This window comes from Hibiscus syriacus, unplaced genomic scaffold (assembly GCF_006381635.1).
Source record: "Hibiscus syriacus cultivar Baekdansim isolate YM2019G1 unplaced genomic scaffold, ASM638163v2 tig00005377_pilon, whole genome shotgun sequence".
In the NCBI taxonomy this organism is placed as follows: domain Eukaryota; kingdom Viridiplantae; phylum Streptophyta; class Magnoliopsida; order Malvales; family Malvaceae; genus Hibiscus; species Hibiscus syriacus.
The window spans coordinates 2304126-2376214 of record NW_024062054.1 but is presented as its reverse complement, the minus strand read 5'-3'; the positions used below and the strand labels follow the sequence as shown (position 1 = coordinate 2376214).

Here is a 72089-nt window from a genome sequence, read left to right as displayed (position 1 = left end):
TTTTCGTTTATAACATTCATTCATACCATTATGCATTGTTGTACAATATATATATATATATGTATATATATATATATATATATATATATAACATCCCTTCATATCACAATACATTAAAATTTCTTTATTCTCTTACTCAACAGTGTTTAACATTGGTCTAACTGGCATAATTGACTCCTTTCTGCCAATGCAAAGTTAGACCATTATTCTTTTACTCAACGATACTTAATCGTTCATCTAACTGGAATAATTGACACCTTTCTTCTAATTGCACAACTATGCTATTCGTTTACTCAATGGTACTTAACCGTTCATCTAACTAACATAATTGATATCCTTCTGCCAATTGCATAGCTAGGCCATTATTCGTTTACTCAACGGTACTTAACCGTTCATCTAACTAGCATAATTGACACCTTTCTGCCAATTGCACAACTAGGTCATTATTCTTTTACTCAACAGTACCTAACCGTTCATCTAACTGGCACAGCTACGCCATTATTCTTTTACTCAACGATACTTAACCATTCATCTAACTGGCATAATTGACACCTTTATGCCAATTGAACAGCTAGGCCATTATTCTTTTACTCAACGGTACTTAACCGTTCATATATCTGACATAATTGACACATTTGTACCGATTGCACAGCTAGGCAATTATTCTTTTACTCAACAGTACTTAACCGTTCATTTAACTGGCATAAATGACAACATTCTGTCATATGCACAGTTAGGCCTCAAAGGCACTTAGCCTTTCATCTAACTGGCATAATTGACACCTTTCTGTCATATGCACAATTAGGCCTCAAAGACACTTAGTCTTTCATATAACTGGCATAATTGACATTGTTCTGTCACATGCACAGTTAGTCCTCAAAGGCACTTAGCCTTTCATCTAACTGAAATAAATGACACATTTCTGTCATATGCATAGTTAGGCCTTTTGATCTTTTATTTTAGAGCAGTCTCTACTATAATAATCATTCATCACATCAATTAACCCTTTCCATCATTATATATTTTATGGTTTATTCCCATATTGTATGTGCACTAATACCTCAATTTTACTATAATTTATATGGATTACTCATCTAATACAATTATGATAATTCACCTTCTATTATGAACTTCTGACAATTTCATCTCTCACAGAATCTTTCTATTCAATTCGTATTCCATAATTTACATCCCTAATGCTAATATCATCATTTATCAACCATTTCTAAAATCTGTGTGGTTTGCATACCCATTGCTGATATAAAGACCCATTTTCTTATTATATAGTTCTTATGTTTATACCCATATATTTCCCATACGGAAATTCATACACTTAGTATGAATTTCTTATTCTTTAGCACACAAGGTGCCCAATACAGAAATTAAAACACTTAATATGAATTTCTTATCATGTTAGCACACGAAGTGCCCTATACGAAAATTCATACACTTAGTATGAATTTCTTATCATGTTAGCACACGAAGTGCCCTATACGGAAATTAATACACTTAGTATGAATTTCTTAACATTTTGCACACAAAGTGCTATTTGGTAATCACCATACTTACAGTAATAATTTCTATAACTATAACTATTGTAGCATGTACGTACATAATTAAATGCACTCACTTGACTTTGTGTCCCAAATATAAGGTTGATTACTTAGGTATTTTGCCTTTTCCCTTAGTTTTGCTTCTTTCGGGAGCTTGGTTCCGATCTACTCAAGCATCCATAAAACATGTAGCATATCCAATGTTACAATATTTTCTAATCATTATACTTAAACAATACTTAAAGAACATAATATTAACTTTTTATGCCTATATCAACCTATTTATAACATTTCTGGCTCCATAGTATCGATACTACTACCATGGTATCGATACCCTTTTCATGGTATCGTTACCCTCACCATGGTATCGATACTACTATAGTATGGTATCGATACTGAAATTAGGCTTGATGTTGCTTAGTATCAATACCCTTACTATGGTATCGATACTACCTCATAGGTATCGATTCTGAGTGAATCAGTATCGATACTACTCAGCTAAATTATCCCATTTTAGCCTATAATATCGGTACTATTCTAGCAGTACCAATATCCTTGCCCAGAATTTCCAGTTTTTAACCCGATTTTCACCCAAATGAGATCAATTTTCGTTATATTTACCCCATACAATACTATTAAACTCTCCCTTAACTATACATACTAACATTCGTTCATTTAGCCTCTTATAACATCCAAAATCTTTCAAGAACATTCCATTCTAAGAATCAAACCACTTTTTCTAATGTTTTCTTAAACCCATTTAATACTTCTAATCTTTCATTTACCTCTTGTCAAGTCAAATCTACCATTAAATCTCAATAAACACCAATATACTAACACATCATTTAAAAACTCATTTTCTAAAATCACCAATATTTTTTCCATTTCATGACTTTAATCTCAATTAATCCTTCCTTAAGCTTCTATATCACTTAAGGTGGTAAAAACAACCCTCAATCAAAAGGAAAACCAATTAATTAAAACTTACCTTTGGAGCTATAGAGAGGAGCTTAACCACGTGAAAGAATAAGAAAATAGAGATATAGTTTTCCCCCTTCATTTTCCCTTTTTCTATTATTAAATACCTTAATAAAAATAAGTATTAAATTCATCTCCCTTTTAAAGGACTAAAATGCCCTCTCTATTAATCTATAGCTACAATTTAGTTCAAAACACTATTTCAACTCATTTTCTCTTATTTTACCAATTATTCAAATAAATCTTCAAATTTTAATTCTTTTCAATTTAGTCACTGACCTAATATTTGGAGTATAACATTGTCTCATGAAGTTTTCTCTAAAATGTTAACATAATCTAGGGTCTCTATCTAAAATGTTAGAGGTTGAGACACAATGCAATCTCGCTATCTCCTCGATATACAACTTAACTAATCTTTTTAGGATTAGTTCCCTACACAAAGGCAAAACATGTACGATCTTCGTTAAACGATACACAATAACCCAACTGGCATCATGTCTCCCATAAGTTATCGACAACTCTGTTAAAAATCTATAATGGTCCTATCTCACTTTCATTGTGGAATATAAATAGGATATAATCACTGCAATGGAACTTGATGCTCAATTTTAACCTATTGACAAGCCAAGCATCTACCAATAAATAGGGATGACAATTTAACTCGAATCCAATAATTTCTTACCTGAATGACCCAATAGGATCATATTTTTTTTAAATTATGGCTCGAATCGAGCCGAGTCAATTTTTTAAGGGGTGAGGTTAGGTCGGGTGGAGGATGAAAATACTTCGACTCGACCGGCCCGAGGATAATATTATAATTTCTTTAAAAATTTATAATTATTTTAATTAAGTAATTATTTTATATTGGGTAGGATCAAGTCAGGTCAAATTTATACTCTAAAAATTCAGGTCGGGTTGAAGTAGGGTGAAGGATATATATTTTTCAGGTCAGGTTGGGTCAGATGAAAGATATATAATTTTTGGGTCGTGTCAGGTTCGGGTAGAGTGTACATATTTTTAGGTCAGGTCGAGTTTTCCAAAAACCTGATCGTAACCCTAGTCATTGCTATACCTAGTCACAAACTCAAACATATATCTCTTTATCGTTGGCTACAAATACAAAAACAAAGATCTTAATATATCTTATTAGTGCCTAACTAAATGGATAACAAACTAATATGGTCTTTATGAAGGATCTGGCCCTTAATTCACTAGATAGAATACAATCAACTCTTAAGTATATCGTACCATCATCTCTAAACCCAAATTTTGATTGCACTCCGTACTACACATGATTAAATTTAACCATGAGCTCATCATCTGACCTTTGAGTTCTTCTAACCTCTTGCACTACAGAAAGCTTTACTCTCAACACGACTAACAAGTCTCCATCCTTAATCATCCTCAACCTAGAAACATCATTCTAAAGACGATCATCGACATCCTACTCAATGCATCAACCACTACATTGGCCTTACTCAGATGATAATCTATAACGTTATCATATTCTTTGAGAAATTCAATCCATCCACATTATCTAAAATTTGGCTCCACTTGTGAAAGCAAGTATTTAAAACTCTTACGACCAGTGTATCCCTATTAAGGTAGTGCCACCATATATTCAATGTGAATACCACGACTTCCTACTCTAAATCATGAGTAGAATAATTCCACTTATGTGACATAAATTGTCTTGAAGCACAAACCACTACCTTACTCTCTTGTATGAGAACACATCAAAGTCTATTAAAGGATGCGTCCCTGAAGATAACATAATGCTTCTTAAACTTTGACTGAGTCAAAACTAGAGCCTCTATCATCAAGGTCTCGAGTTGTTCAAACCAATGTTGATTCTTCTTTTTCAATTTGAATGAAAATCCCTCTTTGCAATAACTTAGTCATAGGGGTTGTGATCATCGAAACCCCTTGACAAACTGATGATAATATCTATCTAATTTAAGAAAACTAAAAATCTCAGGACACTCATTAAAAATTTCCGAACTAACATAAATACAATCCATTACAACCGTATACCCTAAAAAGGTCGTTTGAGACAACCAAAACTAACACTGGTTGAACTTAGCGAACAACATCACTCTAGGACCGTTTGAAGAATGATACAAAAATGTCGATTTTGCTCATCCTCAAACCCAGAATAAACTAAAATTTCATTAATGAAGATAATCATGAACTAGTCCAAGAATGGTTGAAAGATCTAATTCACCAATCTATAAAGGTTATCGGTGCGTTCGTGAGTCTAAACGAAATAACCAAGAACTCATAATAATCATAGATCGTCTTGAAGGTAGTTTTATGAATATCAGAATGGCTTACCCTTAGTTGATAATTACCTGACCTCAAATCAATCTTTTAGGACACTCAAGCACCCATCAACTAATCAAATAGCTCATCAATCTTTAGATGAGGATATTAGTTCTTCATTGTTATATTATTAATGGTAAATCTACACTTAAGTAACTCTTGTAGTTTAGTATTTAACTATCTTAACTTATTTGTTACCATATGGATAGAGGTTATAAAAATAAGAATAATACCAAGTATTTTCTCAATCCCAAACTCATTTTCATGATTTAGAGGCAAGCCTGACAAATCTTTGGGGGAAAATTAACAAACTTGAAAAATGTCCAAAAACCCCTTAGCTCAAAACTTGATACTCTAAAATCTACAATATAAACTAGAAACTCCTTACAACTATGTTAGATTATCCTCTACTCTAACGTCACTAAAATCACTCAATGAAGATGACTAACTCTCTCAACTCTCACAAATATCTTTGCTTTACTACCCCCACTGAGTTTAAGATACCTCGCACGAGATCTTAGTCTAGCATTAGTATCAAACATCCAATTGATGCCAAATATAACATCAAACTCCTAAAAGATTAACTCTATCACATCCTCCAAAATGATCTGGCCATGAATCTCTATCATACATATACAATAAATCTTATCTAAAAAATAACAAGACTTAAAGGCCTAGAAATTCAAACTCATATGTCTGATTCCTCTACGAGAAAATCACATCCTCAAATGATCTTATTATATATGAATGAATTATTAGAACCAAAGTCCACCAATGCAATAATAATAGTAGAGAACATTGCAAAAGTGCACATTATCACATTTACAATGTCACAATCTTTATGTGCTCTAATAACATATTGTTTATTTGGGACTCTGGTCTACGATTTATTATCAGATCAGACTGTTCTTCCACTCTAATATCCAGATGCAATGCTAGCCCCATCATGTAATAGGTCGTTAATAACACTGAGTAGAATAGGTCGATCATTGCGATTGAATCAATATAGCATTGATAAACTCAAGATAATATATCAAAAGGTGGTATAAGAGACCACATCCAAGGCATACCCTCAAAGTTCTAAATAACTCTTGATGGTTCCTCCTACCACACTGATTGTAGAATTATTCCCTCGATACTCTAGAAGTACCACCAACAACAGCTACCAAAGTAGATGATAAGGGCCTCCCACGTAATTTCAAGGTAGAATGTTGCCATGATCTATGAGTATGGGTTGGATTGGCTGTTGGCTATCCTTTTGATTATCAGTATGTTCTAGATACTAAATAGGAAAAACCTATAAAATCTTGAGTATTCTTACTCTAATCCCTCGATGTCTTCAATTACCTCAACCTCATATTCTTAATTATATCTATCTTCTTGGCATATACGACTAACTTCAAAAATACTTTCAGAAGATTAGCAGTCATATACATTTAGATATCAGGATTTAAACCCTATCTGAATCTCCTAAATCACGATGAATCTATTGCTACCTCTCTAGAGCATACCTACTCAACCATTGAAACTTCTTATCATACTTGAATATTTAATGACTCTAAAATCATTGTATAAATTACTCTCTCATCTTATCTATATATGCCTATTCAATATACTTTTTGCAGAACTTATCCAAGAAGTAATCTTATGTCCTCAACTTTGGTTGAAAACTCATCTCAATAGTCTTCCACCAATATATGGTATTACTATCCAAAAGGAAAGTAATACACTCTAAATTATCAGTCATATTGTCTCTCATCTTCCTTAAGGTCCATTTGATATGAACCCGATTGCATTATTATCGAATCATATGAATGTGCCCGATCGTGATTCTAGTAAGTAGTCACACTTGTAACTTAAAAATAAAACAAAAGGTATTGTTTCATTAAAGTCTCTTAAATGAGGTTTTACATGGTTCATCCAATGAATCTCTAGGTATAACTCTCACCAAATGGATAATAATTGAATTCAAGTTGTATAAATAAGTCACCTCCTTAAATCTAACATGCCTTGAAAGGTCAATATTATAGGATTAAAATCAACACCAAAACTGTTATCATCATAAGAAGTTAGGCTCTCATGTCTACCCTCACGATTATGATCTAGGCCACTAAACATGATGAAGAACTATATAGGAGAAGAATACAAGAAAATATTGATAGGATTTTAGTCTTAGAATAGTACATCTTAAACTTATGAGCTTCTATTCACTAAACACATCATTACAACAATTAGGTTACCTAGAACCAACTCAACCTAGGTTTTGATACTATTAAATATAACACCCTAACCAACACATTTAAATTAAAAGAATCCAAGTGTCACATGAAATCACCAAATTAACTAAACAAAATTTTGTTACGAATAAACTCATTACTCACAAGCTTCTAAAACATTATATTCTCATAGTAAAAAAATGAAACAAGTATTAGTTGAGTTATAAAAAATATAAAGCACTATTAGTTAAATCAAGGTATATTAAAATAATAGAGTTACATACCATTTACAAAACATATAAGGTCTTAAGGAAATATAACCTAAATAAGAACTAAGATATTCTAAAAGCAACAAGATGTTGGATTCCCTCACTAATAAAGCTCATTGAAAGCTATCAAATCTAATCACCTATGGATGAAAATATCTGAATGCTAAGCTTGAGAAGCTCAGTTTTGCACGAATATAATAAGATAATTCATACTATTCATAATATTAGTATGTGTTACAAGTATTACATGGATTAATATGACAAAAAAAATGAATCATGTTATTGTATATCTCACGATGGTAAGCTATCAAGCATCACTACTAGTATAATCATCATATACACAACATATAAGTATTTTAATCATAGGTTCTATACCACATAACATGATACCAATGATTGAGATCAATGATCAAATCCAATATCTTGACCACACAACATCAAGAATTAGAATGTATGGATGCTTGGACCATACAACATCAGATAAAATACTAGTACATTGTACATACCATACAACATTTGGTAATCCTTACATGGCTCCTATATGAAATGCTAGCTTGGAGTATACAACACTGAGTAGCATGAAGTTTAAATATCATGTCTCTTACCCTACACCATATATGATCTAGTATCAATTAAGGCCAACATGGCCACATCAACAATCATTGGGAAATACTCCTAAGTTTCTATCATGTTCACCTATATGAAGTCTTTTGATATTGTTCTTCATCATGACATTCATCCATTGAGGTATCATCCATATGAAATCTTTCCCATAAACTCCTTTATATAATATTTCTACATTGACTCCATATAAAATCCTTTACATAGTATTATTTGCATGGACTTCTTCACCATAAGGTCCTCCACTATAGAGTCCTCCACAAGATCTCCTCTACATGAACTTCTCTGTCATTGAGTTCTCTGCCACAGAGTCATTCGCTCCGACATTCCTCCAAGAGTTTAAAGTAGGTTTTGTTTGGCAACTTTTATCTTAAACCTTAAAGTTTGATTTATTAAAGCATGTCTTGCATAATAACACCCAACATGCACAAACTCAACACATAAAGTAGTATATCATTAAAATCATGAAGTATGAAAGAGTAAAAGTAAACTACCTTGCACAAAATATAAAAAAAAAAACTCATTTTCTATCAATTATGATGTTTTTCTCTTTCTCTTTTTCTTTAGAATGCTCTAGAATCTCTCACATAAATAAAAAATTAAGGTGTTAATATAGGTCACCCTACCTTTTACTTAGATCGTTGATGAAGACAAGGCTACCTTTTGATTGTTTCGATCTATAAAGGCAACAATGATCCCTACACAAGCAAGATGGCTCAAAGAGAATGATTAAATAAAAATTGAAACAAATAGTTGTCTACAAAAGTTATTGATGAAGACGATGATATGTTTGAAAGGATAAGTTGAAGTATGGTGATGGTAATAGAATGAATATGGTGATGAGTTTTGAATATGGTATTTCAAAGTTTCAAGGAAGAACCTAAGATATATTAAAGCTTAACCCCATACCTTATAAGATGACTTTAAAGGGTGGTGTTTAAGTACTTTGACCCACTATCTATAAATAAATAGGAACTAGAAGTATCATGATGGAAATAGAAGGTTGACACCACAAGCTAAGCTTGATAAGTTGATAAAGTTCACTTAAGAACTAAAAGAGATATTTAACTCACAAAGATGTTTTATAAAAGTTGAATTATGTCTTTACAAGAAAAAGACATAACTATTTATAAACCTTAAGGATGCCCAAGGTACAATGCATGTTAAGTGTGAACATAAAGGATTAATAAGTGAATGTTCATGAATGAATGTTCGTCCTTTATTAAAATACGATGCATGTCCTTAAGTATGTTCATGGAGAAATTAGATGAATGAATGTTCTTAATATAATGTATATTGTAGGCCTAATTCATCCTCCATTGTGTGAACATGTTGATTTATTTCCTTGCATGAATTTGAAAAATGAATTCATGATGGTTCGACCACTTTTTAATGTATATGTATGAAGTGATTCGGCTCCCATTGTACCTTGATTTCATACGCCTTGAATGAATGGAATTGGATGAATGTACAAGCTTGATGAATGTAATTGAATTAATTGTGTTCATATTCCTTTTAAGTGTGTACATATTTAATTTCATTTTCAATCTTCTTTTCAATTCTCTCATTTTCAACTCCAATTGCTTTTGTTTCCTCAAAACGTTCTTCTTTCATAGTACTTATTTCTAGTTGCTCTTTCATGGATGAATGAGTAGTGATTGGTGAATCCATCATGGGTGACCCTCTTGTCAATTTGTTCTGGACACCCCAATAGCAAATGACTTGTGTGCATCTGGACTACATCACAAAATACCCCGTCCTTGTACTTGCCAATGGAAAATCAGACAACCACTTGTTGAGTGATTGTGATCTCATCATCATTAAGCTATTGTATCTCACAAGGGTCGATATGTCATGTTGTCTTCAAACCTGATTTATTCACCATAAGAGTGTTTGCAATGTTGACACAACTTTTACTATCAATGTTGACAAGGTGCACTTATCATTTATATGGCATCAAGTTTGAAAAATATTATTCCTTTGCTGCTCGTACTCCATTGGAAATATGAAATGTTAGTGAAATAAAGAAGGGAAATAAAATGAAGGACCTTACCAACGAATCACTCATAAAACCTCATGATCACTCCAAAGAAAAACATTTGATGACACTCCACTCAAACGCTCATGTTTGCACTCGAGAATATGATTAGGCTTTTGCAATTCCTCTTCTGATCTCACTTACTCATTTTAGCTTTTTCCTATCATTTATCTCTTGTAAAGTTCTTAAAAGAACTAACTCGAGACTTGTCAAGTGCTTTGGATATTTTCTGAAATGTTTGTTATTGTAGAAGAAAGAAATATATAATGATAGAGGATAGGCTAGAAATAGAAAGAAAGAAAAAAGTTTACGCACTTAGCAAACATACTTACCATCTTCCCATTAGAAATAATAAAAGGTTTGAATGCTTTTTCAGGCTAAATTGGAATGATGATGCTAATGTTTGGCACTTCTTTGTTGATGTTGGGATTTTTCTTCTTTTTTTCAATTTTCTTTTTCATTTTTGATGTTTTTTTTAATTTTCTTTTTTTGGAAAGGGTGTTGCTTCAAGAATGCCTTTTTGCTGTAGCGTTCCACCTAAGCTCTGATTATTGTATAATATAGGTCGCCTTACCTTCACTTGTATTGTTGATGAAGACAAGGCTGCCCTTTGATAGTTTCGATCTAGGAAGGCAACAATGATCCCTTCACAAGTAAGATGGATCAAAGAGAATGGTTAAATGGAAGTAAATGAAATAGAAAGATAGAGTTGGCTACAGAAGTTGTAGATAAAGACGATGATATTTTGAAAGGACAAGGTGAAGTATGATGATGGCAATAGAATGAAGATGATGGCGATGAGTTTAGAAGATAGTATTTCAAATTATCAAGGAAGAACCTAAGCTATATTAAAGCTTAACCTTAGACCTTATATGATGACTTTGAAGGGTGGTGTTTAAGGACATTGACCCACTATCTATAAAGAGATAAGAACCAAAAGTATCAATGAGAAATAGAAGGCTATGCCACAAGCTAAGCTTGATAAGTTGATAAAGTTCTCTTAAGATTTAAAAGAGAGATTTAACTCACAAAGATGTTTTATAAAAGTTAAATTTTGTCTTTATAAACTAATCGCGCAATCAAGTAATATAGTTGTTAGTGAGTGTTGTCTCCACAGGGAATGGAGGGATTTCCATGTTAATGCACTAAAACTACATATCCTAACGTATAACTTTGTGATGGTATAAACAATTGAGAATGTTGTGGTAAAATTGAAAGTATGCAGGTGGAAATGCTATGGTAATATGGAAAGTATAGAGTGTAAAATGTTGTAAGCAAACAATAGAGTAACAAATCAAGAATGCTAAAGAAAATTAAATTGAGAATCTGGGAATGAATAAGATAACCCAACAACCTCACACAAACTATAATGGGGATAATTGGTAGGGTCACTAAGAAATCCTAAGTCTTTTCTTCTAGAATGGTTCAAGCCTTTCATGCCTATACTGCTCAACATAGTTTGCTAAAAGTGTCCCTAAGCTATCTCTAGTTAAGAACATGACAGAGAAAAATACTACAACAATACCTCTCAGTGTGAATTACAGCAAAATCCTATTGACAAATTACTACTCCTTTTAGTCTTTGAAATCATATCCTTAAATCTAAGGTAGATTAAGGCTTAGTTAGCATCTACGCCCCATTGCTCTCATGATCTCACCTAACTCTCTCGAATATTAGGAATCAAACTTAGAAAATGGTTACTCTTGTAATCTCTTATAATCCTAAGTAAATAAATTCAATGAGCAAAAATATATAAAATATAAAATATAAACTATTCATTTGCACAAAACACTTAATCATCTATAGTTAACCACACCAAATAAATTTAGCTCGTGGTGGGGTAGAAATTATCCTAAAGAATAACTTGTTCCATAACAACCCAAAAAAGAAATAAAATGAAAGCACAATATAGATAAGACTCTCTAACACGCGTACTTCTATGAGCTCCTTGTGTCACTGTGAACCACCAAAGTTAGCTAGCTTCTCTCAAAGGCCTAGCTTGCTACCCCTTGAAGGTTGGCTATGGAGGACACCATGAAGAGGAGGAAGAAAAGGATAAGAAATAAAAACTTTGTAGTCCCCTCTTCCTCTCCTCCTTATCTCATATTCCCAAAAATCTCCCCTTAAATATATGGCATCCTTATCTATTAATAGGGGAAGATTCTTAGGGTTTTGTGTCAAAATTCCCTTTGTACCATAGGTATCATTCCCTTGATGTGAACGGGTTGGCATGGCTGGAAATGGGGCTCACAAGGGAAGCTAGTAGAGGGAATCATATGTGAACATGGACAGCTAGGAACTCTCACAAAAGTATCTATCGTAGTGGTCCATCGGGGTGGTCCCGGGTTCGCGTCTCGACTTGGAATTGTGATAAAGTCGCCACCGATCATTTTGAATGAGGTAGATTGGACACACTATTTTACCCATTTACTGGATCTGCATCTTACCATAGAATTGTCAGATTCGAGAGCCGATTACAATCGGGGAAGAATAAGCACCCCTCGAATTACCCTTTCGATACCACACGATTACATTGTTATCTTAATTGTGAAAATTGAAATTTAGATAAAAATTTAAATGTTTGATCCAAATTACTTTCCTTTGAAGATTAGTTACGGGAAAATATAATAAATTAAGATTGTAAAATAAATAAATAAAATGAATGATATGGGTCTAATATGCAAGAGAGAGAAAAATATTACGGATACCAAAATAAAAAAAATGTGAAATATACATTACATGATAAGTAAATGTGAAAGACAAATAAGAGCGAAATAAATATGTAACATCCCAAGCATTGGGTTAGTGACCAAATTGTAAAATTTTAAGATTTAGTGACCAAATTAGATAAATTGAAAAGTTTAATGACTTAATTGGAAAATTGTTTGTGCAAGACTGTTTAGAAAAGAAAGGAAAGATGTAAGGGCAAAAAGGTATTTTAGCAAGTAAATGAATTTAAAATTTATTTGGAGTGTTTTATATATACATGGGAATGAGTTATTAGAGAAAACATATCGAGCAACTTCTCTTGTTCTTCATCCTTATTTTCTTCTTCTTCCTCATGCGCTTTTTTGTTAAGGTAAGAAAGTATTTAGTTGGTTAATCTTTTGCATTTTAGATATGGTTTTGATTCTTGATGGGTTAGGAAAGTTTAAAGTGGTTTAAAACTCCACGAGGGATGAGTTAGGAGAGATTGAATTTAAGAGGTTTCTAAGTGAAATTAGGAATAAGAGGAAATAAATGGATTCTGAAGTTGAAATTGACTTGTCATCAGTTAGAATAAGAAGTATTAAGTGTTAGAAATGAGTTTAGAGTATGTTGAAAATTTAGTAAAGATTCTTAGTTTAAAGAATTAAGGTGAGATATTAAAGATAATGACGTGTTAGAGGGATAAAAGAGGGTTAAAGTGAATATAGTTGAGTTTAATGGTATGAAAGAAGTTCTAAAAGTGAAGTTTAAGTGATGTGTTATAACTTTTCGGGCTAAATGAGTGATTTCTAGGCAAGGAGTATCGGTACTGATTCATCCACTATAAATACTTCAAAGAGAAATAGGTGATATTTGGGGTAGGGTATCGATACACTATGAACAATATCGATACCATAAGCCAAAAGATGATAAGTTATTCAAGGAGTATCGATACCGAAGGGGTAGTATTGATACCAAGTGTGATGATACCATTATGCAAGTATCGATACCATTTTTGAAATAGAATTCCAGAATCGGAAAAGGTATTGATACTAAAGCACAATATCAATACCATAGTAAAGGAAGTATCGGTACCATACCTTGGGTACCGATACTACTCAAAGTGAAAATGTGAATTAGAGACTTCTTTTAGCTTGGTTATTGATGATTGATTCATAAAGTTTATAATTCTAATATTCATATCAAATGTACATTGGTGTAGATATCAAACCTAAACAAGTTATGGAATAGTCGAAGAGTTAGGAATGATCAAAAGAGGGATAAAAGTTATAGGAGTTGATCAGAATCACTGAGGCTAAGGTGAGTGCATATCATAGTATAATGTTGTTTTATGGAAACAAGACTTGCGATAAGTCTATTTTCTATGTTTGATTTCATGGTTCTATAGTTATGAACATGCATACGTTATGATCACTATGAGTACATGCATAATTGACATATGTTTATATGTTATGTGATCCATGTGAACATAAGAGAACAAAACATAAACTATATGATATGAGATAAGTGATTATATGCACATATGATATATGACATGAGAAATTATATGAGTTATATGAATACATGTACATTTGATGAATTAATTGACCATATGAACATATGAAACACATAAATATTTAAACCAATGTTATGTGAGATGAAAGCTATAGGTATAATTGGCATGCCAAGAGTCGAGGGTTCTATGTGGTCCTTCAGGATATATGTGGTCATTCGAGACATATATGAGGTTTTTTGGGACAATTTTATATGCCACTCAGTGGAAATTTATACGAGATGTGGTGACAACATATGTGTACAACCTCAATGTACTCGCATGCCTTAGGTTCTTAGTAATGTATATGGGCTAATAAAAGATATAAAAGAATTATTGATATTATGAAATGATATGTTATTATGTATTCAATGTATGATCATAAATGTTGTTGTTGAATAGATATAAGATGATTGTTATCATATGATGATATTATAGGATTGCATGTTCCATGAGTTCACTTTTACATTATTGTATATTATGCCTCACTAAGTCTATGACTTATCGTGTGAGTGTTTCATACATAGGTACCAAGAAGCAGGAATATCAGAGTTAGGATCCAACAAGGCAGCATACCTTTTACAGAAGATCAGATCAGAAGTTATTCAAACAATATGTCATTTTGTTGTATTAATTATGTTGGCATGTAATCAAGTTTAAATCACATATGCTCTGATTAATTTTGTAATATTTTGATTATACGTATGTAAATTAGTTCACTTTATTTTAATGAAAGTTTAAAAATTTTCATGATTTTTACAAGAATAAAGGTTTTGAAAAGTCAACGTGACACTTCTAATTCGTATCCGGGTCGGGTATGGGTTGGGGTGTTAAATTTAATGGTATCATAGCTGAGGTTTAGCTGATTCTAGGCATAAACTGAAGTTAAGAGTGTCTTCAAATGTATACATACCAACAAAATAGTGAGAACTTTTGAACTGATAGAGTAACGAGTATGTTGTCTTGCTAATAGAGTTATATGGTTATGTCTTATTAGATGTCTAAACAGGAGAGCTCCTAAAGTGAAGTGGGAGATGATAGACTAGAAGGGAGTATTAATTCACATTCCTTGGCCATGCAAGGTAAAGAACAGGCACCTTCGGAAGTGCGTGTACAAGATCAAGACATGTTCTTCAGGACGTTGGACGTTATCCTGACGCATTTCCAACCTCTTCCTCCTTCAACTCATAGAATGAATGTTGCAAAAGAGTTGAAAGGACTAGGAGCTCCAGAATTTAAGGGTGAAGTCAATGAAGGTTCTGTTGTTGCGAACCTTTAGCTAAATGATATGAAGATAATGCTAGATGGACTCCACTGTTCTGAGGTGAAGAAGCTAGATGGAGTGGTCTCCTTGCTTCGTGGGCAAGCAAGAATATGGTGGACAAATATCACCATGAGAATGACAAGTGACCAAGTAACGTGGTCCTTGTTCTTGGAGGAATTCAAGCATAAGTACATATGAGATCAGTTTATTAAGCAAATGAAACAAGATTTTTAAACCTTAAGTATTTTGAATCACACTGTGTATGAATATGAGTGTGAGTTCAATAAGTTAAGTTGCTTTGCTGTTGAGCTGATTCTGACCGAAAATGATGCATGCAAATGGTTTGTTGAGGGCTTGCATCCTAGATTGAAAGAAATGATGATTGTTTTGAATCTGTCCTCGTTCCAAGAAGTGGTTAATCGTGCTAAAGCTCTAGAGATAGCTCAGAATGAGAGGTTTGGAGAACAAAAAGCTCAGATGTCCAAGAGAACGGGTACTTCCTCGAGTTCTGCACCATCAAAGAGGGGCAGAGATTCTAGTTTTCAATCTCAGGCGAGGTCTGAGTCAGTTGATGAGGAAGTTTCAAAGAATATGTTTGAAGTTCAGAGTGTTTTGGGACTTATGGGTTATTATTGAAGGTTCGTTAAGAACTTTTCAATGATATCTTTACCTTTGACCAAGTTGATGAGGAAGAATGTAACGTTTGCTTGGACTTCTTAGTGTCAAGAAAGTTTTGAAATGTTAAAGAAAATTTTAACAGAAGCTCCAGTATTGGTTTAACCCAAGTCTAGAAAGAACTATGTGGTTTACAGTGACGCGTCCCATAGCGCCTTGGGATATGTATTGATGCAATAAGGGAAAGTGGTAGCTTATGCCTCTAGATAATTGAAACCGCATGAGAAGAACTATCCAATAAATGATTTGGAGTTGGCTGCAGTAGTGTTTGCTCTTAAGATTTGGTGTCACTACTTATATGGGGAACGTTGTTATCTCTATACGGATCATAAGAGTTTGAAGTATCTAATGACTCAGAAAGAATTGAACTTGAGGCAGAGAAGGTGGGTGGAATTTTTAAAGGATTATAATGTGATAGTTGATTTTCATCCTGGAAGAGCAAATGTGGTAGAGGATGCCTTAAGTCGAAAAATGTTTGCAGCCTTACGAGCATTAGATGTAAGGTTGACATTGGATGGAGATAGTGCAATATGTACAGAATTGAAGCTGAAGCCAACTTTGTTGGATCGAATTAAGTAATTTCAAAACAAAGATGAAAAGTGTTTAAGAGGTTAGAACAAGTAAAGAATGAAGAAATTAAAGATTATGATATTAAGTTTGATGGGAATATGTATTATAGAGGAAGATTAGTAATTTCAGATGATGAGGAATTGAAGAACGATCTGTTAATGGGAGCTCTCTGTAATCCATTATCGATACACCCGGGTGGAAACAAGATGTATATGGATCTCAAGAATCGGTATTGGTGGCTAGGAATGAAAAGAAGTATCACCGAATTTGTGTCCAAATGTTTGATATGTCAACAAGTCAAAGCTGAGAATCAGGTTCCTTCAGGATTATTACAACCACTTTCCATTCCTCAATGAAAGTGGGAGAATGTGACGATGGACTTTGTTACGGGTATACCTCTGACTCCGAACAAAAGAGATTCGATCTAGATAATAGTTGATCGATTAACCAAGTTAGCACATTTTATTTCGGTTTGAACTGATTTATCTATGGAAAAGTACGCTGAATTGTACATTAGATAAATTATTAGATTGAATGGAGTGCCATTTTCAATAGTTTCTGATCGAGATCCTCGATTCACATCGAGATTTTGAAAATATTTACATGGAGCGTTGGGAACTCGATTGAACATCAATACAACCTTTCACCCTCAGACGGATGGACAGTCTGAGCCGACTATTCAAATATTGGAAGATATTGTAATCAAATTCAAAGGGTCGTGGGAAAAGTATTTTCCACTTACTAAATTTTCTTACAACAATAATTATCAGTCAAGCATTAAAATGGCACCTTATGAGGCTTTATATGGGAGAAAATGTCATATGCCACTAAACTGGTATGCACTTAAAGATCAAAGTGTTCTTAGACCAGATTTGATTCAGGATGGAATAGAAAGTTCAAGAAATTTAACATAATCTCAAAGTAGCATTCGATCGGAAAAAGTCATATTCTGATCTTAAGAGGAAAGATGTTGAATTTGAAGTTGGAGATAAAGTTTTCTTGAAAGTATCTCCCTGAAGAAAGTATTAAGGTTTGGACGAAAAAGAAAGCTGAGTCTTAGATTCATTGGGCCATACGAGATTGTTAAGAGAGTAAGACCAGTGGCTTATCAGTTAGCTTTGCCACCAGAGATGGAGAATGGTCATAACGTTTTCCATGTTTCCATGCTTCGGAGATATAGATCTGATCCATTTCATATCGTTACGCCGGAAGAAATAGAAGTCCAACATGATTTGACCTATGAGGAGGAACTCGTGCAAATATTGGCATATGAAGTAAAGCAGTTAAGAAATAAAACGGTTCCATTGGTCAAGGTTTTATGGAGGAATCATAAAGTAGAAGAAGCAATGTGGGAACGTGAAGAAGATATACGTAATCAGTACCCCCATCTCTTCGTGCAGTGAAAATTTGAGGATGAATTTTCTTAAGGGGAGATTTGTAACATTCCAAACACCAGGTTAGTGACCAAATTGAAAATTTTAAGATTAAGTGACCAAATTAGATAAATTGAAAAGTTTAAGGACTTAATTGGGAAATTGTTTGTGCATGACTATTTAGCAAAGAAAGGAAAGATAGAAGGGAAAAAAGGTTTTTTAGCAAGTAAATGAATTTAAAATTCATTTTGAGTGTTTTATATACACATGGGAAGGAGTTATTAGAGAAAACATATCGAGAGACTTCTCTTGTTCTTCATCCTTCATTTCTTCTTCTTCCTCGTGCGCTCATTTGCTAAGGTAAGAAAGTCTTTAGTTGGTTAATCTTTGCATTTCAGATATGGTTTTAATTCTTGATGGGTTAGGAAAGCTTAAGAAAAGTTTAAAGTTGTTTAAAACTCCAAGAGGGATGAGTTATGAGAGATTGAATATAAGAGGTTTCTAAGTCAAATTGGGAATAAAAGAAAATAAATGAATTCTGAAGTTGAAATTGACTTGTCATCAGTTAGAATAAGAAGTATTAAGTGTTAGAAATGAGTTTAAAGCATGTTGAAAATTTAGTAAGATTCTTAGTTTAAAGAATTAAAGTGAGATATTGAAGATAATAAGGTGTCAGAGGGATAAAAGAAGGTTAAAGTGAATATAGATGAGTTTAATGGTATGAAAGAAGTTCTAAAAGTGAAGTTTAAGTGAAGTGTTGGAAATTTTTGGGCTAAAGAGTGATTTCTGGGCAAGGAGTATCGGTACTGATTCATCCTGTATCGATACTTCAAAGAGAAATGGATGATATTTGGGGTAGGGTATCGATACTGTATGAACAGTATTGATACCATAAGCCAAAAGATTATAAGTTATTCAAGGAATATCGATACGTAAGGGGTAATATCGATACCAAGGCTACCGATACCATTTTGCAAGTATCGATACCATTTTTGAAATAGAATTCCAGAATCGGGAAAGGGTATTGATGCCAAAGCACATTATCGATACCACAGTAAAGGAAGTATCGGTACCATACCGTGGGTACCGATACTACCCAAAGTGAAAATATGAATTAGACACTTTTTTGCTTAGGTTATTGATGATTGATTCATAAAGTTTATAATTCTAATATTCGTATCAAATGTACATTGGTGTAGATATCAAACCAAAACAAGTTTCGAAACAGTCGAAGAGTTAGGAACGGTCAAAAGAGGATAAAAGTTATAGGAGTTTATCAGATTCAGTGAGGCTAAGGTGAGTGCATATCATAGTATAGATGTTGTTTTATGGAAACAATACTTGTGATAAGTCTATTTCCTATGTTTGATTTCATGGTTCCATAGTTATGAACATGCATATGTTATGATCACTATGAGTACATGCATAATTGACATATGTATGTTATGAAATATGTTATGTAATCCATGTGAACATAAGAGAGCAAAACATAAACTATATGATATGAGATAAGTGATATATGCACATATGATATATATCATGAGAAATGATATGAGTTATATGAATACATGTATATATGATGAATTAATTAACCATATGAACATATGAAAAACATAAATATTTAAGCCATGTTATGTGAGAAGAGCTATGGGTATAATTGGCATGCCAATGGTCAAGGGTTCTATATGGTCCTTCGGGACATATATGTGGTCATTCGAGACATATATGAGGTCCTTCGAGAAATTTTCTATGCCACTCAATGGAAATTTATACGAGCTGTGGTGACAACATATGTGCACAATCTCAATGTACTCGCATACCTTAGGTTCTTAGTAATGTACATGTGCTAATAAAAGATATAAAAGAATTATTGATATTATGAAATGATATGTTATTATTTGCTCAATGTATGATCATAAATGTTATTGTTGAATAGATATAAGATGATTGTTATTATATGATGATATTATAGGATTGCATGTTCATGAGTTCACTATTGCATGATTGTATATTATGCCTCACTAAGTCTATGACTTATCGTGTGAGTGTTTCACACGTAGGTACCAAGAAATAGGAAGACCAGAGTTAGGGTCCAACAAGGCAGCCTACCCTTTACAGAAGATCATATCAGAAGTTATTCAAACAGTATGTCATTTTGTTGTATTAATTATGTTGGCATTAATCAAGTTTAAATCACATACGCTCTGATCGATTTTGTAATATTTTGATTATACATATGTAAATTAGTTCACTTTATTTTAATGAAAGTATAAAATTTTTCATGATTGTTGTAAGAACGAAGGTTTTGAAAAGTTAATGTGACACTTCTAATTTGTATCGGATCAGATACGGGTTGGGGTGTTACAAAATACAACATAATCAATTAATAATTAAACAAACGAACGAATGGATTGTAAATGTAAAAGAAAAGGAATTTAATAAAACAAAGAGAGAGAGAAATTAAAACGTTGCACTAAAAAGGGAAAGAAAATTAATTTAAGGGAAATCTTTAATAAGAATCTAAAATGATAAAACAAAACAAATCTAGAATGGCAACAAACGTGGGATTGGAATAAAAACAATTAATTACAGAAACAAATTAAATGAATTAAGAATCTTAATTTTGATAAAAATTCAAAATAGATTATAGAGAAACAGTGACAAATTGATTGAAATTTAAATAAGAATTTAATTGCCACGCAACCAAAATTAAGAAAATGAACTAAAGTTAAAGAAAAACTTAAAACAAAAGAAAGAAGAACTAAATCAAAATGAAAACAATTTTTAAAAAAAACTAATTTGAAAGATACAAAATAAAAATAAACGAAAAAAAGATTAAAATGAATTTTCAAAATAAATAACAAGGATATCAATTATAATTATCTCCTACCCATGTCAAAACAAAACAATTTCATAGGAACGGGGTTCGGGTCATTGGATCATTTAATTAAATTTAATACAAAAAATTCTAAAATTGGATCACAATAAATAAAAAAATGAAAAAAAAAATCAAGATCTACCATTGAGAAACATCATGGAAGACTAAATCAATTAAGATATTTAAAGGCCTTTGTTCATCGGTTTTCTCTCTCTCGTTCAACGAAGTGTTTTAGTAAAATCAAGGTCATGATTGACCGAAACAAAATAAAACTAAAAAATAAAATAGAGATAAAAACAAAAGAAAATGATCGTCGGTTTTCATTGAGAAACCTCAAGGAAGGCTAAATCTAAGAAGATTAACTCAAAAGCTTTTCATCCTTGTTCCTAGGTTTTATCTCCTCCAATAAAGTGTTTTTTTTTAAAAAAAAGAAGAAGAAAAAGAAAAAAACAAAGGCAATAAGAAATTGAGCAAAGAAACAACAAAAAGAAAAAAAAGAATTACCTTGATCAAAAGTTTTTTTATTGCTTGAATCTTTTTGTTACCATCCCATTTCCACATTACAAAATAAGAGTGCCTATTTATAGGCTCTCAAAAACCCTAAAAGCAAAAAACACCTATCATTTTTAATTAATGCTAGATACACTAATTAAAACAAAAATAATTCATACCATAAAAAAGATCTTAAATTACCCTAAATAAATAATGGAAAGTATAAAATTGAATCTATTCACAAATAATCAATAAAATAATTGAAAATTCAGAATAAATTAAAATTTTTGAATTGGGCCCATATCAAATTTCTGCATGCAATATATTCCGCTAAAATGAGCATATCTTGAGTTTCTAATGTCCGATTGAGGTGTTTCAAAATACGTTGGAAAGTTAACAGAAAGTCGGTTATATATCAAGAGACATCATTATTGAAAACATTTGGATCCTTCTTAAAAGTTTTTTGCAAGTCAGCTGATGTCTTGGGCTTCAAAATCACCTTTAATAAAATGTTTGGACTTTGGTAAAACTAGGCCGGACAAAAATCAGGTATTAAAATATCTTAGTCCTTTTTTTATTTTTCTGCCCAGGAATACCATCCAGAATGTTGTAGCGTTTCACCTAGTCTCCTCATCCAAAATGCTACGACAAATAATTGTTTCTCCTTTAGCCTTATTCACCAGCACATCATCATAAGAGCACAACCTTTCCAATTAAGCAGCACCAATTTTCAAAATAAAATGTTACAGCAAAAAACATCTCCATATGCAACTACATGGATGTAAATGCAACTAAATGTGCCTTTGAACAACCAATAACCTAAGTAAAAAGGCACGAAATATAGCCTTTTTGTGGGGTTATAACACCCCCAAACTTAAGCTATTGATTGTCCTTAACCAATGGATAGTAAATAGTAAAAGAAATGCTATGGCAAAGTTCAGTCTAAGATAGTTGTAAGGTATAAAATTCTTCCCTCAGAAACATTTGGCTTCAACATGCTAGACAAGTTGAGAATTCAAAAACTTTTCCCTATAACAAGATCTTTTGCATGTGTGTGCACGATTGTATCCAATCTATGCTTAAAAATTCTATGCTTTAACATTTATCCAATCTATGCTTAAAAAGTTAGAAAAATTCTATGTAAGTCCTCTATTCTGCTTTAACATTTATTCAACCTTTGAGCACAAGTTTACTCTCATTTCCTTAAATTTCAATTTTTTTTACTACTACGAGGGGAGTCAGCCCATCACAACTACTTTTCTAAACTTATAAATGAAATGGAGAAAATACTCATTCCCTAGTCTATTGAGCATAGTTATCCTGTGAATACTTTAATTCACTCATATGTTTTACTTGCTATTTATTCAAAGAGGGTTTCCAAGGAATGCTATAGCAAAGAAGAGTGTCCCTTTACAATTATGTCAAAGAATCTATTTGCAATTCAACACATTTCATATACACAAGGGGGTTTAATTTAGCATTTCAAGCTATCATTTATCATTTAAGTTCATTTACATCAAGTTATACTAAGGCATGCAAGAGTTCTTTCATAAAAAGTTTCTAATTTCCTTAAATATAGAAAACATACAATCGTGTATCAATTAGAACGCAAACAATCAAGTCCTAGAGTTGGTTCTATCAATCTCAACAGTTATGTACATTTAATCAATCACAGTCATAAACAAATATCATAATTGGGCATCATCAATATATTCCACTAAACTATCTTAAAACCTAACAAATGTCATAGAAAAATTCTGTTAATGAGTATCAATGTAAATGCCTAACTATGAACACTACCTCCCCCAAACTTGAAGGATGCACAATGTCCTCAATGCATGAGAGCTAAATTAAACTAAACTATATGATATGCAAATGCTAATACAACTAGACGTTCTTTATTTTGGTGATGGTAGGGTTTTGCCTTTTGTATGTTTGGTGTGTTTTCTCTTTAGAGTCGGGCTGGCTTGGTTGGGTTCTCGGGCGATGCATGGTGTATCTTCCTTAGACTCCTCCTGATGGAGAGGTATAAGCTCGATCAGTAGTTCGCTTCAAGCATTACCTCGTCGGTGGTGTTGTAATTTGTTGTGGCATTAGAGTAGAAGAGACCTCGTCATTTATCTCATCTTTTGTACCAACTGCGAATGGGTCTTCTTTCTAAGTTGGTTCAAAATCCATGGGGTCTTTACCCTTTTCATATGTTTGGGAGTCTAATATGCTAAAAAACTAATATTAAAATAAATAAATCAAAGAAAGAAAACAAATAAATATTCGAAATAAAATAAAAATTGATATAGTAGAAAATATATAGGGTTGAAAGAAAGCAAACTCCAAAACATCTTGAATATATTTTATAGTTTTGTCGCATTCGATTGGAGCACCAGTATAGACCAAAATGCCCTACACATATAACAATTCCACCTTTAGTATATTTTGTCTAGGCATTTCGTGTCTTCTATATATGGTTTTCATCCCTTGGCATCCATCATAATATTTACAGAAATCTTGCATATCATTAAAGAGTGTAAGCCAATAGAACTCAGATTGTAAGACCTTTGCAGCAGTCCTTGCTCCTCCAAAGTATTCTTCACATGAAGTTGAATGGTAGTGTTCATCCTAATGAAAGTAGAGAATATCGTGCATGAACCTGCTCTTTCCCTGGCTATTCAAATCAAGAGACAAAATTCCCCTAACAAGAAAATCACAATATCATGAAATTATTGTGGAAAATAATATTTTCTCATTAGAAAATTTATCCTTAATTCCTTAGTTCCTTTATAATTTCGAACCTAGAAAGATGCTTAGCTACTTTGTTTTCAATGTCCTTCAAGTGAGTAATGGTCCAACCTAAAGCCTTTAAAACATGAATCAAACTACTCTCTTGCTCAGGCTTAACATTTTCTGAATTAATCATAAGCAAAGTCTCATTGGAACACCAATAAGCATACTTAAGGTTTGAAGGTAAGGGCTTTAACTCTGATGTGGGTGCATGCTCAAGTGAGGGTTTGGGAAAAATAAATTCAACAACATCTAAGGGTTCAAATTGCGTACCTAGTCTAGCTATGAGTAAGCTATATTGTTTTAGCTCCCTTGAATATTCCTTGAGATCGCCATCGTCTTCTTCATCAAGCTTCAAGTAACCATTTTTGTGCAAAAAATTATTGTAGAAAAATTCTACAACTTCCTCTTTAATCATAGATTCCACATCTTGAAACGATTGACACTCCCTAGTCATCAGCATATTTGAGAGTGTTGAATTCATTGATAGCTACCCTTTGGTCATCCACCCCTGTTAGTGGGGCTTTGTCTATTGATGTAATAATATTATACTTGTCTTCATTGGTGCCACACTTCAAACACTCATCCTTGTTCTCCATTGAATGTGAGTCTTCTTGCATCTTCGGATCTTCTTGTACAATCTCATAGTTGGGTTCTCCGAGTGTCTCCCCCAAACTTAGCTTCTTTGTAGATTTGGGTGACATTTCTAAAGTGAATGCATTGCATTGCTCCTTGCCTTGAGCTTTAGTGACTTCAATATCACTTGGTATAATGCTTTGTGGGGTGTGCATGTAATGCTGTAGCAATTTTCCCCACTTGAATTTCCAAGGCTCTCAAGGACGAGCTATGGCTTTTCAATAATTCCCCTTAGTTTTTAATGGATGATGCGGTGCGATCTTGCAATAGGGCTTTTGTAGTCACCATAAAGCATTAGAGTAGCTTCCAAAGAGTTGGTGTTCGATGAAGAAGCTAATCTCATGTTATTATTTTGCCACGGTAATTTTTCTAAAAACCTTAGGTTTCAGTCATGTCATACTGTCAATTATAGCTGCTGATATTTTTGGCTCCTTGAATCCCCATGAAAACTTAGAATGATGATGTCATCCTGAGTTGTAAGTGTTTGAGTAGGGGTTATTGTTGCTCCAATTGTAGTTCCCCACATAGTCTCTAGAATCATGGGTTTCTAGGCAATCACTCACATGATGATTGCCACGACAAAGTACATAAGTTGATCTAGCTACCTTGACTTCCTTTACTTCGCTAGGGCGTTGAAGATTTTTCAACATGTTGGTAATGGTTGAGAGTTAGGCTGAATGTCCTTAGCATCCAACTCGAAGGTTTCTTGAGCTCTCCTCCCCGTTTACAGCCTTATAGAGAAGAATTGATAGTCATTGTTTGCAATCCTATCTAGGATATCAATTGCTTCTTTACGTGACTTGTCCAACAAAGTTCCATTTGCTGAAGCATCCAATATCATCCTCGTTGGAGCATTCATACAATGGTAGAAAATAACAACTTCTGGCCAACTATGGGATCCATGGTTCGTGCACTTGCGTAGGAGTCCCTTGTATCTATCCCAACACTCATACATCGATTCGTCATCATCTTGATGAAAGGAAGCAATGTCACTCCTAAGTTGGGCATTCATGTTGGGTGATTATGCCGCAACAATTTTTTTTTGCATAAATCTGACCATGATTTTATTGAACCGGATGAAACTCCACTAAGCCATGTCCTAGCTCGATATCTCAAGGAATATGGGAATAACAACAATTTTAGCACATCTCGTTGTCAGAATGAATCACAAATATCTAATAAAGCACGAATATGTTGTCTCGAACCCTTATGAGGTGCACCACAAAACTTTCCAATCAAGTCCAACATGTCGAACATCAAGGGTTTGAGCTCAAAGTTGATTGCTTGAATATTTGGAGCTATAATTCCAGGGTTGAGATCGTCCAAATTGTGAGCTAGATGGTCTCTAATAGTATGTGTACAAGCTATAACTTCATCATTGTGAATTGTTGTAGCATTTTGATCTGTAGGGTTCTCAAATGGATTTTGAACTCCGTGCATGGCTCTTTTAGTACCTTGAACATGTATTCTTTGATGAAAGAGTTGTTCTTTTTCATGTACCAAAGAAAACAATGGTTTCTTAGATCCTCTATGGTCATGTAACAGCACAACACCTGAAAAAATGAACAAAAATAACATGTAAATTTATACAAAAAATAAGAAAGTGCAATAAGTAAACTTAAAATACCAAATGCCAATCCCCGACAACGATACCAAAATCTTGATTGCATGTGTGGGTTTACTATAATATGACACGCAATGATGCATAAGTATACACAAGAATCATCTCCACAGGGATTGGAGGGATTTCCAAGTTAAGTTAATGCACTAAAACTATATATAATAATGTATAACTATGTGATGGTATAAACAATTGAGAATGTTGTGGTAAAATGGAAATTATGTAGGTGGAAATGCTATGGTAATATGGCAAGCATAGAGTATAAAATGTTGTGGCAAACAATATAGTAGAATCTGGGAATGAATAGATAACCTTACACAAACAAGCTATAATGGGGATAATTGGTAAGTCATTAAGGAATCCTACGCCTCATCTTCTAGAATGGTTCAAGCCTTTCATGCCTATACTACTCGACAGAGTTTGCTAAAAGTGTCCCTAGGCTATCTGTAATAAGGAACTTGATAGGGAAAAATGCTACAATAATACCTCTCAGTGTGAACAGCATCAAAATCCTATCGACTAAGTAGTACTCTTTCTAGTCATTGAAATCATATTTTATCTCTAAGGTGGATTAGGGTTTAGTAAGCAGCTAGGCCTCATTACTCACGTTGATCTCATATAACTCTCTCGAATATTAGGCATCAAACTTAGAAAATATCTACTCTCGTAAGCTCTTATAATCCTAAGTAAATAAATACAATGAATAAAGCAAACCTATAACATAAAAATATAAACCATTCATTTCCACAAACACTTAATTATCCATAGTTAAGCCACACCAAATAAGGTTAGTTCATGGTGGGGTACAAATCATCCAAAAAAATAACTTGTTCCATAACAATACACAAAATAGAAATGGAATGAAAGCACGAGGTAAAAGAGACTCCTAACACTCACACTGTCGTGAGCTCCTTGGGCCATCATGAACCACTTTAGCAAGCTAGCTTCTCTCAAAGGCCTAGCTTACTACCCCTTGAAGCTTTACTATAGAGGACACCATGAGGAGGAGGAAGAAAAAGAAAAAAAATGGAAACTTTATAGTCGCCTCTTAATCTCTCCCTTATCTCATATTCCCAAAAATCTCCTATAAAATATAGGGCATCTTTTTCTATTTATAGGGGGAAGATTCCTAGGGTTTTGTGTTAAATTACCTTTGTACCCTAGTTATCATTCCCTTCATGTGAAGGGGTTGGCATGGCTGGTAGTGGGACCTATAAAGGTAGCTGGCAGAGAGAATCACATGTGAACATGGATAGTTGGCAGCTCTCATAAAAAATCTTCATCCTTTTTGTCTTTTTCTTCCTAGGAAACCGTCCAGAATGTTGTAGCATTTCACCAAGTCTCATCATCCAAAATGCTATGGAAAATAACTACTTTTCCTTTAGCCCTATTCACCTACACATCATCACAAGAGCACAACCTTTCCCAATAAGCACCACTAGTTTTCAAAATAAAATGATGCAGCAAAACAACATCACCATATGCAACTACATGGACCTAAATGCAATTGTACCTTTAGACAACTAATAATCTAACTAATAACCTAAGTAAAAAGGCACGAAATATAACCATTTTATGTGGTTATCACAAACAAAGACATATCTATTTTTAAATCTTGAGGATGCCAAAGGTACACTAAATGTTAGATGTGGACATAAAGGATTAATGAGTGAATGTTCATGAATGAATACTCATCCTTTTAATGAAATACAATGCACGTCCTTAAGTATGTTCATGGAGAAATTAGATAAATGAATGTTCTTAATAGAATGTATATTGTAGGCCGAATTCATCATCCCTTGTGTATACATGTTGATTTGTTTCCTTGCATGAATTTGAAAAATGAATTCATGATGGTTCGACCCCCTTTTGGATCTATGTGTATATATTGATTTCACACGCCTGGAATGAATGGAATTGGATGAATATACAAGCTTGATGAATGTACTTGAACTACTTTGTGTTCATCCTACTTTTAAGTGTATACAATAATTACTATAACGAAAGTGAATTAAAATTTAATGACTAGCATTATAATTTAGCATAATAAAAGTGTGCTAAAAAGTTAAGTGACTAACATTGCAATTTAACCTAGTAGTAATAATAATAATATATAGCAAAAGAAGGAATCCCAAGATTATGAGATAGAGAAAAGACAGAAAGTGAATATAAATACTAGAAAAAGAAACAATGATGTGCCACACAAACCACCAAACAGCTTTCTCTCATCGTTTAGAAAGAGAAAGCACCCCACATAAACCAAAATATAAAAATCTTCTGTCCTTCCTCTTCCAGAGTTTCATTACATTAAATTCGTTTCTCTCGTCTTTGGTTTTCTTTTCTTATTCCCAAAACCCAAAGTGATAATCTAATTGTTTTCATCTCTTTTGTCTAATACATCTTCTCTTGGGATTGTTTTGCTTTTAATTATCTTCAATGTGATCTGGTTTATAAAGTTAATAGTTGGGGGAGAAACAAGTGGAAAGTATAGTTTTTATTTTATTTTGTGTATGTATCCCAGGGTGGAATGCTTTCATGGGTTATTGTTCCTGGTGACTTCTTTCTCCCTTCACATTTTGGGGTTCGGTGGATAAATTTTGAGCTTTGTTTCTTTTGTTTTTTATGCCTTCATGCCTTGGCTTGTTTAAAGCTTCATGGGTTGCATTTTATATGTGGAATTTGTTTTCGTAAATGTTGATGTGCTTACAATTATTGGATTTTGACAAGAAGTTCTGTTTTACTGGGTTGAATCTGTGTTTCTGTATTCATAATCAGTGATTTTCTTTCTCTTTTTTATATGCTTATAAAAACTGAAGACAATGTGGTTTCAATGGCTTCTGCTACAACTTTCCCTTTAATTTTACTATCATTCATCTTAATCACGCTCCAGTTAAGAAAAGATAGTTATTTCTAGATGTAGGAATGAACCTTTTTCCCCGGGCATCCCTCAAGCTATGCAAGGGTTGAGTTCAATGGTTCTTATATGTATTCGCTTATTGATCTCTAGTAACCAGGGACTTAAATGCTGCGATACCCACAATGATTCAAGCAACTGACAACGTGACCTCAGCTTCAATTTAAATCCCTCGTAGCATCCTTTATCTTTTTCCCGGAAAAAGTTAACTTATGGATGAAGTTGAGTTGAACCTTTTATTTATCTATTAGAATATATCACTTCAATGTTGTTAAACATTATCATTCTGGGTGATTCCTTTACACCATATCATGAGATAACATGTCCTACAAACAGTATGTTTCAATCCGAAACTGTTGAGAAAATGCAATCTTTATTTGTGTTGCTGAAGTTAGTTATATATTCTTTGATTTATATGTTTCAATTACCATGCCTTCAGTTTCTGTGCTTCATAGAGCCGAATCATCTGTATTTTTCATCATAATACTATCTGGCTACTATAACTTGTCTTGTTTTAGTAGTAAGCCTAAATTTTTAGATTACATTCATACCAATTCAGCAAGTTTACACAGTTTGAAATATTTATAATGTTTTAAACTGTTCTATGGAAAAGCATGCAAGTAGGTAGTAGAATTACCATAAACGTCTTGCAGTGACTGTTGTCAACTTGGTATTTCTGTTTAAATTTTTTTGTTTCAAATGGAAATAATTGTCAGCAAGGAGTTGACCTATTTGCATGCCATGAAACTGATGAAGCTTTTTTCAACGCATATCTCTTAGTTATTAAAACCGGAATTTCTAGACAAGTGTACGGCGCCACGAAAGGTATCTTCCCAAAATTGGCTTACTTAATGGCAATCAGTCTCGCAATTTCACATCCTTGTTGATTATTATTAGTGGTACTGCACTATCTTATAACCATAATTTCTCTATGGAAACTGTGCAGAAATGGAGAGCAAAGGACTGTAAAATAACATTTCAAGACTCAGTTATTTGAGGATGCTAGATCTGATATCAATTAATGTATTTGTTCAATTTTTATGAGGAAAAAAATGTTAGCATGAGATTTTGATATGAATTCAGTGCCACCAGCCGCTGATTCGCTTAAAGATATTTTCAAGCAGACAATGCTTGATCAAGAAATCATATTCAGAAAACAGGTACAAGGATATCCTTTGTGTCTCTTTGCATGTACTTTGCCATATATTTATGTTAAAAAATGGCATCAGAGCTGCCACGGTTTCATTTCCTAGAAATAATTTCCCTTTCATGGGTCAAGCCTTTAGCCGTCTTGGTGGGGGAGGTTTTGGCTTGAAAATTTTGTTCTTGCTGATTTATTCATTTCAAACGAGATGAGTTAATGTGATTTAAAGTTATATTACAACTCATTGTTTTTATGATAAGGTGGAATGTGAGGCTGTGGATGCCAAATTTGCTGAATGGAAGAAGCATGCATCTATCCTCACTCTCAATGCTTATACTCTAGATGTCTGTTTTTCAGGTTCGTGAGCTCCATCGTTTTTATATTGTTCAGAAGTCTCTAATGAAGGATCATACACCCCTGGAGCTTGAAACGAACAATTCATGGAAATCAAATGCTCAATCATTTCCCCGAGAAACTGGACTCCCAACAAATTCGGTTCGCATGGTAATTGAAGCTACTGTCTGATTATGTTAGAAGCCATCCTTGAATATTTTTTCTGCTTTAAAAGGTCGTTTTTGTGTTGTCATAAGCTTTCGAACAATGTTGTAAACGAAAATCTTGTTAATTCGTTGGGCTTTACCCATAAATTACTTCATGTAGCAGGTTTCTTCCTGCTGCTTTTGGCTTTTGAAATAGAATTCCAACCATCCAGAAAAGGAAAAAGTTGAACTTCATGGATTTTGATTTTTACTTATCAGTTTCCCTCTTCCTTGAGTGGTTATGAAAAAAAATGCCATAAATCTAAAGCTTTTGAAGGTTAGATATATGATGTGTAATCATGAAGATTTGGTTAAAACTATTTTATCATAAGAGAAGTCTACTTGAAAGTTCTTTTCTTTAGCATGCAGCATCATGACTTTCATCTTCTGGGAAGTGTCTGTTCTTTTGTACGGGAAGTGTTAACTGATCTAACATGTTTTCCCTGTGAAATTTTGTTCAGTTGGACTCGAGAGTGTCTTCTAGTCTGGAGTTATCAGAAGGTTGGCAGGGCAATAGCTATAAATTTCAGCCAAGGCCTTTCAATCTTCAACTTATACCTGATCAGTTTATGACTCTCGCGGATGATAATCTTCCAAAGGAAGTAAAGGTTGGGGATCACTTAAAGGAATACATGGATGTAAATTCTCTCCATGGCGGTCATTTCTCGGATCCACTGGAGTTGAGGCTTTCTCTAAGCCTTGGAGTGGCGGAAGGAAAACAGGAAGATAAAGACCGAAGTAGGTATGACAAGAAAACTAATGCCTGCTCTAAAATTTTCATTGATTTGGAGGAATCTACGGAGCTGACCACGAATGAAGATGAAAAACATTCATCTTTTGATGCTGCTGAAGTTACTTATTCTGGAAGGAACCATGATTCACAAGTTTCAATAATTTCCGATCCAATCACTTCAGGATGCATGAAAATTGATTTATCTCATGAGATAGCTATGACTAGCTCCTTTGTTGGTGATAGCAACCGGCAAGAGCGGAGGTATTCTGTTCAAGGTACTGGTAATTTGCTTTACCATTAGAAGCTGCATTTTCATTGGGGTTCTATTCTTGTTTCTTGTTCAGTTGAAGCACATGTTTTGTATTTATCTTATCTTCATTTGTCCCATTTGCAGGATTAAAACACAGTGAAAATATGTCACATGGAAAACTTTTGACCGGGAAGCAGCAGCTTGCTTCATGTAGAGTGGGATGTGTGGACCTTAATAAAGTTCAGCTTGATGATTCGTCCTGTCACTCAGATGATGTCGTACTGGTTCGTCACTTGATTAACTCCAATCATCAAGACCGGGGAAGAAAATTTCAAGTCAAAAGTTCTGTTAACAGTGCAAGGAATGAATGTCAAACAAGCTTTATTAGTCCTGCATCTGAATCCGGGCTCCAAACTAAAATGTCCGAGGACAGTGGCAGCCACGATGGAAACTTAAAGATTGGAAGGGATGATATGATGCTGAAACTACAAAATGGTCATGTTCACGTTTTGGACCCTGCACGTGTAGTTGCTATACAGTCAGGTTGTGAGAAGACTGGAGAAGGGGACAACGTGTTACATTCTGATAAAATGCTAATTACCGTTGAAGATGAACATCCCAATAGGTCTTCTCCTTCAGGGAAGTCTAGCTGCATTTCCGACGATGATTCTAGTCCTATAAAGATTATGGAATCTGGAATGCAACCCTATAATTCAAATCTTGCTGATTCTGATCAGTTTTCAGGAATCAATGGGAGATCTAAAGTTGCAGAAAGTCTATCAGGTGTGCAGGATCAAAGATCTTCTGGTAGTAATGGAATAAAACACGAATGTTACAATAACAGAGTAGAATCAGCTGAAGTTGATAATTTGATCCAAATAGCAGCTGAATCACTATCTCTCTGAAGAACTCAGCTTGCCATCAGGAATCTTCAACCCAGACAGCATCCAACGAGCAAGAGAATGAGGACAAGGAGCAGTCACAGTGTTCCTTTCATTCATTCAACTTAATGACTTTGAAACAGGCAGAAAACAGCGCTGATGATTATTCTATTTTGTCGAAGCCGTTTGAATGGAGCGATGGGCTGACAAAAGACTTCGGCCCCAAGTTGAGAAGAGGAAGGAGACTGAAGGATTTTCACAAGGACATACTTCCGGGTCTCACATCTCTTTCTAGACATGAAATTAGTGAAGACATAAACATTCTCGAGGGAGTTTTAAGATCAAGGGAGTACAAGAAAATGAGGGCTGAGATGGCTAATGGAGAGAGGTGGTGCAAACCGGTGAGAAGCAGACGGTCAAGACTCAATTATGTTGGAAGAAAAACTTTTAGATGATGTTCAAGTGTACGTTCGAATCTTCTTCAGATTTTTAACATTTACGTATTGTTTAATCCGATATCTGTGTAACTGCGAATCATCTTTAAGCCCATTCATTGATTTAGAGATATCAGCTAGCTTCAGATGCATTTCTTTCTTTTAGTCCATATAGTAGTCGTAAAATCATGACAGAAGCTTCAGGTGTACTTTGTGTTTCAATGAACCCAAGATGGGGTTCCATGTTTATGAAGTTGCTCAAGAAGTTAGCCTTATGGCTCGATATAGAGCAAATGGATTCAGGGAATTGCTTACCCTCCTCGATGGATCAATGTGATCCGACTGTAAGAGGATCGGAAAAGGTCCGTTGCCAGAATCCCACAATGCCGATCAATCTGAATTGCAAACCATGCCATCCACATATTTTCAGGCAATCAGTCTCCCCACAATTTAGTCAATGAAAAAATGCGATGGTTTTGTCAAATATGAACGATAGAACAGAATTTTATCTTTCTCTATCATTAGAAGGGATGAATTTAGAAGATATTTTTAATATTGATGTTCCATATGATAACCAATATGTTTGGAGGTCTCCCAACTTGGCTTCATATAGAATAAGAGAATATGAATGAAGAGATTAGACCAATACATGAAAAATTTTGTTAAAAAGTAAATAGATATACGTGAACAAACACTACTAATTAAAAGCTACAATATTAAATAATAAATATATTCACTAAATAAAATACAACCAAGAGATTTAATTGTTCATCAAAGATACATCTGTTCAACAAGAAATATAACTTTTTGTTTAATATAAACATTAATTTATCATTCATCAGCCAACAATTATATCTTTTATTTTCCAACAGATAGGACATTCGCTTACATATATATATATATATATATTGCCCTCATTCTCCTCTTTTTATCTTTAGTTTGAAGAAAATATTTAGTTGAATTTGTTAATGATCCTATGATGATCAAATTCTACATGGGGATCATTAAACAATAGTATGATTTATTAAGCGTCGGCTGACCTATCAAAGATAATGGATCCTTAATTTTTGATGCATCGGTACAACAAACACAGGTGCTATATGTAGCTAGCCACTACTTATCCATTGTTCCATTGGATGGTAGGTCCCCTAAATGTCACTGTCTTTGATATTTATGTCAAGAAAGGTTTTTTTCTTTCCTTTTTCAAACCTTGAAATTTCGGGTTTGAATATTATGTATACAAAGATATGAGCGTTCATTTGGTTGAAAGTCTTTACACAAATACTATTTTCCTTGTATTCACCCAGATTCATAAAAGAACTTTGTTCGATTCACACAAACAGAAAAAAAAAACACTACTAACATGGGTTTCAAAGATCAAACCATGTAAAATCTCAAAAATGTTTCGTTTGTTCTACAATCTTCTCCTTTTCAATCTCCGTGAACAAAAACTTTCACCCCAAAAATTGTTATTTCGGATCAAGCTTACGCCAAAACCCAAGAACATCATCTAAGACCTAAAGTTCTTCCTCTAATCTTAAACCTAACCCAAGATTTACATGAATTTCCAAACTTATCTCCAAAACCTAAATGCTACCCAAACCGAAAAGAAACTCTTCATCTTCTTTGACTAACTTGGACCACCACCAGCTAAACTTCGACCACTGTGACCTTTCAACGATGGACCAACCCTTGGCTCTCCTTCGAAACCTGAATACAAATAAAGCCATATAAAAAACCAAAAGATGAGGTCTCATGATGTGATCCCAATCAACCCTAACTTTCTTCTTTATCTGATTAAATCATTGAAGTTCACCAAGGTTGATTCAAAGAGAGTTCTACCTTACTTCATCCTATACTTGCTCATTTATGCACTATATTTTATCATATGTTTGTATTTACCTCTTTGGATATGCTTGTCATATGATATCATTCATTGCATGATTTTGCATGAGTTTTATTAGTTGCATGACATTCATTGCATTTAATAAGTGTGTTGTTCATTAAGCATGCATTGCATTCAAAGAATCTAGTTCATTTAGGGAAGTAGTTCATTTATGCATATTTAGATCATTTAGTAAGTTGTTTCATTCATGCATCTAGTTCATTGAATAAAGTTGGTTCATTAATTAAAGTAGTTCATTCATCAAACTAGTTCATTTAATAAACTAAATCTTAATTGTTTCATGCATATTTTCAATTAAATTGAATAAAGTTCACCTTTAAGTCTAGGTGCATGAGAGAAGTTGAACGGTTTCAACAGATGCAAGAATATTGGTCAGAATGTCTTCTAATTCTGGATACTATAAAGATGTTTTTGGGCCCAGAAATCAATTGGACATTATTCATCTATCTCTTAGCTTTCCAACACCTTTTTAATCACCTCAATCCGATATCGGAAGCTTGAGATATGATCGATTTACTGAAGACAGTGCATGCTGGAATTTTCATTACGGGAATTTTATACAAGGATGATTTGGATGAGTTTGAGCTAAGGAAGAGTCCTTTCATCTTCTACAAAGAGACAAGCAATTGAAGGCTATCTTAATGCTTCTATTCAAAGCAATTCAAGGATTAATTCTTTTTATCTTTTCAAGGTTGTTCATATTCTTGGAGAGACAATGCATTCAATCCTTCATAATTCACCTATTCAAGTCTTACTTATCATTCTTTGAAGGCTATTCACATGCTACCAAGGAACAAGCAATGAAGGCTGATTTTATTTCATTTAATCATCAAATTAAGTGATAAAATCAGGAAGGAATTTGAAGAGACAAGCTGATTTGGACATGTAGGATGTCCACATTCATCCTATGACTTCATTTAACCTCTTCTTTTCCATTTGCAAGCAAAACAAGGTAGCCCAAGAGTCATCCCTCCTTCTTGGACGAAATTAAGGCCATATTCAGCTTCAAATTATCTAGATTCATTCCAAAATGATCTAAAATATTACTTTTGAACATAAGAAGACATAACATTCAAGTGCATTTTATTGCTAAATTGATGAGAATGTTATCATCTTTTGAGTCTTTTCATATGCTTCTTAGAAATACTATAAATAGGCACCTTTGGGATCATTTGTAGACACACAATTTGATTTATGAAAATACTTTGAAAGATTGCTTTCATTTTAGTTCTTGGATTAGAACTCTATCGGTTTCTTGTCGGTCTTGAAGCCTTTATCCATTTCATCTTGTTATAGCGTTGGTTCCTAGCTCTACTATAGCTAGTGGGTCACGTTCCACCCTCTATCTCTTTGATTCCATCTTTATTATATTGTTAGTTCCTAACTCATATATAGTTAGAGGGTCACAATCCATCCTTTGAATTACTATCATTCTCCACGCCAACCATAAACATCCTTCACCAGTTTCGTTACATCCATTCAACCATTATCACCACCACATTTCTTTCATTTACAATACACTTCAACTTCATTCTATCATTCTCTTTTTCGTACACATATTTATATATACATATTTCTCTTCTTATATCATTGTTTGTACATTTTCAGTCTTCAATCAAAGCACTACGAAGTTCTTACTAGAATCACGATCGGGCAATAATACATATGACTCGAATCTCATAATCGAGATCATATCATTTGGCATCAGAGCTAGTCGATTCTATAAGCGTATTGTTTCATTTTCTCTCTTTCGGGTTAGTAAAAAAAGAGAAAAAATTAAAGAGGACGATAGCAATTCTTTTCCTCTTTGAAAAATAATTAAGTAGGTTTCATATTTGTTTCATCATTTCTTTCATTATCTTTACAATTTTATTACTTATTATCATCTTCGTTCTTTCTTGTAGCCATTTCTTTCTTTACTCACATTATTCTCCATCCAAGCCACAATTGTTTCAGCCGAAGCCTAAGAGACACCTTGTAAACCTCGAGGGAGTTCCACAAGAACTTTAAAGGAAAGCAATAACGGTAAAAGGAAAGAGTGACATCATTGGTAAAAGTCATCCCGAGTGAAACATGAGTAGCGTGATATTTATTTTTTTTCTTTGGAGTGTATTGGTGAGGTTTTGTGTTGGTGAGGTATATTTTTCATTTTTTATTACTAATAATGTCTCGTACTTCTAGAGACAATTCTCATATTTTAGGAGGTGACGACCAAAATGATGGTGGTGCACCAAACTTGCAAATGCAAGCCATAACACGAGAGATAAGGAGTTTGTTTCAAAAGCATATAGACCCAATCTCAAAGAAATTATATCGAATGTTCGAACGACCTTCTTGTTCACAAATGCGTCCATTGAAGATCAAAACACAACTAAAAAGGAGAGACATATCAAACACATTACCAATTCTAATGATGATCGAACATCGTCCATGCTTTAATCATGTTTCAAAGGATGATCCAATGAAGTTTTCTATCACCAAGGAACCAGTGTCCAATAATATCATCAAGCATCCTCCATGGTTAGATTTTTCCATTTCTTTTGTTATTGAATTATTTACTTCTATCTTTCATTTACTTTTCAGAGGGATGATTCAAAAACAAGGAATTGATGTATTGAGTTGCGAGGATAAGTTTATTTGCAATCTTGAGATGAAATTGCCACTCTCCATTTTGCAAATAGATGATTTGAAGAAAAAGCTATCCACATACTCAAGAGCCATCATATGGAAGGGCACAAAGATTAAAGGAGATGGTGTAACCTACCTACTTGAAGGAGTTCAAAGGTCAAGACTTTCCATCCACCCTCATGATGATTCAAAGGAACACAAAGAATGAGTGCAAATAACATATACCTATTCGGATAAACAACATGGAAATGAAGTGCACAAGAAAGGAAAACTTAATTCCAAAGAATGGTGTTTGTGCAAAACAATAATGAAGAAGTTCCTAGCTAAAAGGAAGTCAAGATTGTTTCCTTTTGTAGTAAGCGTCGATTTGGGGACAAATTGCATTAAAGAGGAAGGGAATGATGTGATCCCAATTAGCCCTAACTTTCTTCTTGATCTGATTAAATCATTGAAGTTCACCAAGGCTGATTCAAAGGGAGTTCTACCTTACTTCATCCTATATCTGCTCATTTATGCACTATATTTTATCATATGTTTGTATTTACCTCTTAGGATATGCTTATCATATGATATCATTCATTGCATGAGTTTTATTAGTTTCATGACATTCATTTCATTTAATAAGTGTGTTGTTCATTAAGCATGCATTGCATTCAAAGCATCTAGTTCATTTAGGGAAGTAGTTCATTTATGCATATTTAGATCATTTAGTAAGCTGCTTCATTCATGCATCTAGTTCATTGAATAAAGTTGGTTCATTAATTAAAGTAGTTCATTCATCAAACTAGTTCATTTAATAAACTAACTCTTAATTGTTTCATGCATATTTTCAATTAAAGATTGAATAAAGTTCACCTTTGTGTCTAGGTGCATGAGAGAAGTTGAATGGTTTTAACAGATGCAAGAATATCAGTCAGAATGTCTTCTAATTCTGGATGCGATACAGATGTTTTTGTGCCCAGAAATCAATTGGAAATTATTCATATATCCCTTAGCTTTCTAACACCTTTTTAATCACCTCAATCCGATATCGGGAGCTTGAGATATGATCGATTTACTGAAGATAGTGCAGGCTGGAATTTTCATTACGGGAATTTTATACAAGGATGATTTGGATGAGTTTGAGCTAAGGAAGAGTCCATCTTCTACAAAGAGACAAGCAATTGAAGGCTATCTTAATGCTTCTATTCAAAGCAATTCAAGGATTAATTCTTTTCATCTTTTCAAGGCTGTTTATATTCTTGGAGAGACAATGCATTCAATCCTTCATAATTCACCTATTGAAATCTTACTTATCATTCTTTGAAGGCTATTCACATGCTACCAAGGAACAAGTAATGAAGGTTGATTTTATTTCATTTAATCATCAAATTAAGTGATAAAATCAGCAAGGAATTTGAAGAGACAAGCTGATTTGGACATGTAGAATGTCCACATTCATCCTATGACTTCATTTAACCTCTTCTTTTCCATTTGCAAGCAAAACAAGGTAGCCCAAGAGTCATCCCTCCTTCTTGGACGAAATTAAGGCCATATTCAACTTCAAATTATCTAGATTCATCCCAAAATGATCTAGAATATTACTTTGAACATAAGAAGACATAGCATTCAAGTGCATTTTATTGTTAAATTGATGAGAATGTTATCATCTTTTGAGTCTTTTCATATGCTTCTTAGAAATACTATAAATAGGCACATTTGGGATCATTTGTAGACACACAATTTAATTTATGAAAATACTTTGAAAGATTGATTTCATTTTAGTTCTTGGATTAGAACTCTATCGGTTTCTTGTCGGTCTTGAAGCCTTTATCCATTTCATCTTGTTATAGCGTTGGTTCCTAGCTCTACTATAGCTAGTGGGTCACGTTCCACCCTCTATCTCTTCGATTCCATCTTTATTATATTGTTAGTTCCTAACTCATATATAGTTAGAGGGTCACAATCCATCCTTTGAATTACTATCATTCTCCACGCCAACCACAAACATCCTTCACCATTTTCGTTACATCCATCCAACCACTATCACCACCACACTTCTTTCATTTATAATACACTTCAACTTCATTCTATCATTATCTTTTTCGTACACATATTTATATATACATATTTCACTTCTTATAACATTGTTTGTACATTTTCAGGCTTCAATCAAAGCACTACGAAGTTCTTACTAGAATCACGATCGGGCAATAATACATATGACTCGAATCTCATAATCGAGATCATATCATCTCACCTTCGACTGAAGCCTAGACCAAACTTAAAAATTCTAGCGAATTTGACAGTGATAAACAACGGTTCCAATGATGACGAACGATGATGAATAGAGAGAACGATATAAATCCCTTCTTTCACTCGTCTTTTTCCTCCTACTTTTATACGTAGTTAGTCCATATTTTCTTTTGGATTAACTTTAGGTAAATACAAAGTAATAAAATATTTCAATCTTTTCATATTAAATATTCTTACTTTTGATATCTTTAATGTTCAAATTTCAATCTTTATTAAATATATTTCAATCTTATCATATTAAATATTCTTACTTTTGATATCTTTACTGTTCGAATTTTGATCTTTAAAAAATAAAAATAATTCCTTTATTAAGGAACTATTTGATACTTAAGTTAGTTAAAAACCCATTATCGATTACAAAATGATTAGTTAGATCTAGAATCATACCCATTTTTCTTTACATTTTCATTTAAGGTGCGTTTGGTTCACGTAATATAATATTACCAATGGGAATAGGATTACCGGAATGTAACATTACCTAACACATTACTGGGAATGTTACATTACTGTGTTTGGTTTGTTTGGCAGTAATGTAAGATTACAATATTTGGTTGAAGGAATAAAATATTACTGGCATGTGTATTTTACCAAATTGACATTGTTCTATATTTTTGTACAAGTGAAATTCTAATTATTAAATAAAAATTATTTATATAAAAATTATTTATATAAAAATTCTTCTATAATATATTTAAATAAAAATTATTTATATAAAATTCATCGATAATATATTATTTTATTATTAAAATATATCATGTATTATTTTAATTTTAATTAATATTAAATTTTACATAATTTATCTAAAAATATATTAAAATTTTACTTCAACATTTAATTAAATGTTCAATATTAGGGATTTTTAACTTTCACTACTTCAACATTTAATTAAATTTTACATAATTTATCTCAAAATATAATATTTAAATTTATAAAAAGTAATTAACATATTCGAAAACTAGCACATTACTTGCAAGGCATATACTACATAACAAAAAGAAGTATAACATTAATCATCAAAAGTTTGTAAAATGTTCAGACTTACAAAAGATAATAGTCATGACATTCTAAACTTAATCATATATGTTGGCTATATTATATACACAAAAAATTATCCAAGTCAAAAGATTGACTTAGTTTCAAGTTAAAGGATACAAGAAATATAACCTCATGGCTGTAAACAGAAACCTAAAACATCATTTGTTTACTCTTTTTTTATAATAATTATTTGTTTACTCTTAAAACATCTTTATTGGGGGTGATGGCGGCATCATTTTCCATAAAACAGCTTAGCATCATTAAACTATAGTGACGCTTGGAACCTTTGCCACTACCTTTGATTCTGGCATTCAAACATTTTTGTCCAACTGAGCTCGAGAATTTCTCCTAGCACTTTCCAACACGGTTTTATCAACAGTAATGAAGTAAGCTGCGATTGATGTTGTTAACGAACAAAGATAGCCATATTATTACTCGAGGAAGGTGGTGTGCCATTTCAATTTCTCTCCTATTTCTATGTCCTTAATGGATATTCATATCAATATGATGCCATGCAGATATCATGGAATCATCAATTCAAGTTACAAGATCCCTTTTTGCTTTGGTTTGCTTAAAAGGGAAAGCCAATCATAAGTCGTGCATGTTATAACATGCTATGACTAATCTCTTGAACAACTGATACCATAATCAGTACATGGATATTATTTTTTAAGGAACAATTGGATGAATAAAATACATCACAATCAGAGATGGAAAGATATGTCTCGGACTAGAGGGAAGTTATGATAACAAACCTGATTAATGTATGACTCCATTTGATGCAATAATTCATAGCCCTATAAATGACCAAAGTTAGTCGTGAGCAATGCATTCAGTAAGTGATTTAAATTTGAAACAATGAGAAAGAAATAGAGAAGTCATGCCATACGATAACATGTTTGAAGTATCGAAGATGCGCATCCATAGTCCCACTCACAGCTTCCATAAACTCAAATCGCTTTTTGGCTTCAACATTTGAAAGAGCAGTTACTTGTAATTGTAAACCACAGTAGTGTAATTACCATCTTGAACCAATTTTGAACTATCAAAGCTACATCAATTTAGAAATCATCTGTTAGCAAGTCACTCACTAGATTAAAACGAGCCTGCTCAAATGTTGACCTTGCATTATGAAGTTCCTAGAATAACGCCAACCATGTCAGACTAAAATATCCATCAACATTATATCTACGCAAGTAAGAATGTCAGATACATGAGATTATAAACCATTAAAGCAAGCCATTTTACAAGATACCTCTTCCAAAACATTGGCAATATTACTCTTTGTACTTTTTCTCACTGAAAGAACTTTTTCACGAGCCTGCAAGATTACACAAAGCAATACAATGTAACAATTAATTCGATTTTAGGCCAACTCCAAATTATATTATCACATTCAATCAATGAAAATAAGGTAATCTAACAAACTACATAAGCAAAATAAATTTAAATTCTAAAGCACCTGGTCGTAAATGAGACTAGCCTTGTCAAAGTGTTTACGTGCTTCCTGCACTCAGATAAGATATTTTAAAACAAAAAGCTTGCAAATAAAAAATACATGATCTAGAATAATACACAGATTATAAGAAGTTGGATGAATCTATAGCAAAGTGATAAATAAATAACCTATGTTTCTCTTGATAAGACTGTTTTTACATAACAAAAGTTAATAAGGCAGCCCAACTTTTAGCTAGTTCCAAATCCTCACAACTTTATAGGGTAACTTAAATCTCAATTGAGAGAAATGAGATTACCTTGACCTCAAGTAAATCAATATTGACAAACTACAATAATTTGACATTTAGTTCGGTTTCAACCTAGAGAGAAAAGAAAGCATTCCACAAATATTATTGTATGTTAATATGATTGGACAGTGAACTATATAGTGTCAAAGTTCAATATAGCAGTAAAATTTATATTCTCACAATTTTGAAAAGAAAGGATAGTTTTATAGAACATAGATGGTGTTAAAAATCCATGAAGAAAACAACCAACAAAAGGTTAGTTACTACTGACATTTCTAAATGATTATCATTTCCTTTCACCAGATATTCACAACAACAGTTGGAGAATGCCAAAGAGTGAGTTTATCCAAAACCAGTTATCTTAGGTCCTTACTCCTCAGTAATAAATTTGAATTCATGTTAAAATGATAGTTCAGAGAATTACCTTGGACCGAAGAACTTCCTTGTATGTCCCAATTTCTCTCAATATTATGGTAAACTTGGTCATAACCGGCCCTAAAGAAGCGAAAAAAGGTTCAATTACAGATATGATTCCAAACCAAAATATAATCTAAATGTGATGTTAGAACCGAAGAACATAATGAAAAACCTTCTGCGGATCGAACATAATGAAAAAGCTTCTGCGGATCGAACAAAAATAAACCCATTAACAACTGCATTTGACGGAAAAACAAATTCGTTTCAAGAAAAAACATTCTTATGTGATTGATTCTAGACATTCGAATGAATATCAGGTTAAATTATATTTTAAAAAAATGAGAAGAGAAATTTTCTTGTGATTTCTCAGCTGCAAAAAAAAAGGAAATGAAAGAATAAAAATTCCAACCTTGAGAGAATTACTGGGCTCTAAGCTTCTTCTCGTCATCAGCAGGGGAAGGAATTCTTTTCTTCAGAAGGGCTCCAAGAAAATACCTAATACGCCAGAAGCATAAATCAACGCCAAATTGAAGAAGAAGAAGAAGATTTTGTTTCAACAGAACCAAGCGGGGAGAAGGATATTTTAGGAAGCATGGGACGGGAATAAGCAAATACCTAAGGGAGATGGGGGACTAACATTCCTGGTGAAACAGGAAAAAACAAACACTGTTGGTATTAATTTTTTTACTGGTACTTGGGAATGTGGAGAAACTAAACGTGGGTATCTTTAACCCGGAAAAAAACACGTGAACCAAACGGGGCCTTAGGGGTTGTCTCAAAAAAGGCAGACTAAGATACGGCTAAAAAATAGCGTGACCGAAAACTTAATAAGATAATTAATGAATTCGGTAAAGCGCTACTTATTATGTTGACAGACTCATAATGTTGTATGTAGAAAACATGAAAAACTATTAAAAAATTTGGTAACCATTAAACTTTAGTCATCGGTAGGTATCGATATATATATATATAAGTGTCCATACTTATTTCACTGTGGAAAACATTAATTTATGATTATCTTTTGAGCGAGTTTTAAGATATTAATTTAGTAATTATACACGTCTAATGATTTATTTTTATGTTACGATATATATTATTTTTAAAATATCTACCGATTTTTTTGAATGTTGCTAATAATGTAAACGGTAAAAAAAATAGACGCTACCTATTACATTAAACTACCTACTAGATATGTTGAAAGTATCGATTTCATTTAAATAAATATCGACACTTTTGGAATTTAAAAGAAAAGCAGTAATATCGCCTATAAAGTATCGATAATTTATAAATATGTATTGATATATAACAATATAACAGGTAAAAATATGACAAAACCAGTTTCATTATGACAAAACCGGTAAAGAGCTACCGGATATGTTGAAAGTATCGATATTTTTTGTCCATGCATCGATACTTTTTGTCCAGTATGCTTCCCAAACAAGATGCACGTATGAAGTATCGATACCAATGACACATGTATCGATACATGACAATATAACATGTTAAAAATTGATAAAACCAGTTTCAATATAACAAAAACGGTTAATAGTTACCGATTTTAAAAAAACGAAACATCTCAAAAATATCGATACCGTACATAAAAGTATCGATCTGGTTTAAAAATTGTATCGGTTCTAAAATAACATAACATGTCATCATCTTTCTTTCTTTTTGACAAAATTGGTTTTCATAATTGCGCATATAAAGTATCGATACAAGTATAAAAAGTATCGATTCTTAAAATTTCGAAACCGATTACTTTAAAGTAATAGGTATATATACAATATAACTGGTTAAAAATTGATAAAACTGGTTTTCAGTATGACAAATCCAGTAATTAACCTATTTTGTTATCGTCGAATTTCTAAAGTTCCATCAAGTTAAAAAGGCGCTGCCTATTACGTTATATAAGAGCTACCTAATATGTTATTGTATTTGATAATGTTTCCAATAATTAACTGGTTTCGTTATCGTCTATATATTTTTGGCTCATTTTACATTGATAATAACATAACCGGTTATTACCGTTTTTATCAACTCAAATAATATTTTCGATTAAATCATATAATATTTATGGTATAAATTTATCCAATCACTTATTTAACCAATTACGTCTTTTTTTAGCCGTCTCACATCAGAACCTCCTTCCATTTACTCACCAATTTTATGTGATTGATTGCATGAATTGTGACGTGGCGGCCGATGAGTGCACGAATGAGGGACACATGTCGATACCCACGTGACCGACGATGAAGCTTCTGGAAGACATCTTTTGATCAATGAATAAGATCCACTTGTGTTTGTTCTCACGGACTGCTGACTTGGCAGCAATTAATGTCACCTAAAATGTTGAATCACTCATTAATGCTTCCTCTATATACGTGCGGGTTACCCAGAAGATCACAAGGTCCAAGCGACGGCTGAAGACTTAGTTTTCTAGGAATATTTGTGTAAGCTTTTATGTTAGGCTTGGGATTATAACGAGCTTTAAGGTTTAATTTTTGTAAATAGGTTTTGTAATATAAGTGGACTCTCTGTATTTATTTTGGATTTAAAAATGAATAAAGAATTTTATTTAATATTGGACTTTATTATATGAATGGATGTGGACTATATATTTATATAAATAGTTTAGGCTTTTTTATTAAATTTGGGGCTTAGTTATATATATATATATATATATATATATATATATATGGTTTTATAATATGTAAATACTATAGTTTATATAATATGCTTAACTAATATAAAGTATCTAATAATTAAATAATAACATCATCACCCGTAAAAATAGGTGATGACAAGACAAAAAACACAAAATAAAAATCTACGAATATATACACTCTTTAGAAGTGATGAATTATTATACTCAAATAAATGCCATTGGAGCTTCCTATAGATGTTGATGTCCCGACTTAAATCCAAAATCTAATAATTTGGGCACATAAAGAAATTCTAAATGTTGACTTTTACAAAATCTAATGATACACATTTACTTTATAATATTTCATAAAGTCCATAAACAGAAGTATACAACCACAGTATAAACACAAGACAATTAGTGTATTTATCATATTTTATAAATTAAGTATTCATTGCTCGGCACACAAGAAGAAACGATAATAGAGAAAATGCCTTAAATAAATTAATGGCGCAAGATATGACGGGTGCGATCATATCAGCATTAATGAATTGGATCTCATCAGAAGTTTGTAGTTAAGCGTGTTTGGGCGAGAGTAGTACTAGGATGGGAGATCTCCTAGGAAGTCTTCGTGATGCATCTCTCATTTTTGGACTATTCTCTTTTTGTTTCATACTAAACGCACACATACATATTCTGCCTAGTATAAGTTAGGTACTTGGTGAGAAAGGTTCGGGTCGTATAATCCGAATTTTGAAAGTCTCTTAAGGACGGATCGGAAGAAAGTGATAACAGAGAGAATGACTTAAATAAATTAAGGGAGCAAGACATGACGAGTGGCATCATCACGACACAACAGAATTGGTCTATAGCGGCGTTTTTGGTCCTATAATGACGTTTAAAAATGCCGCTAAAAATGCTGCCAGCGCAAAAAAAGCGCCACTAATATAAACACTGCAACTATTAGCGGCGTTTTCTAATAATAAAAGCCACTAAAATTCAGATTATGTAGCGGCTTTTGTATATTAAAACGCCGCTAATGGTCAGGTTATATAGCAGCGTTTTAGTATACAAATGTCGTAATAGGTTCGCAATATAGCAACATTTTTGGGAACAAACGACGCAATATGCTTGATACATATAGGCATTTTCCCACAACCGGTTCGATATTTAGCGACAGTTTTAGTCACAATCGCCGCAACAGAGTTGATACTTAGCGTGTTTCGAGCACAAACGACGCAATAGGTTGGCAATTTAGTGGCGTTTTTCCTAAAAACACCGCCAAATATGCACTATGTGTAACACCCCCAACCCGTATTCGACCCGAATACGAGTCTGAGGTGTCACATTGACTTTTCAAAACATTTACTTGTATAAAATAGTGAGTAATTTAAAACTTTTATAACATATAACTTATTCAAAACGTTTACAAAACTATTCAGAGCTTATACAATATATTCTTTTGAATACATTCCAACTAGAGCTTTATATATTAAAATGCATATTATTCACATCTCTTCTGATCTAACCTTCAGTAAGGAGAACTGACCTGTCTTGTTCCACTTTGCTCTTTACTCTTCTTGAAACCTACGTGTAAATCACTTACACGCTAAGTCTATGACTTAATGAGGCAATAAACATATAATGTAAACTATAACTTGTAATCATGCATGAACAATTACTGCTATCACATCATACCAAAACAAATATCCATTCATATATCAAATCCACACATGCATATAATTATCTTCTTTCCTATCATTATCATATTATTACCATTCATATTTCTATTCTCTTGTTTATATGATCTATTATGCTCATATTATATATCTTATAACATATACAATAATCACTAACACACATATATCATATCATATCATATCATATCATATCATATCATATCATATCATATCATATCATATCATATCATATCATATCATATCATATCATATCATATCATATCATATCATATCATATCATATCATATCATATCATATCATATCATATCATATCATATCATATCATATCATATCATATCATATCATATCATATCACAAAACACATATATATATCACATACATTGTATTCAATGTTATCTCTTATTAGCCCATGTACAACTGTGAGAACTGTAGATATGTGAGTCTATTGAGGTTGTGCACTATACTGTCACCACTGCTCGTAATGGGTCCCGCTAAGGGCTATGAAATTTTTGTCCCGAAAGATCACTGTATGTCCCGAAGGATCGCATAGACCCTCGACTCTTGGCATGCCAACTATACCTCTAGCTCTCATGTCACATCACATGGCTATTAATATTTATGTTAGCATACATTCACATATACACATAGTCACATAGTTCTTTCACATAGCTCATTGTCATATAAATCACATATCACATATACATATAAACACATGGTTCACTTACGCGTAGAACATTTTCATATGATTCACATATCACAGAGCTTATCACATATAATTGTATTTTTTTTCATATAATCACATAGTCATATAATATTTCATATGACATATACTTTCTCTTTCATATATCTCATGTCACGTATCATATCTTGTGATCATGTAATCATGTTACTTATAATCACATAACTTCTACTCATAGGGTTCAACATCATTAAGATTAGTTCACTTTCCATATTATCATACATTTATATAATCTTATATGTCCTATCATTAACCTATAAACTTACTCATATACTCATATATACTCTTTAATATAATTTGTATAGTAATGCTCTATAATTGTATCATATATTGAGTTTACCTAAGTCTTCCTTTCTAAAGTTTATTTTACAAGTTCAAATAGTCTCATTCTATCCTATACATAGTGTCTACTTATCTTATCTCACTTCCCCTTTCACTCATATAAATCATCTATATACTAGTTTTATCTATTTATTTAGTTCAATTTCCATGACTTCTATAATACTCTTTCATAAAGTTTTGTAATTCTTCACTTTATAACTCATAACCCGTAGTTTCCTTTAAGTATATAAATCTTCCCTATATAACTTATGTATCATTACTTATGTTTATGCCCTCAAATTTATACTATCCTCATAGAGTCTCTTAACCTTTCTCGTGTAATCACTTATACCATATAATATGACTTATACTTGGTTATCTTATGTTCACACACACATATATATATATATATCAATGATTCATTAACTTATAGTTTATGTCACATGTTCATTTCGTTCTTTATGTCTTTATCATATAACTTATTTTTTGTTTTCCATTATTATATAATAATGTTTTACACAAATTATATAGCATATACAAAGCATATCAATATCTTTAGTCATGCATACATACAATTAATGTAACACATATAATCACATATAGCACATATAATCATAACAAAAACATAATCATGTTCATGACTTCATGCATGTTACTCTAGGAAATATACTCATCGCAAGTCTTATTTCCATTAAACACTACAGGTCACTAGTATGCACTAAACTTAGCCTCACTACGTTCCAATCCACTTTTATGATTTTCTCTCTTTCGATCGAATCTTAACTTGATAATCGTTTCGGAACTTGTTCGTGCTCGATATCTATATAATCATACATTGATACATATAAGTATCCAATTGATATTCTAATCTATCATTTCTTAGACCAAAAGAAAGGTATAATTCTATTTTCCCCTTGAAGTGCATCGATGCATTCTACAGTGTATCGATGCATTCTTTAACATGTGCATCGATGCACTACTCATGCATCTATACACAAATCACCTTCGATGTTTTCATTTTAAGGGGGTGCATCGATGCACTAATTGCATTCGATGTTCATTTATTTGATAGTGCGTCGATACACATTGAAGATGCATCGATGCACACAACCCAGAAATTCCATTTTGAGCCCGAAAATTCTTACTTTGTCCTCAAATTCTACTTATTAACCCCTCCTTATACCATAAAACTTATCTATACATATGTAAACCTTTTTATAACATTATAACACTTCACTATCCCTCATAATTCACCATAATTCTTGAATCAAAGAATTTCATCAAATTTTTCCATGTGTTCTTAATTCAATTATATCACCTCTAACTTCTTAATTAACTCTTTGACAAGTCAAATTTAACCCTCAACTTCAATTACTAACTCTTTTCCAAGATTTCAATTTGAAACCTCTTATTTTCAATATCTCATAACTTGATAATCTTTGAGTTTTAATCCATCTTAAGCTTTCCTTAATCTTTTCCATCACTCTAAGAATCAAAACCAACTTTAAAACAAAAGAATTAATCAACTTGGAACCAACTTACCTTTGCCATGGAGCTTACGAGAAGAGAAGAAGAAGGAGAAAGTTGAATCAAAGTCTCGAGACTTTTCTATTTTCTTTCCTCCATTTCCACGTGCCATCTCCTATATAAAGGAGAAATAAAAATCTTTCTTATGAAATTACCATTATACCCTTCAAAATTTTCACAATTATCATTTAATATAACACTGAAATTTTTCTATTTAAGTCTTTGAACTTTTAACTTGTTTCAAAATTGAGCACAAGGTTTCCAAAAATTCTATTTTAGTCACTAACCCCAATTTTGGGATATTACACTATATTAGTGACATTTTCCCCTAAAACGCCTCTAATCAAAATTGATTTTCAACGTATCTTCTTCCTATTTTGTATTACTCAAATTTAACATGTAACAATATCCAATAACCATCTTAAATTTAATTACGATTCGAATTAAGTAATAATACATAAAAACATAAATAAATCAAAGTTTACAAACATCCAAGTTAAATATAATGTAGTTCAACATTTTTCAATAACATAAACAAAGCATTAACCTAAGAAAACACCTAGAGTGATGAATTCTTCGTTTGATTCTGCTGTATCATCTGCTTCAATTTGATTTTAAAAGTTCATATTTTTCTGAAATGGTGCTTCTCTCTGCTTCTCTGCTCCATAGAAGAGCCATCTTTTTTTTTGTATATGTCATTTCGAAGATCTTTATTTGTCGAATTCTATTGTCGGACGTGATTTCCTACAATGTAGAATATAAATTAATACTTACAAAAAAGTAATAAATAATAGAAAAAATGTTAATTACTATATGCTACCAACTTAAAATGACTATATGAATAATCATAATTAAAAAAGAATACATGTTCATGAGCTACACGAGCAAAGCTCTTCGATCCAGCATTTTGAGTAAACTTTTTTTGTCAATATATAATCATACAATATTTTATTTTCTCAACCCAACAAGCAAAATGCTAGTATACTACTAATATAATCAGCTTAATAACATAAATTCATGTTTGAAAGTAATCAGAAAACATAAAATTACTAAACTGAAGATAAGCATAGATAGAGCATCAAATGGGAGCAAAAGGATTATTTTGACCAAAATTTTTGCAAATGAAGAACTGTTCTTATAAGAAGCAAAACTTCTATAAATTAAGCATTTGAGGAATACCCAAGTCACTAAGTGTCAAAGCAACTGTATAAAAGTTAGGGACTCACTCCTCATTCCCTGGTAAAATGGATGTCAAAATTGCAATGTTAATATTGAGATATGACAGAATAGACTGCATCAAAATTTGGTTTTAAACTTAAAAACTCAAGTAAGGTCTACTTATATCATATGTATCTACAAGAGCAAGAAAGTTGCGGCGATGAATTTTTAATGCTCCACTGATGTTCTAAAGAGGACACAAATAATACTAATTCTCTAATGAAACAACATTGCATGGAAAACCAGTGAAATCAACTGCATAAAAACCATATATGAATATGAAAGATCAAACGGTGTTGAACTCTAAAGCTGAAAACAATAGTAGCTAAAAGGGCAAACATAGTGCAGCAAACAGTGGTCCAAACACAGTAGATCAAAGTCACATTACTTGTTTGTGACGGTGCCAACAAACACGAGGATGTACATATTCATCTTCGCCCAATATCTGAACAACAATAACTATATTCCCTGTATTATGTGGCTTATCATCCTCATCTGGACCTTCAGATATCTTCCAAACAAACACCCTTCCCTCTAGACTCACACAGCAGAAAAACGTATTAACATGAAGCAAAAAACGAAAACAAAAAAAAGGTGAAATTACCAATTAAAGAAAAATAAATACCTAGCCAAAAGATGAACATCCTCAACAAAGAAAACCATGTCTGTGATCCTCTGAGATAAAAGAAAAATATCATGTGGACAAATAAACAATCATAACCATCCAAAAGCAGTACTTATGCATCCAAAGCTTGCCATTCCAGAACTCAAAATGCACATTTATTCTATGAACTATTCTATTACCATGAAGCTCTGAACTATTCTATTACAACACTCATTTCAATCCAATATAGAACTACAAACTATAAAAATGAAGAGTTAATAAAGTTAAAGAGATAAACATGCGTGTGCCCACGAAACAAAGACCTCAATGTAGCGTTTAAATTAAGAATCCTAATACTGCCTCCTTTCAAACCATAACAAATATAAGACTTATTAACAACAATCTGCATTCCCAACACCAGCTGAGGATCAGACCCAAACTTCATAATCGAAGTGACCTCAAGCTGAGGTTGAACCTCGCCGGACAGCCTCATATCAACATCGTAGGCCACATGAGCACTCGTTAACCGCCTTCCTCTAGGAAATTTACAACTCTGCATCCTCGAAGACCTCACATTGGGACTCTCGGATTCCAAAATCTGAGCGTAGGGTGGTGACTACAGATTAGGGGGTTGCTTCTGAGGTGGAAAACCAGGGCTTTGAGGGGATGAGTCGACCAGGGAGAGAATTTGGTTGCTGGCATTGTAAGGGCTGAGAGGAGGGGAAGGGAAAGAAAGGGATTTTGCATCTTGGTAATTCGAACGCGTTGGGGACGAAGGGGGCATGTAGAATTGGTGATACTGTGGGTGAAAGAAATGAGAAGATGTGGAATATGATGACGGGGAAGAATTTTGCGGTTGAGGGTTTGAATTCGATGGGTTCGAAACTGTGGGTTTGAAAAAGCTCTGCATATCAAATGGGATGGCTTGATTTGGGTTCCTGTCGAAGCCATCACACATGGAAGATAAAAAAACATAATATGTCAAAGGATCTTTGGAGAGGCTATATGATTTTTTTACAAGAAAATAAGATCTGGGTATTTGTTTCCTGTGGCATAAATGAAGGACCAAAGAATTTCTTTTGAAATAAACAGCAGCCGAAAACTTGGAGGAAAAAATGAAAAAATATAAAAATGAAAAAATATAAAAATGAAAAAGGGAGTTGGACTTAGAAAATGTAAACTTGATGTGTTTGTAAACACAAACACCACCACCAAAGTATGAGTCTTTAGCGGTGTTTTTAAATACAAACGCCATTAAAGTATTAGTCTATAGCGGCGTTTGTATAAAAACGTCATTAAAGTACGAGTCTATAGCAGCGTTTGTATAAAAATGTCGTTAAAGTACGAGTCTATAGCGGCGTTTGTTCAAAAAACGCCGCTATAAACCCAATTTATTGTAGTGCGGGATCATGATGGGCGTGGAGGTGAAGGTCACGACATCATCGAACGGCTCCAATTACCAACAACATATTTGTTGGATCTTTGGAAATGGCGGGGAGCAGAAAATGTAAGGGAAAATAAAAGTGAGATTGGGCTGAAGGGTTAAGGAGATAAACTTTTAAAATTTGCAGCGTTTTTTAAAAACGCCATAAACATACCAAACTATTACGGCGTTTGTTGAAAAAAAGCCATTATAGATGAACCCTATTACGATGTTTATATAAAAACGTCGCTAAAGTACCACTCTATTGCGGTGTTTGTTGAAAAACGCCATTATAGATTAACCCTATTACAACTTTTGTATGAAAATGTCGCTAAAGTACTACTCTGTTGCGGTGGTTGTTGAAAAAAGCCACTATAGATGACCCTATTGCGACTTTTGTATAAAAACGCCGCTAAAATACTTCTCTATTACGGCGTTTGTTGAAAAAACGTCACTAAAGTTACCATTTGATGGTGTTTGGAATGTAAACGTCGTTATATGTTTAAAGTTAGTGGTGTTTACTCTCAAAACGCTATTAAAAACGCCGTTGTAGAACTTTTTTGCGGTAGTGAATATACTTACATCATTGAAAATCACGTTTTAGTATCATTTTATATATATTTACCTATAATGTTATCATATTGCAATTTTAATCTCTAACATATCAAAATTACTGGCCCCTCGAGCATATAATAATGGCTTAAATGCATATTTCCCCCATAACTATACCTTTTTTTTATCGAGTTGCCCCTTAAAGTAATTTCTGTACCATTTTGTCCCCTCAACTAAAAATCGTTACCATGTTTACCGCAAATCGTTAACACCGTTAAAAACAGTATGGGTAAATTATATATTTAGTCATTAAACTATTCTCATGGTTCTGTTTTCATCACTTAATTATTTTTCTTTCAAAATAATCACTAAACTTATTTTTTTCCCATTTTACTCACCTAATTTAATTGCACGTCTGCTTCTTCTCTTTTTCTGGATTTTTTTCCTTTTGTTTAATCTAAACAAGGTTTAGATTAGTATATGGGGGTATTCAATATGTCGGTTCGGTTAACCAAGTGAACCTAACTTTCAAAATTTCATTAACCGTTTTTTTCGTTTTAATTGTTAACTGATCGAAATTTGTTCGAAAATAATTAACCGAACCGAACAAATTTCGGTTAATCGGTCGGTTAACCGAATTAACCAAAATTTTAAATATTTAATATTTAATATTTTTGGTCAGTTAATTCAATTGATTAATTCGTTTAAAACCAAATTTTAAACACTCCTAAAGCTATTAATAAATAAAATAATATATTAAATATTTAAAAAAATCGATTAATTTGGTTAATTAACCGATTTCGAGCCGATTTAACCGATAACTGAACTTTGAAAAAAAATCATTAATCGTTAACCGAACGAACGTAAAATTAACCGACCAATTAACAAAAAAATTTTGGTTTGGTCGATTTAATCGGTTAACTAAAATATTGGAGAAATGTGGGATTTTTATGGTGGAGAAAGGAGATATAGTGATAGAATGATGAAAAAGGTGTGAAGAAAGGAGGGAGTTTTGTGAGGATTCAAATCTGGAAAAAAATATTAAAATGTAGGATTTGTGCGTGCTTCTACAATCACAAAATTACGTGAATGTGGTTGCTTTTTAATCCCAATTTTTAGATTCATTGTTTCCTTTTAATGGTAACATTTACTTAATGAAAACTTTTATTTATTTTTATCATTTAAAAATTTTAATAATTGAATTCAATTTAAACACATTGCAATTATTCATTTTCAAGTGTGTCTTTCATTAATTTTCAGTGTTTAAACGTGTCAAGATCTAATATTATGTTTTTCAATGAATTCTTATATATTAAAATTTTAAAAATAAACCGATCCGAATTTAATGACCAAAATGAAACAAAAACTTAAGTGCAGTGATGATTATGAAAAATAAAATAATTGGGTGACCAAACCAGAACCGTGAGAATAGTTGAGTGACTAAGTATGTAATTTGACCATGTATTTTTAACAAAGTTAATGGATTGGGGCAAATAGGGTAACAATTTTGAGTTGAGGGGAAAAACGATACGAAAAATATTTTAAGGGATAACTTGGTGAAAAAGGGTATAGTTGAGGGGAAAATATGTATTTAAGCCTGTAATAATATAGTAGTGCATATTGTCACGTGCCTAGACTGTTGCTAGTAAGCTCGTGCGGCCTTAGTCGTTTTCAAGGTCGAAAATCGGATAAGTAACCCAAACCTCCACTAAGCAAGAATGCTTATAACGTTGCAAAAACAAAGGAAATGGGAAAAATAAAGAGATGGGTGCTCAAATGGAGAAGAGAGAGTTTATAGTGAATGTTAACTTGTATTCCTCAATCTGAAGTGTGTAAATGAGGTGGGGGTGAGCCTCTTTTTATAGTTGGAGCCCCCTACAATCAACGATTAAGATTAAATTACATCAACGGTCAGAAAAGAGCCATACTCTATCTATAACTCTAAATTAAAGAATAATTAGTGGGAATTATCTCTAAGATAATTTCAAATAATTATCATGCCTTTCTCTCTCCAAGGTGGATAGGCCAGCTCTGCTGGGTCTTCTAGAAGGCCCAAAACGTGGAAAAGATAGTCTCTGGCAGCCTTGAACGAACTGGGCTCGGTCTTGGGCTGGCGGTCTGTGACATTCTCCCCCACTAGTTCTAGCGACGCCCTCGTTGCGCGACTAGAGTGAAACTGGTCTATCTTATCTCGGAATTGCCACAAGGCTTCGGAAGGTTCCCAACTTCCCTCACTCTCTGGAAGTCCCTTCCACTGAACAAGGTATTCATGCCTTGGTCGTTTTCCCACTCCATAGACGGCTCTCTCTGCATGGATAGTTTCTACTTCTCTCTCGTATGAGACCTTTACCCCGACTGGCGCTCGGTGTGACTTGCCTCGATCTAGCTCCTCCTCATCCTGATGGTATGGCTTCAACAAACTCACATGGAACACAAGATGAGCTTTGATGGTCGAAGGTAACTCTAATTTGTAGGCCATGGTGCCTACCCGCTTCAAAACTTTGAATGGCCCCTCGTATCTTTGCACAAGCCCTTTGTGATATGGGTTGCGTAAGATACCACTTAATTTGGTAAGGACTAGGTCACCAACCTCAAAGTTTACATCCCGACGCTTTCGATCTGCCCACTTCTTGGTTCGCTTCCCGGCCTTGTGCAAACAAGCTCGGGCTAGTTCATGTTGTTCTTACCACTCCTTGGCAAATTGGTATGCTGTCGGATTCGGCCCTTGGTACCCAGTCACAACCGCATTTGGTGTAAGCGGCTGCTGCCCGGTAACAATCTCAAATGGACTCTGATTGGTCACTTCACTCCTCTGCAAATTGTAGGAAAACTGGGCTACATCCAACAATTTTGGCAAGTCACGTTGTGTGGCACTCACATAGTGCCTCAAGTAGGTCTCTACGAGTGCATTCACTCTCTCGGTTTGCCCATCCGTCTGTGAATGAACACTTGTCGAAAAGTTCAAGCTTGATCCATCAACTTGAACAACTCCTTCCAAAACCTCCCAGTAAACCTTGTGTCCCGATCACTGATAATCGTCTTTGGAATACCCCAGTACTTCACCACGTACTTGAGAAAAAGATGAGCGGCCTCCTCGGCTGGACAAACTTTGGATGCTGGAATAAAGGTCTTATACTTGGAAAATCTATCCACCATGACCATGATGCTAGAAAATCCGTCGGAAACAGGCAAACCAACAATGAAATCCATGGAAAGACTTTCCCATGGTTTCTCGGGGATAGGCAGAGGCTGTAACAATCCAGCTAGTCTCCTCTGCTCTATCTTGTCTTGCTGGCACACAAGACAGGTCTTCACATAGGCCTCGACATCATTGCCCATGTGCGGCCAATAATAGTGCTCCGCTATCAAGGCCAAAGTTCGGTGGATCCCCGGATGTCCCGCCCACTTGGAATCATGGCATTCCCTCATGAGCTCCTTTCGCAATCCTTCAAATTATGGCACATAGAGGCGGTGTCCTCGAGCATACAACAAGCCTCCATCTAGCCAAAACTTTCTAGTCTTGCCCTCCTTGGCAAGCTCAATCAATGAAGGGGCTATCGGATCATGTGACAACCCCTCTTTGATGCGCTCCCGCATTTGTCCCATCGACAAACTCACAAACTCCATGTCACACCTTCGGCTTAAGGCATTGGCCATGGAATTCACTTTCCCAGGTTTGTGCTCCAAGGACAAGTCAAACTCGGCAAGGAACTCTTGCCAACGAGCCTGCTTCGGTGACAACTTCTTCTGGTTTAAGAAGTAACTGTTGGCAACATTGTCTGTAAACACCACGAACTTGGACCCAAGTAAGTAATGTCGCCATGTGCGCAAATAGTGCACAACTGAAGTCATCTCTTTCTCATGGACCGTATATCTCCTCTCGGTCTCATTGAGCTTCCGGCTTTCATAAGCAACCGGATGTCCCTCTTGCATCAGGACCCCACCAATGGAAATGTCGGATGCATCAATGAATACTTCAAAGGGCTTGGTGTGATCTGGCAACACCAAAACTGGCTTGCTTGTCATAGCAAGCTTGATTTCGTCAAAGGCACTTTGACACTTCAGGCCCCAATCCCACGCCTTGTCTTTCTTCAATAACTCGGTTAAGGGGGCTGCGATTTTTGAGTAACCTTTGACAAACCTCTAGTAATAGTTGGCCAACCCCAGGAATGATCTCAGCTCCGTCACCTTGGTTGGCACTTGCCATTCATCAATGGCTCGAACCTTGTCCCTATCCATCCAGATCTTACCACCTTCAATAATGTGGACAAGGAAAGGAACCTCCGTTTTGGCGAATGAGCACTTCTCCTCTTTGACAAAGAGCTCATTCTCTCGCAACACTAGAAACACTTGCTTCAAGTGTTCAACATGCTCCTCCAACGTCTTGTTGTAGATGACGATGTCGTCGAGGTAGACAACAACGAATCGATCCAGAAAAGGTTGCAACACCTTATTCATCAGGGTGTAGAACGTGGCTGGAGCATTCGTGAGGCCAAAGGGCATCATAAGGTATTCATACGAACCGTACCTAGTCACACAGGCTGTCTTCGGTTCATCTCCCTCGGCTATCCTGACTTGGTAATAGCCTGATCTCAAATCCAACTTGGTGAACCACCTTGCACCACCAAATTGATCGAACAAGTCCGCAATGAGAGGAATCAGGTACTTGTTCTTCACCGTGAGCTTATTTAAAGCTCGGTAATCGATGCACATCCGTAAAGAACCATCGTGCTTCTTATGAAACAACATTGGGGCACCATAGGGGGACTTGGATGGTTGGATGTACCCGGCATCGAAGAGATCCTTCAACTGTCTGTGCATCTCCTCCAACTCGGGCGGAGCCATTATGTAAGAAGCTCGAGCGGGTGGCTCCGCATTCAGCACAAGCTCAATCTTGTGATCCACCTCCCTCTTTGGAGGTAACTCGGCAGGCATCACATCTTGGAATTCTGCCAACACGTGGCTCACCACGTCAGGAACTTCCTTGGTTGTGGCTGGCTCATCACACACCAAGACAGCTAAGAATGACGATTCCTCCTTGCGCACTGCCTTCGAGAATTGAATTACGGATAGAACTTTGGCCCCTACTCCGGGCCCTCGGCTCACTGGAGCAATGCACTGTTGCTTTGGATCCAGGATGCACAATCAATCGGCAAAAGGTACTGGGAAGGCATTGATCCGGTCCAAGAAACTTAACCCAAGAACGAAGTCGAAGTCATAAAGAGGAATCACCTTGATGGCTTTCGTTCTGGACCAACCTCCAATAGTTAACTCAATTGCCTTTACGACCCCCGCAATCGGAACCTCTTTGGCATTGACGGTCTTGATAGAACCACTTGCCTTCTCGACATGAAGACCAAGTCTCTTGATAACTGGTTCTGACATGAATAACTCTGAGGCACCAGTGTCCACTAGTGCACTCAATTTTTGCCAGCAATGGTGATGTCAATGAACATCAACCCCTTCTTCTTCGATCTTTCTTAACCTCCATGGTGCTAAGGATGGAGCCAAGCTTTAGAGTCTCACTCTCCTCCCCATCTTTCTCCTTGATGGCCGAGAGTTTATTCTTATGCGGACAGTCCCTCGCCAAATGCCCTTGGCCCTTGCAGTTGTAACACTGGATAATTTACTTGTCTTTCTTATCCGAGTGCTTACCATTCTATGGCTTGCCAGTGCCACTCGAATCTTTTTCGGATTTGGACGCCTAGTCCCTATCACCACTGCTGCCTCAAAACTTTGGCTTCGATTTGGAGTCCACCTTCTTGACGCCAAGCTCAATGATTGACTCGACCGTCGTCAAGGCAACCGAGAGTTCCTTAACTCCTCGTCGCCTTAGCTCGTTCTTCGCCCATGGTTTCAACCCATCCATGAAGGTGAAGAACCTATCCTCTTCACTCAAATTCGGGACTTGGAGCATTAGTTCGACAAACTTTCGAACATGCTCCCTCAATGACCCTTCTTGCTTGAGACGCCTCAACTTGGACCGCGCCTCATCCTCAGCATACTCCGGGTAGAACAATTCTTTGAACTCATCTTGGAATTCTGCCCTGGTCTTGATGGTAGTGTTCCCACGCTTCACGTCGTTGCATCTGCGTCACCACCATGAGGGCAACCTTTGACAAGTAAACACTAGCGATGCTTACTTTCTTGGCATCCTCCGTGATGCCCGTGGCTACAAAGTACTGGTCCAACCCCCAAAGGAAATTCTCAACATCCTGGACGGATCTGGTTCCTTTGAACTTCTCCGGCTTAGGGATGTTACCCAAGGCTTTGGGTGCAATCGTGGCTACGCTATTCCTGAACGCAGCTTTGCACACCAATAACTCGGTCTTGAGCAACTCGAACTCCCTCTTTAGCTCGACCACCTCAGAATCGAAACCCTTGCTCTTGAGTTCCTCAACTTCCTTCCTTAAAGCCACCACCATGGCTTCTAAGGAATCACCTCGATCAGTTGCCTTCACATCTAACTCGTTGAGTGAATCCTGAACCTCCTCCCTGATACTTTCCAAGGACTCCAACTTATCGAGATCCAACGATCCCAGCCTCTTAAGGTCTACGGACTCCAGCACTACCTTGGCTTCCGTCATAGAACCATCGAGCCTGGTAACCTTCTCCTGGATGGATGTGAGAACATCTTTCGAGGGTGCTCTCTTCTTTCCAGCATTGCGGTTTCATTCCCATCGGAACACGTCGCTTCGCCATGTTGTGGTGCCATCTCGAATCAACGAAAATCAGCAAAACAAGTTCTGATACCAGTTGTCACGGGCCTAGACTGTTGCTAGTAAGCTCGTGCGGCCTTAGTCATTTTCAAGGTCAAAAGTCGGCTAAGTAACCCAAACCTCCACTAAGCAAGAATGCTTAGAACGTTGCGAAAACAAAGGAAATGGAAAAATAAAGAGATGGGAGCTCAAATGGAGAAGAGAGAGTTTAGAGTGAATGCTAACTTGTATTCCTCAATCTGAAGTGTGTAAATGAGGTGGGGGTGAGCCTCCTTTTATAGTTGGAGCCCCCTACAATCAACGGTTAAGATTAAATTACATCAACGGTCAGAAAAGAGCCATACTCTATCTATAACTCTAAATTAAAGAATAATTAGTGGGAATTATCTCTAAGATAATTTCAAATAATTATCATGCCTCTTCTCTCTCCAAGGTGGATGGGCCAGCTCTGTTGGGTCTTCTAGAAGGCCCAAAACGTGGCAAAGATAGTCTCTGGCAACCTTGAACGAACTGGGCTCGATCTTGGGCTGGCGGTTTGTGACAATATATACAATCACTAATTATCGGTGATAGCGATGCGAAAGCTTGTATTGGAAAACTCTTGCTTGATTATGTAGGAAGATTTGAACAAAGTAACAAGAGTTACAGTTCAAAGAATTTCCCAAATGATACAAAATAGAAGGCATGACTTTTAGGTAAAAGTCCAACAAAAGAAAATGAGGAAGAAATAGATAACTAATTTTGGTCTTGTTTTGATGTGACTTCCCTTAACTTCAATTTGAAAGTCAATAATAAAATAATTAAGAATAAGATTGAAATAAGGATAAAATAAAAGCAAGAAATTAAAAGATTGGGTATGCTGATACACCCATTTTAAGAACATGCATTCGAATAGATGAAATGTCTAACTCTCTAAAGATGTTTTACCTCAACAAACTAAATGGAGGCTTCGAGTCAATAAAAGATTATCATCTAAATGTCTAAATATTGTTAATTCTTAGCAACTTAGATGATGGATAAGAACATGTCTAACATGTAAGATATTTAAGTTTTTATTAAAAATAAATTTTAAATAGTAAGAAATAAATTTGGAAAATAATAATCAATAAATGAAAATTTTAGTAATACAGCTAGAGTGATGATTATACGAAGTTAAAAACAGAAATCTTAATTAAAAATGACGTGCAATCCAATAAACCTCCCATATCCTTTTAATGGAAGGCAGATTCGGTTTCATCTAATTCAATCCCTTCATCTGCAAGCCTCGTGTCTTTGTAAACATACCATTTAGCAAAAACCAAGTAGATTCCCAGATTCAAGCAACTCAAAATCATCAAAAGCCAATAGAAATTATACAGTCTCCCTCGGTTCAGATTGTCCGGTAGCCATGGTTTCTGATTTCCAGTAACCTTGTGAACAATAGTTACCAACAAAGAACTAATGAAGAACCCTAATGAAAGGGTACTCAAAAACAAACCAGTACTCATCGTTTTCATCCCTTCGGGACATTCCCTTAAGAAAAGGTCAAGCTGCCCTATGTATGTAAAGGCCTCACCGGCACCTACGAACAAAAACTGAGGCACCAACCAGAAGACGCTTAATGGGATTTGAGCCGTAGGGTTATCAGTGAGACCATTTGAGCTTGCGATTCTCAGTCGCTTTAGTTCTGTCAGTGCGGCTGCGGTCATTGAGACAATGGATAAAACCAAACCGACTGCGATCCTTTGCAATGGGGTTAAACCTTGAGGGGTTTTTAGAACTCTTTTTGCAATTGGAACGATGAGTCTGTCGTAAACTGGGATGGTTAGGAGAATGGTGGTTACGAAGAAAACTGTGAGCGATGCTGGTGGGATTTGGAATTTTCCGATGTGACGGTCCATGGTGGTGGCCTGAGAAACTGAGAATGTCGTCATCTGGGCATAGACGGTCCAGAATATGATGGTGCTTGCCCAAATGGGTACCATCCTTACCACCAATTTCACTTCTTCCACGTCTGTTAACGTGGCTATATTCCACTTATTTATTGGCTCAGGACCCGATGGGTTCTTGATCGCCGCCCTGTCCAAGAATCTGCACACGGTTTAAACCTGGTTAACAAAATCGCCAGGAAAGATTATTCTTGTTTTTATGTTGTGTATAACGTTTTTGTGTACAATATCAAAGCCAAAAAGCGTAAGAAATGCAAAAGAAATTATCTGGAAAAACCAAAGCCACATTTTTCATAGTCTATCATGATAATGCAACCTACATCCGTAACTGCATCCGTAATATAAAAAAATAGTTATTTTCAAGATATAAATCATGTCGTAACGTCCATAACACCTTAAATCGCGACCGCAATCGCAATTTAATATTACGGTTCAAAGATAAATTATAATAGAAAATACGAAAAAAGCACGTAAAAGATACGATAAATGAAATTTTTAAAGGTCAACTATCCGCGCTCATTCTTTCTTTGTACATCCTATTCGCAAGGTGGTTTGTAATCACACTTTTTCTACTATAACCACCCATATATTTTACGGTTCAGACTAGAGGAAACCAAATCTCAGTTTGCTAACATAAATTGTCCTTATCTCTAAAGGGAAAGTTCTCGCTTTGGGATGCAAATGTTGGTATAAATTAGTTGCCAGTTTGCTTCTCAAAGTATGCTTTGTTTTTTGCTTGCAATTTGACAATAAGAAAAGGGAAACCAAACAAGAACTCAGGACATGAAGCTGATGTACCCAAAAGCAAGAGAGAACAAAGGCAAAAAGCAGTGGGGTGTTACCGATTCATGAAGAAGACTAGTGATATCTATTCAGGGTATAGACTGTAGAGTGATCCATTTGCAAGAATGAGAGATTTAAATTACGGTTGCGATCGTATTTCTAATTGTATTTATAGTGATTGCGACAATAACGATTATTATTATAACCATTGAGGGTATTAAAATTGTGCAATAACGGTTCCGATCCCTATATAACAATGGCTATTTATATAGCATACCGCTATTTAAATCCTTAACAACAACCCAAAAATTCAACAATTTTACTCTTTGGTTGCCTGCATTAATCAAGGCCCATCTAAAAAGGGTGTCATCCATGAATTTAAATAACAGTACGTTCGAAACAATAGTTGTTATTAGGGGTTTATGCATATGGACTAATAGGGGCTAAATGCATACACATTATTTTAATTAAATATTAAATATAGTTCAACGTTTTAAATGAAGAAGGAAAAACTATGAAATTATGCATCTCGTAATATTAAAAAAAGAATATTAAAAGTTTTGGCCCCACATTTCTAAATTCTTGGATCCGCTTCTGTTCGTTATATAACAGTAAAAATATCCTCCGAAATTATTATTTCACATCTCAATATCCATAATGAATACAGTAGTGCCCACTATTTCAATAATCATAATAATTATAACCCAATTAAAAATGCAACCCCAACCATAGTTTAAATTCCTGATGCCATTATTTACTTGTGGAATTTACTATTTTAAATTCGAGTGACAGAGGGACTAGTAGTTTAAGTCAAGGATCTAAATAAGGTTCATTATCAAAATAGTGGTGATATATAACGATAATAGTATCAGCTAAAACTATTTGTAATCCCTAAATCCAACCTAGAAGGGAATATGGGAGAAAGCGCCGCACAGGAGATATAATCGGAGAAAAGGTAGTTTGTTTTAAAATAAAAAGGCTAAATACAAAGAAAGCCATTAAACTTTCTATAGTTTTGAAAAAACGGAACCAAACTTCCTAATTTTACAATTTCGTCACTGTTTTCAATTGAGGAATTTAGGTTAAAATTTCCCAAATTCTAAAGTTTTAATTTGGGGATTTTTCAGGGTATTGCAATGTTATTTCATGATATGATACCAGCAATGACTATAGTAATACCCGTTGTGTTCGCAATCAATAATCATAAAAGCAATTTAAATCTCTTGTTTAAGTAGATTGATTGTTAAATAAGAAGACTCACCGAAACTCCTTGCTGTGGGGCAACTTCAATTTCTTATTCTTGTTATTGAATCCCTCAGGTACATCGTCAATGTTGAAAAACAAGGATGAATCAGACGGCAATTTCATATCCCTTTTTTTACAGGCAGCTACAAACACTGCGGCGATTTGTGTCAATGGGCTCCCCACTAGTTCCTTGAAACGGTAACGCCTCGTACCCGACAGGAACACCACCAACGCCATCACAATAGCACATGCACAAATACCGTACCCCCATTCACGCCCCAGTTTATCTTGTATGTATACCAAAATGGTGACTGCGCCAAGTGAACCTATGTTTATGAAGAAAAAGAACCAGTTGAAGAAGTTTGTCATTCGGGATCTCTCGTCCGGGTCTGAGTCATCGAACTGGTCCGACCCGAACCCTGAGACGCTCGATTTGAGACCGCCGGTGCCAAGGGCAGTCAGATAAAGGGCTAAGTAGAGAACAGTGAGTTGTATGCCGCTAGCTGGGGTGCATGTAGCGTTTCTGTCCCTGCTGCATTTTGGAGGCCTTAGGCTTGGAATGGCTGTTGAGATTGTCAAAATGGTGACGCCCTGCTTGCCAACATAATCAAAAAAATAAAAATAAATAAATATATGCTATTTTCAATTAACATGACGAGTTCAAGTCCAAGCAAAGGCGACAAATCTTACAGTTGCTTGAACTGTGGCAAAGATTCCAATTGTAAGATACCTGTGAATTTATTGAACAAGAGGAAAATAGTTAGTAACTTGATGGCAAATTTGCTTGGACACTACAGTGCATTGAAAAATTAATTTTTTTTCATTTGAAATTTTGCAGATTTTATTCTTCCAAATAAGGTGAATGTTACAGTATTTTGGGAAGACACCTGAACGTTTCGACATCTTTAACGAAAGACACATGGAAGAATTGTCGTAACTTGAGTGAGCAGTGCATGAGAGGTGGAGAATGGACCAAACCTGCCAAGGAACGTGTCGGCGACAAAACCACCGAGAAGACAGAGCATGAAAGATGTTCCGAGGAAGTTGGTCACGGTGGTGGCTGAGGTAGCATTGCCTAAATGCATGGTGTCGGTTAAATACGTCATCAAATTAACAGCGATACCTAACGTTGTTAGCCTCTCACATGCCTCGACACCTGACGGACACAAATAAATTTTACAGAACATTATTCAAACACCATAAAATGGTTTTCAAAATCTGTTGCCAGAATATATATAATCTATTATAAATGAGATGGTTATAAAAGACCTAGAATCATGGCGCTGGTCCAACCACCGGTCTTGGAACGCTCGGCAGGGCGACCCTTGTAGTCCCAGGCATCATGAAGTGTTTTCTCTTGTGTTATTGGGAGTGTCATTGCCTGATATAAGGTGAATAATGGGAACCGCAGTAGCAGTAATGGCAGCACAATGAAAGAAAAAGGCTGGAAGAGGTATTTATACGGAGTTAATTCAAAATCTTTTTTTTATTACCCTCCATTCCATGGTTTAGTCTTGACTAACCTAGGCCGACACAGGTCACAATACTGACTTTGATAGGTGAGTCTCCCAACAGAGATTTTCTGCATACACAAGGACTCAAAACTGATACATTGCTTAAGTGATATCAAACTACTTACTACTTGAACCAACCGTTGATATTCAAATTTTTTTAACTATCGATATACACATATCTTATAAACATTTTTTAAATGAGAAAAAAGATGGTGATAACAATTTTTTTTATTATTTATTTTTTTCATTTAATAGTCCAAATTCTTTTTTCGACAATGACGCCTGTGGCTAGGAATTGACTTGGTAATTTTTTATTGTAGGACAAAGAATATTATTGATAAAAATAATAATCCCTCCCCGTGAGCGTTGCAATTGCACCTAGTTCTTGTAAGCTTTCTTCGTTTATTGTTGATAACTCCAACTTAACAGCAAAATACATAGCATTAATTTCTTCACAATAAGAATAATGACACTAACTCAAACCAAAGTAGATATCATCAATGCTACAAAAACAGCATAAACACCTCAATCTTATCACCATGCATATAATTGGACATTTTCGGATTTCGGTTAAAATCAGTTTCAATTATCAAATTTATCTTTTTTAAATCAAATTATAAAACAGTTGATTTTATAGATAATAAAAGAAAGTTTTGGGTTAGTTGAAATTCATCACTTGTCAAGTTGTCAAGTATCGCATATAGAGATTTGATAAAATACGTCATGTTTTTTAAACTAAATTTGAAATTAGTTAAAAGATAAATAAAAGTATTTTTACAATTAATTTAGTGATAAAATTAGCCCAATAAACCAAGCGGATAAAAATATTAGTCCACTAGACCGACTCGGATTTTAATTTGGAATCTATGACAAATGTTATAGTGCAGGGCAGACTAATCACGTTCACATGACGAATTAGCCCAAATAATATTTTTTTTATTTAAACTAATCACGTCAAATTCATCACATCGACGTGATAAATTTCAAAAAATATAATTTTTTATTATAATTTGTAAAAAGGGATGACAAGTTCTAATAAAAAATATATTTTATTTAACTCATCATATAAACATGACGAGTTCAAAATCACTGTAACAAATGTCCTAAATCCTAAACTAATTTTGATGATGACCTAATGGACCAATTTTTTGTAAAATTTATTTTATTATTAATTAAATAATGAGTAATATGTAATTATATTATTTTTTATTTATTAAATTAGCATTGTATGAATACTAAATAAAATAGTTTACTGTTTGGATCACTCAAATTAAATAAAATAGTTTGGTGACCAAAATGCAAGCGTCCTAAAAGTTTAAGGACTATTATATACTTTACCCTAAATTTTATATAAATTTTATTATTTGAATTGATTTATTGGATTTTACATTCAATAAGAACTCGATGTAACAAATATGATATGAATTATAGTAAATATAATCTAACAATTGCAGTACAATATCGCAATAATAATAAATGATATAATCTTGTAACAAAATATATAATTTGACAAAGTTAGATGAACAAAAGAATAATTTTGTTTCTTAAGACAAATTATTTCTCTCCTAGGCGTTAGAGGTGTTCAATCAATTAGTTTCATTTTAATCATTAAACGAAGCAATATTTTTTTTCAAAACATTTTAACCAAATTAGATAAAGTTTGGTTGATTCGATCTATTTTGAAATTAACTGAAATTTATAAATAATATATATTTTATATTAAACATTTAAATTTTCCAATTAATTCGGTAAGTGAACCCGACGACAAATTCAAGATTCAAACTCGTAATTCTTTTATTACAGGCCACGACACGACTATAGCCTTCTAGCCTCGTCAATGTCAGAACTGCACTTAAAGGAACTTCAAATTATCGGAGATAATCGATTCACCTCAGCCTTTCTTCAAAATTCTCCACCCTTCTCATGATGTTTTCCTTCATAATATCCACGAGAAATAAAAACAACAATGAAAAGATTTTTTTCAGAAATATTGTAGGGAAAACACAACATAAGTTCAAAATGAAAGAAAATAGAATTGTGGATCTTTCTTAAATAGTTAAAGAGCAAGGTTTATCCCGATCAACCTAAAAATCGTACCTCTTTAAAGCACCACATATTGCATGACATGCGTACAAACTTCCAACCATTTTAAAAGCCAATCATCACACTGGTTTCCAAAAGAAATCCATAAATGCAATAGACATCTTCAAACGCATGTCTCCGTTCAAATTGCTTTATTACATTCACTTTATTAATGAGGACAACTTCTTATACCTCTGGAGATGACGATTATCATAATTATTGCGTTAATTATCATAATTTTTTGATTAATTATCATAATTTTGAGTGATTATTTTGACTATTTTCATTCTGATTTTAATTCTTGAACTTGGACGGATTTGCTGGTATGTTCATTATCCTAGTCAAATGTAGAGTACCAGTTGCTATAACAATGTAACTTATTAGATATTTTTTGTAGATGTTAATTGTTGATTTATAAGTGTGAAAGGCATATATGTCTAATTCCTTGTTTCCGGCAGCCATAAATATCGAGTATGAGAGAGATTTCAAATCATCCAAAACAAAAAGTTTCTCTATATCATATCTGCTTCTCACTCACGATTTTCTCAAGCAATCTTGTTTTCTTCTTAAAGTTTTTCTAAAGGTTTTTTTTGGGTGTATGATTGTTTAGAGATACCGTGTTAACCTTGGGGGATGATCGCTTATTCCAGTGATTATACACATCGAGGCAAAAATGTTTCTAAAGTAGTGGTTTATATCAAGACAATTTATTTATTTGCCTTCTATTTTGTTTATTATTATTTTATCAATGATGACGATTTGATCTTACAATTTCTTACCAACAATTTAGAAACGATTTATATACTGTAAAATATTGAACCCGTGTCAAAGCTTGTTCCTGACTTGTCAAAGCTTGACGCACTTGATGAGAACAATTATCAGAGGTGGTCCTAGCAAATAATCATGTTCTTCGAGCAATACCTTGACTATGTGTTGCTCAAGCCGTTACCCCAACCCTTGTCATCGTACTTAGATGCTTCTTTTAATATTGTTGGAGGAGATGCTACTCACACTCCTAGTAGTGAAGTCTTTTAATCCGTAGGTGCTGTCACTCCTACTCAAACATCCTTAGAGAAGTATGAGAAGGAAAATAAGATGGTTCGTGGCTTTCTCCTAAGTCACATGTCGAACAAGCGTTTTGACATGTTTCTCAAGGAGAAAAGTGCAAATGCTATAGGAAACACTGGAGAAGTATGAAGCCGGTATAAAGAAGTATGTGGTCAGAAAGTGGCTCAAATTCTAGATGTCTGACGATAAGTCTATCATGGATCATTTTTATGATTACGAGAAGTTTGTTTCTAACATCCTAGCTGAGGGCATTAAGATGTGCAAAGTCATGCAAGAAAATGTCCTCATTGAGAAGTTTCCCAAGTCCTAGTGATTACCGTAACCTCTTAAGCACAATTTAGAGGGTGTTTGCAATTGAGGAGCTAGTAAGCCGCTTGAAGATAGAGGAAGCTATCTGACATATGGATAAGTTGATTTCTTTTAATAATCTCTCTTTTAAAACTAATCTAGTTGAATCTGTGTCTGTCTCAGGATCCAAATTTAATAAGCCCAAAGGACGAGGTGACCAGAAGTAGAAGGTTAAAACTCAGAAGTTTGTCAACTTCAAGAAACCTAAAAAGGATAAGGCTCCACTAGAGCCCTTCATCTGTCATGTGTACGGATGAGCTAGACATAAAGATTACTAGTGCCAACAATAGTCAACATCAGAATGAGAGCAAACTACAATTGAACATCACTAAGAATGTCAACGATGTCATAGTAGCAATGCTTTTTGAAGTCAACCTAGTGAAGAAGAATGCTAAGTGGGTTGTACACACTGGTGCTTCCAGACATTTCTATGCCAAACAGAAGTTGTTCATTGAGTTTGAGGATATGAAGAATGGAGAACAAGTGTAAATGAGAACTCTAGCAGCTCTGAAATGCTAGGCAAGGGGAATTATTTCTAAATCTAATCTCTGGTAAAAGTTTATCTTTGAATAATGTTCTGTATATACCTGCCCTGTATAGAAATTTGATTAGCGGTGGGTTAATGAATAAAGCAGGCATTAAACTATTTTTTGAAGTATATAAACTCATACTTTCCCCTAATGGTGATTATGTATGAAAGATTATTTAAATGGAGTTTTATTTATAATCGAAACCCGGTTTAATGAAAGTAATAAAATCACCACTTCTGTTTATATTACTGAGACTCTCGATCTGTGGCATACTAGATTAAGACATGTAAATATTCAATCCCTTAAAAAAAACTTATTAAAATAAATATACTTCCTAATCTAGACGAGAATATCTTTAACAAATGCGAGACCTGTGTAGAAGCCAAGCATGCTAGACCTTTTTTCAAAACCGTTTATGAGAGAAAGACTGAACTGTTAGAACTTATTCATATTAATCCAGAAGACTTTAGAAACTCTGAGAGTAAGAGATGTAAATACTATTACATAACCTTTGTATATGACTTTTCAAGATATTCAAAGGTATATCCCCTTAGAACTAAAGATGAATCTAAGAACTTCATTCCTATTATAAGGAAGAAGTTAAAAATCAACTTGATAGGAGAATAAAATAGCTTAGATCCAATAGAGGTAGTAAATACATATTCAATTTCCTTAAAGAAGTGTGTGACAAGAATGACATAATTCATGAAACCTTTACCGCTATATTCCTCAACAAAATGACAGAGCTAAGAGGAAAAACATAACCTTAAAGGAGATGATGAACTCTTTGCTTTTAAGTTTTGGGTTATTCGATAAAGTGTAAGGGGAAGCTATTCTATCAACAAATCACATATTAAATTGAGTTCATTATAAGAAATTAGACTGTACCCCATATAAGCTTTGGAAAGGTTATGCAACACCTAATTTGTAATACTTGAAAGAATGGTGGTGTCTGGAAAAAGTAGGTTTTCCTAACTTTAAGAAATCCACCATCAGTCTCAAAATTGTTGATGCAATGTTTATTGGGTATTCTTCAAATTCTACCACATATAGATTTATGTATCAACATGACTTCTCTATTTGTGATTCTAGGGATTTTGTGTTCTTTGAAGATAAATTTCCTTTAAAGAATCCTAGATTAAGTGTTGAAACACGAACAAAAAATCATGCCTCATCTTATTCTATTCCTAACGAGGATACTCTAGAGATAGGATTAGAGTCATGAAAAAGTAAAAGACAAGAGGTAACTACTACCTTTGGTCTAGACATCCTAACTTCCTTTATTTCTGAAATATGTGATGTAGACTCAATTTGTGTTCCTATAGCTCAGACTTTCCTATTAGATGATGATATAAAGTTGTATGTTCTATTGATGCTAGTTTCTCGAGAACTGTAATAAATGATGAATTAGAGTTAATAATGTCTAATTAAACATGAGAGTTTGTTGATTACCTAGAGGATTTAGATCGATCAATTCTAAGTGGGTTTTTAGAAAGAAACTTAGACCAGATGGGTCAAATTAGAGATATAAGGCAATACTAGTAGTTAAAGGGTTTACTAAGAAGTTTGGTATAGACTTCTTCGATACATAGTATCCTGTCACAAAAATCTCAACAATCTATGCCTTGTTTTCTATATTGTTCATTCATAAGTTGTATACATCAAATGGATGAAAAGACTTCATTTTTGAATGAAGTTCTAG

General features: G+C 34.1%; 4 protein-coding genes, 1 long non-coding RNA gene and 1 pseudogene across 5 annotated transcripts; 2 read left to right on the top strand and 4 right to left on the bottom strand.

Annotated features, from left to right (window-relative positions):
• The first annotated feature begins 30129 nt into the window (after nt 1-30129).
• LOC120199192 lies at nt 30130-33552 on the top strand. The gene is made up of 5 exons (XM_039200366.1): nt 30130-30263; nt 30385-30598; nt 30940-31086; nt 31583-32129; nt 32249-33552. Exons 2-5 carry the CDS (start codon nt 30512-30514, stop codon nt 33007-33009), a joined length of 1542 nt encoding a protein of 513 aa, XP_039056297.1. The 5' UTR covers nt 30130-30263; nt 30385-30511; the 3' UTR covers nt 33010-33552.
• An 8815-nt stretch (nt 33553-42367) lies between these two features.
• LOC120199193 lies at nt 42368-43064 on the bottom strand. Its single transcript, XR_005523431.1, has 4 exons — nt 43038-43064; nt 42746-42790; nt 42539-42604; nt 42368-42422 (listed from the first exon to the last, which is right to left on the bottom strand). It is a non-coding gene; the product is annotated as an uncharacterized LOC120199193 (long non-coding RNA).
• A 3546-nt stretch (nt 43065-46610) lies between these two features.
• On the top strand, nt 46611-46729 carry LOC120199197 (annotated as a pseudogene).
• A 5273-nt stretch (nt 46730-52002) lies between these two features.
• On the bottom strand, nt 52003-53044 carry LOC120199152 (varicose-related protein-like). Its single transcript, XM_039200338.1, has 2 exons — nt 52494-53044; nt 52003-52266 (listed from the first exon to the last, which is right to left on the bottom strand). The coding sequence occupies exons 1-2, from the start codon at nt 52752-52754 to the stop codon at nt 52192-52194; spliced, it is 336 nt and encodes a 111-aa protein (XP_039056269.1). The 5' UTR covers nt 52755-53044; the 3' UTR covers nt 52003-52191.
• Nucleotides 53045-57623: 4579 nt separating this feature from the next.
• LOC120199174 lies at nt 57624-60757 on the bottom strand. Its single transcript, XM_039200352.1, has 6 exons — nt 60354-60757; nt 59929-60259; nt 59631-59772; nt 59403-59581; nt 58359-59294; nt 57624-58313 (listed from the first exon to the last, which is right to left on the bottom strand). The coding sequence occupies exons 1-6, from the start codon at nt 60755-60757 to the stop codon at nt 57624-57626; spliced, it is 2682 nt and encodes an 893-aa protein (XP_039056283.1).
• Nucleotides 60758-62031: 1274 nt separating this feature from the next.
• LOC120199146 (protein NRT1/ PTR FAMILY 6.3-like) lies at nt 62032-66245 on the bottom strand. The gene is made up of 5 exons (XM_039200334.1): nt 66115-66245; nt 65824-66001; nt 65536-65575; nt 64862-65436; nt 62032-62959 (listed from the first exon to the last, which is right to left on the bottom strand). The coding sequence occupies exons 1-5, from the start codon at nt 66221-66223 to the stop codon at nt 62101-62103; spliced, it is 1761 nt and encodes a 586-aa protein (XP_039056265.1). The 5' UTR covers nt 66224-66245; the 3' UTR covers nt 62032-62100.
• Nucleotides 66246-72089: the final 5844 nt, after the last annotated feature.

Coding starts and splice junctions, on each gene's coding strand:
- LOC120199152 (XM_039200338.1), bottom strand. CDS start 52,754: ATGCAGAGTTGTAAATTTCCTAGAGGAAGGCGGTTAACGAGTGCTCAT. Junction 52,267..52,493: donor TGTTTCGTGGGCACACGCAT/GTTTATCTCTTT, acceptor CTTTTATCTCAG/AGGATCACAGACATGGTTTT.
- LOC120199192 (XM_039200366.1), top strand. CDS start 30,512: ATGAATTCAGTGCCACCAGCCGCTGATTCGCTTAAAGATATTTTCAAG. Junction 30,599..30,939: donor AAATCATATTCAGAAAACAG/GTACAAGGATAT, acceptor TCTGTTTTTCAG/GTTCGTGAGCTCCATCGTTT. Junction 31,087..31,582: donor CAACAAATTCGGTTCGCATG/GTAATTGAAGCT, acceptor AATTTTGTTCAG/TTGGACTCGAGAGTGTCTTC.
- LOC120199146 (XM_039200334.1), bottom strand. CDS start 66,223: ATGACACTCCCAATAACACAAGAGAAAACACTTCATGATGCCTGGGAC. Junction 65,437..65,535: donor TTGCCACAGTTCAAGCAACT/GTAAGATTTGTC, acceptor GTTGGCAAGCAG/GGCGTCACCATTTTGACAAT. Junction 62,960..64,861: donor CCCCACAGCAAGGAGTTTCG/GTGAGTCTTCTT, acceptor AACCGTGTGCAG/ATTCTTGGACAGGGCGGCGA.
- LOC120199174 (XM_039200352.1), bottom strand. CDS start 60,757: ATGACGGAAGCCAAGGTAGTGCTGGAGTCCGTAGACCTTAAGAGGCTG. Junction 60,260..60,353: donor TTCCTTTGGGGGTTGGACCA/GTACTTTGTAGC, acceptor GTGGTGACGCAG/ATGCAACGACGTGAAGCGTG. Junction 59,295..59,402: donor CCAGAACGAAAGCCATCAAG/GTGATTCCTCTT, acceptor CTGGATCCAAAG/CAACAGTGCATTGCTCCAGT.